We start from the raw sequence: 58,682 nt of genomic DNA, 5'->3' as shown, positions 1-58,682 counted from the left end.
TTGTACTTTGAATTTCCCTGATGATATATAAACTTGAACATCTTGCCATGCACTTAGTTAGCATCCATATATTTCTTTTGATGAATTGTCCGTTCAAACTTTTTACCCATTTCAAAAATTAACTTATTTGCCTTCTTAACATTGAATCATACAAGTTCTTTACGTATTCTAGAGACGCAGGACACGTCCTTTGTCGGATATATGTTTGCAAATAATTTCTCCTAGTCTCTAGCTCGCCCTTTATGTTTTATAACAGTGTCACGTGAAGAGCAAAAGTCCATTTTGATAAGGTCCCGCTGATTAATATTTTTTCTTTTACATTTTGTGCTTTTAGTGTCATATTTGAGAAATCTGCCAATCTAAGGTCCCTGAGATTTTCCTTTATGATTTATTCTATATTTTTTTAAAGATTTTATTTATTTATTTGACAGAGAGAGAGACAGAAAGAGAGGGAACACAAGCAGGAGGAGAGGAAGAGGCAGGCTTCCCACTGAGCCGGGAGCCCGATGCGGGGCTCGATCCCAGGGCCCTGGGATCATGACCTGAGCCCAAGGCAGACGTTTAACGACTGAGCCACTCAGGTGCCCCAATTTATTCTTTATTTTTATAAGCTTCACTCTTTTTTTTTCTAAGATTTTTATTTATTTATTTGACAGAGAGACACAATGAGAGAAGGAACACAAGCAGGGGGAGAGGGAGAAGCAGGCTTCCTGCGGAGCCTGATGCGGGGCTTGATGCGGGGCTTGTTCCCAGGACCCTGGGACCATGACCTGAGCTGAAGGCAGATGCTTAACGACTGAGCCACCCACGCGCCCCTATAGGCTTCACTCTTTCATTGAGATCTATTATCTGTTTCCGGGCTGAGTCCTGAAAAATGAAGAGCTTGACAAAGGAGCCCGAGAGGGGGATGTGTATTCTAGACGGGAGGGACCACCCTGAGCAAAGGGCCAGAGGGGTGTGTGCCTGGATAGTTGGGAGGGGGTATTTCTGAGAGTGGCATGCAAGGTGTGAGGGAGCAGGTGGGGTGAGGCCCTCCTGCTGGACAGGTGGCCAGGGCCCAGGGCAGAGGGCCAGATGTGCCAGGCGAAGGAGCTTGCATGTTATCCCAAGGGCAGTGGGAGCTAGTGAAGGGTGTTGACCAGAGAGGGGTGATGTGGTCACAGTCACCTTATCTGCAAAACCCAGGGCCGTAGGAGTGAAGGAGGTAAGGAGCCAAAAGGTGTTCCACTGGCAGGTTGGAAGCTGCTATTCGCTCCCCAGCCCTCGCAGGAGGCTGATGATAAGCTCCCCGAATTAAATGTTAACATTTCCTGGTGACTATTTGTCCTACTGCTTTTGGGAGATTTTATTTATTTATTTGACACAGAGAGAGCGAGCACAAGTAGGCAGAGCGGCAGGCAGAGGGAGAGGGAGAAGCAGACTCCCCGCTGAGCAGGGAGCCCGATGCGGGGCTCGATCCCAGGACCCTGGGATCACGACCTGAGCCGAAGGCAGACGTTTAACTGACTGAGCCACCAAGGCGCCCCTTCGGAGCTCTTTTATTACTGTTAAAAAACAAGATTCAACTGAGTACATTTCAAGATCAAATTGGCTTTATTGGTGATTTGGGAATCGGGCAGTATCCCACCTGGCAAACAGAAAGGAGCTCTGAAGGGTTCTTATAGGCAGAATGGGGGGGTGGGGGCAGGGAAACAAGGCATGGATTGTTTCAGGCAAGGTCACCTTCCTTTAGCGGAAGGGTGGCGAGGGTCTACCAGGCTGATCACCTCACTGGTCCGACCAGGGGACTCCACTGGGTAAAAAGGTAACATTCCTAGAAGAGGCAGAAACTGAAATTAGGTCAGACATTAGCCTTGGTTTGCTGACACTGGGCTTAGCCCAAGTGACTCCATTTGGGGCCTGTCCTGTCTTTCTTTTTTAATATTAGGAGTGTTCAGTCTCTTGTCTGTGACACGTGTGGCCTTTTCTCCCAGTGTTTCGTGGGGTTTCAGCCTTGTGTATAGGGGCGCTTGTAACCCAGAAAGCGTCTGTTTTGCCATCCTGTCTGAGGATGTTTTTATGGCTTGGGCTTGTCTGCCTTGCTGAGAAAGGCTGCACCTCCCCACTGGGCTCCCCCTCCCCGCCCCCCCCCTCCACCCAATCCCTCCACTGGGTCAAGGGCATGGCCTCTTGGGTCTTTGTGGGGTAAGGGGTGGTCAGGACACCCTGGGTCACCTTGTTAACTTGGGATGCTCCCTGCCTGAGGATATCCAGGCGGGTCTCCTGCTTCTCCCTGAACACCATCCAGCCTAGGCCAGCCTCCCCGTGTCCCCCAGCCTCAGCTGGGGCCTCACCTCTGTTTTTCACCATCAGAGCCTTGGGAGACGGCCGCGCCCGCCCTCCGTCCAAAACCACTTCTGTTTTCCAGGCGAGCGATGGGCGGTGCCAGCCAAGTGCTGAGTCCAGATTTCCACATTCCCCTCGAGCAACTGCGATTCTGCTGAGTCACAGTTGGGAGGGGGGCTCGCGGAGACAAAGGGAAGGAAGGCGGATTTCGCTGAGTCACCGGCGACTTCCTCAGCCTCCCTCCGAGCGGTCTCGGTGAAAGGGCAGCTTTCACAGCAGTCTGGAAGAAGAGAAGCTTCCAGAAAAGAACAGAAGCCTCCAGTATATCTCTAGTCTTTGCACGTTGTTTGCAAAGCCCCGTCCCAGGCATCTCAAAGGCGGTTCGTCCCAGACTGTGCCGCTGAGCATCCCCCGTGGTAGTAAACTGGCAATTCCAAGTTCTCCGGGACTCCTCTCCATCCTCACATCCCACTTCCTATTCTTCTGACATTCTTGATGGTTCTGGCTTTAGAATGCGGAGGTCCTAGGCTGCTTCTCAGCCTGTCCTGTCCGAGCCCTGGATTATGGTGATGGGCAGCCTTCTGCCCCTCAGCATCCACAGCGATCCATCCCAAGTGAGACCTCCCTCTCTCTTCTGCCGCGTTTGTCCCACCTGCAGGCCTCGGTCCTGCCTCTCCCCGGCTGCCGGGAACAACCTTCTTCCCACACCTCCCAGCCTGTGAGTCCACCCTGACCTGACCCTGACTGAACAGTGCAATCCCTGAGTCCTCCTGACCCTACATCAGACTTCTCCTGCCCTGTTCCCTCTGCCTCTCTGCAGGGAAAGCTCTCAACCTTTAGGACTCCCGTGAATAGACTGGGCCCACCCAGAGAATCCAGCAGGATTTCCCCCACTTTGAAGTCTGCAGTCTTCATGACAGAGGCAGAGGGCAGTGAGCCTATTCAACCAGTCACATAACCTAGTCCCAGGTTCCAGATATTAGGGCATGGCCATCTCTGGGGGGGCTGTGATTCTGCCCACCACAGAGGAACTCCCACCTCCTGGGTTTGGTGAGGATGGAATGAGACCATGCTGGGAAGAATGCCTGGCTGACGGCAGACCTCTGGATTCCTTCCCGGTTTCTACCCACATTTGTCTTCCGTGCCCCCTGCCCCCATTCCAGATCATTTTCCCTTGGTCCCAGACTTCTTCCATTAGGATCCTGAGCACACAGGCTCTGTCAAGGTGGGCTTCCAACCTCTTCAGCTTTGTATCCTAGCACTCGAATGAAACGGGCCCATTCTAGCTGCTCAAGCATTTGGCCCCCGGGAGGAAGGCGTGGAGAAGAGGGGGTGGGTTCTCCGAGGGAATCAAACTCTTGTGGTGGAATGCCCCACGTCATGCTGGGAGGTGACAGAAGGGAGCAGTTGAGGGGGAACCCCAGTCTATGCATCTGTGTCCTGCTTCCCAAAGCTGAGGCTCTGTTCCCCATATGAGAAAGGCAGGCCTCGAGGGGGGCCATCCTCCTTTCCTGTTGCTGTTGTAAAAATTCTCGCAAACACAGCGGCTTAAAATGACACACGCTTATTCTCTGGAGATCCGGAGGTCGGAAGTCCTGAAACAGGTCAGCAGGGGTGCTTCTTCTGGAGTTTTAGGGGGAGAATCCACTTCCTCACATTTTCCAGCTTCTAGAAGCTGTCTGCTCTCCTTGGCTCATAGCCCCCGACTCCATTGTTCAACACTAGCATCTTCCAGTCTTGGAGTCCTGTTTCTCTTGTCATGTCCCGTTCTGTATCTGTCACCCTGCAGCCCCCGTCTTAGAAGGATTTCGGTGATTACATTAGGCCTACGAGGATAATCCGGGATAATCTCCCCATCTCAAGATCCTTAAATTAACCACATCTGCCAAATCCTTGTTACCTCATAATGGAACATATTCAAAGGTTCTGGGGATTTGGTTGTGGACATCCTTGGGGGGAGGGGGCAGTGCATTATTCAGCTTACCACAGGAGGAGACAGAATACCATTTGGATCATTCCAGTTGCTTGAGGCCAGGGAAAGGGAAGTCAGGAAGCTGAATCAGCACGCGGAAGGACCACAAACTCAACACTGGGACAGAGGAAAGAGCCAGATCAGCTCTGACCCAACCTCCTCTGCCCCGGGGTTGTCGGTGTGTGGCGTCTGTTCTGGTCAAGTCGTGGGCTCTTAGGGCAGCAGTTAGAATAAGGAGCACGCCTGGACTGGGAGCCGGGAACGCGTGGTCACTGAAGGCTCTGTGTTGTCCTACAGGGCAAGTCGGTCCCCACTTGGGGCCTCTGCTCCCCCATGTTAGATAAGAAGGAATCAGATCACACAAGCATTGCTTTCTGGGGTTCCTGAATTGACAGGTTCCGGATGTGCTGAGGGAAGTTTTCAGACCTTGGCACCCTTATCCCCCCAAATTCCTGGGGCACAGATGGACGCCTCTGTGACAGGGCATGTGGCCAGGCGGGGTTCAGGAGCATGCGCTCTGGCTGCAAAGCACCGTGGTTGGAATCCCAGCTCTGCTGTTACTAGCTGTGTGACGGGAAAGCTATTAACCTCTCTGTGCCATAGTGTCTACGTGGACAAAATGGAGATGAAACTACAATAACCTGGAAGGCCAATGTCAGGATTAAATGAAATCCTGCACTTAAAGGTTCTGCCCATGGAAAGTGGTCCATAAAATTGGGCTAAGATTGCAGTTTGTAACTTGATTCCAGCCCTCTCGGGGCAGCCTAGCAATATTATCATGTTTACCAGAAAGATCTTGTGGTTTATCTATTCATTCTTTCCAATCAGTCAGTGCAGACCAGTCAGCTACCTGCCAGGCATTGTTCCAGGCTCAGGGATTTACAGAACAAAGCAAAGTCCCTGCCCTCCAGGAAACTTGCATTCTAATGAGGCCATTGGTTTCTAATAGCCCTCATTTCTAGAAAATTCTTGGCAACACTTTTTTTTTTTAAGATTTTATTTATTTATTTGAAAGAGAGCACAAGTAGGGGGGAGGGCGTAGCTCTCCCTGCTGAGCAGGGAACCTGACATAGGGCTGGATCCCAGGATCCTGGGATCATGACCTGAGCCGAAGACAGACGCTTAACCGACTGAGTCACCCAGGTGCCTGTTGACAACTCTTTTTTTTTTTTTTTAATCTTCTAGTAGCTACAGCTTCACTTATGATCTCTGTGAATCTTGTCATCTCTGGGAGAGGACACCTCACCTTGAAGTTTTAAAATCTTTGTCCCAGGGCGCCTGGGTGGCTCAGTTGGTTGGGCGACTGCCTTCGGCTCAGGTCATAATCCTGGAGTCCCTGGATCGAGTCCCACATCGGGCTCCCTGCTCGGCGGGGAGTCTGCTTCTCCCTCTGACCCTCCCCTCTCTCATTCTCTCTCTCTCAAATAAATAAACAAAATCTTTAAAAAAAAAAAAAATCTTTGTCCCAGACTGGGTTCAAAACCTTAACTTCCTCTTCCTTAGTTTTCTCGTTTGTAAAATGGGAATAATAATACCAACCTTATGGGGTAATTGTGCGGATTAAATGAGCGAATGCATGAGTGTTTAAATAGTAGCTGGTGCACAGTCAGGGCTCGGTGGATATTAGCTATTAGCATGGTAACCATTGTTCATAGAAACAGAGGTGGTTCTATAGTTTATAGACTAAACTCCTTGACACAGCCCCTCTACCTGGAAGGCTCAGCAACCTCCCAATAGCCGGATTGATTTGGTGACTGACACTCAGGTAAGTGACCCTGCAAGAGGGTGGCTCACGGGCCAGAACTCTGACCTCGGATTAGATGCACCCACTGCCCACTTCTTGAAGACTCCCTCCAAGCGTCAGGGCCTCCTAGACCCGCGAGGATGGAAGGAACGGCAGGACTCAGCCACCACAGTCCCCCAGTTGGGGAATCCATGCTTGACAGACCATGCTCAAGCCTGTACTTGCATTTTTTCAGATGTGGGGCACTTGCTACCTCCATTTCCCAACAGCATCCCCGTCCTGAGCCAGAGTCACCTTTTTATAATTTGTTTTTTGTTTGTGTTTCTGTATTTTAATTTAGAATCCAGAATGGTGGCATTGGGACAGGACTTCAGGAATCATCCAGCTTTCTCACCTGGGCTCACCCAGTAACCTGCTCTCCCCCAGTCCTAAGTGATCGATCTCCTGCAGACGTAGTTCAATAGTGACCCAGATGGGGCCAGCTCTGTGAAGAGAGGAGTCAGCTGTGACAAGTTCTGGAAGAGCGCCCTAGGCATGCAGGCAGGGAAGTAGTTTGTGTGCTGGGCACAGCTCTCAGGTTGTGCGTGCACCAAGTGCTAAGACAGCTTGGAGGAGGAGGGCAGACTTCGACTCACCACTCCCAGGTTTGGGTCCCAGTTTCCTGCTTTATATGTGACCCCGGGAACGCCACTTCATCGCCCCCTGCCTCAGTTTCCCCGTCTGTAAAATGGTAGTGATCTACCCTAGAGAATAGTTGTAAGGAGGAACCATAAACACAATACAGTCTCTACCACTTAGTAGGTGCTCAAAAAAAAAAAAAAAAAGGTCCTCAATGTACATATAAAGTGAGAATGAGGATGCAGGCTGTCAGCGCAGGGTCCCCTGGGGAGAGGTGACGTCTAGGGAGAGCAGGCTCCCAGCACGGGGAGGAGGGGACAGCAGGCAGGGTCTGGGGCTGGTAAGTCCCGGCCGTTGCCCACTAGCCTCCCAGCTTTCTGGACCTTTCGGAATCCCAGGGTGCGCAAGTCCCGTCCTGCCATGGGGGCCTCTGGAAGGGACGAAATCACACAGCCGCTCAGATTTCCACAAGAGGTGTTTTTTTTGCTGTTTTTTTTTAAGCGTCCTGTTTTAAATTGCTTTGTTTTCCTTGGGTCATATGACCGCTCCCCCTCCGCCCCCGCGGGCCTGGGGCGGGCGCGGCGCGGGTGTCGCAACGTCGGGGCCGAGTGTGGGGATCAGCTGCTGACCGCCACCACGTGACCCGCCGCTGGGATAAATGGACGGCGCGGCCGCGCTCGGCACAGCCAGTCTCGCTCGTCCTTCCGCGCGTCCGGAGACGTCGGAGCCCGCACCGGAGCCCGCACCGAGCGCCGGCCAGATGGAGCGCCCGCAGCCCGACAGGCAAGCGCCGGGCGCGGGGCGCGGGGCGCGGGGCGCGGGGCGCGGGGGATCGGTCTCTCCCGGGAGGGCAGCCGCTGTCGTGCCGCCTAGCTGTGGCCTGCAGTCCCTCTCCGAGACACAGCCGGGAAGCCTCTTCGCTGAGTCCCTTGGGCTCTGAATAAGGAGGAGCCGGGTTTCGGTCTCGTCGGGTGGGGTGATTAGAGGGATGAAAGGTGATTTACGCGCCTGACTCCCTGGCACAGGGTGGGTAACCAGATGGGAGTGTCCCCATGGTATCTTTTTTTTTTTGGACTTTTTACTGTCCTTGGAGGTGCTCTCTGCTTAATCTAGAATCCCTGGGGCTGCCGAGGAGCCTGGGTGACAGTGGCTGGTTCTCTTGCCAGAGCCCCCTGGTGGCCACATCCTCCTCTCACTAGCGGTCCAGCACCTGAACCAGACACCGCCGTGGCTGTCCTGTCCCCGTTTTACAGATGAGCACTGCACACAGTTCAGGGAGGCAAGAAGCCCAAGGCCCCCTGGTAGCAGGCGTCCAAGCTGGGATTTGAACCACAGTCTGTCCACCTCCAAGTCTGGCCCCTTCCCTTCTCCCAAGAGTTTGATGAGCATGTATGGAACCAGGGTGATGTTTCTGGAAGGAGTACGGGAGAGAAAGGAGAAAAGACAATTCTGTGGGAGGTGGAGACGGACATGGGGCAGAAATACTCCCAGAAAGGGACTTTTTCTTTGAGTAAAACAGAGTTTTGCAGATTTTTTAACCCAAGTGCTTTTATGATGAGCGTAACATTGTAAGGGATTTGAGTGTGAAATGTCAATAGAATAAATGAATTAAATTGGGGTCTAAAGCCAATCAAAGCAATTATGATATAAAATATGAAGGTTCTTATTAAATATGAATGTTCATATAAAATATGAATGTTCATACTGCTGGGGCTACTTCTCCCTGGGTGTTGCAAACCGGCCCCCCAAACAATAAATGGTACCAGGATTTCCCAGTTGGTCGTATGACTTGAAGCGTGTTGATGGGGCTGCATCCTACGGTAGTTGGGAACCTTGCCTGTGTATCAGATGGCAGGCTGGACTTATTTCTGTAGAGAAGCCTGATACCGCTCAAAGGCCTGCTGATGGGCAGGTGGCATCCTCAGAAACTCAGCGTTGGGAGGAACCCTGCTCAGAGCCATCCTTGTTCACCCTCCCTCCTTCCCTCCCTCCCTCCCTCCTTCCCCTCTGCAGCATGCCCCAGGATTTGTCAGAGGCCCTGAAGGAGGCCACCAAGGAGGTGCACGTCCAGGCGGAGAATGCCGAGTTCATGAAGAACTTCCAGAAGGGCCAGGTGACCCAAAAAGGCTTTAAGGTATGTGGCCTGGTGGGACCAGCCCTGCTGGAGGGTGTGACGGGTGTGTGTCCGAGGTGCTCAGGCCAGTGGTTTAAGTGGGGGTTGGGACCAGGGATGCTGAGGGACCAGAGGGGCATGTCCAAGGGAATCATGTTGCAGATGACATTGAGGCTTAAAGAGGGCAGGTGACCTACTCAAGGTCACGTAGCAAATTGACAGCGTGCTGTGTAGTGCCGTGAGGGGCTAGGGTACCAGAGCCATCACCTGAACCCTTGTTCTGTGCTGGGCATTTTACTCACTCCATTTCTAATCTGTGCCTCAGCTCTGGGTAAGGAAGACGAGGAAGGGCAGGCTCAGAGAGGTGAAGTAGCTAGCGGGAGGTCACACAGCCAGCAGGTAGATGGGAAAGGCTGCAATCACACCGAGGCTGCTTTCCCTTCAAAGCTAGTGCCCCTGACCTAATTCTGATGTGCCTCTGAGGGTAAGGGGTGGCATGGGTTCGATGCCGAGCACAACCCCTCGCTCACAGGAAGATTGTGGGCATCTACTCTGTGAAGTGGGATTTCCACAGCAGGGTCTTCTTAAGCACCCGCTGTCTGCTAGGCATGGATTTTGCTGTTTCCCAGCACGGCTGAGGAATTCACGCAAATAGAAGGGGAACACCCAATGGGGCAGGTGTTGGGTGTTCAGACATCAGTGCGAGGAGAGGCTTGTTCAGGTTGAACAGAGGGTGTGGGGTAGGGAGCTCTATCCTTCGACCCCTGACACTCCTCTCTTTTGCGGCCTGCACCCTCCCCCTTCCAACTGGAGAGAGGCTTCGGTGACACGTGTCATACAGTGCTAGGGGGTCAGGCCCTTGGCTACCGCATCCAGTCTTGGCTCCCTCTCCCCGTCCTCCTCCTCCCTCTCTCAAGAAGATGGCGTATACCCAGTTGTTGGACTGTGGCTGCGGGCAGCAGGATCCGGGGGAGGTGACTGCTAGAGTATTCCATCCCCAGCCACTGGGACTTTGGATCTTGCCTCTAAGCCGCTGAGTCCAAAGTGGGCACGAAGATCCAGGAGAGAACCCAGTGCTCACATAGAGGATGCTGATGGAGGGGGCATATATCACCACAGCCTCGGAACTGAGGGCCAAGTGCCAGTCTCTGTCTAGTACTTGAGCCGTGTCACCCTGCTTGACTCACATCAGCCCCCTTTAGGACATCATTGTCCCCTTTGGCAGGGGAGGGGACCAGGGTTTGATGGGACAGTCGCTCGGACCTTCCATGACCCAGAGAGGGCAGGTGGCTTACCCAGGGTCACACAGCCCAGGGAGCTGAGGTTAGAACCAGGTCAGCGCGCTTGATAACCCAGGCTGTTTTGTATCCGGCTGCCTGGCTTTCTGCCCCACCGAGAAGGTTCATGGCTCAGAAATAAGTCGGAAACCTCAACCAGAACATCTAAACTTGGTCCTCCTTCAAACTCAGACTAGAGCATTAATGTGTAATGGGAGATCCCCAAGCCAAGGTGTGCTAAGCCGGTTCCCCCAGCCCAGCCTCTGGAGGTGCTGGGGTTCAGAGTGGGTCTCGGGGAAGGAGAATCGGAGGTCAAAGTCCAGAGGCGCTGGGAGGCTCCCGGGAAGGCTTTCATTCAGGTCCTCCCTCGCTGCAGAGCTGTGCTGGCTCCTAGCAACGCCTCGGCCTGACTCGAGTTTTCATTCTCGCTCCTGTGAGGTCTCACCGTCTCCTACGCTCTCCAAGCCTAGTTTCCTTTCCTGTAAAGCGGGGATAGCAACTCCTCTGTTGGGGTTTTTTAAGGAATAAGTTAGGCCGCGCGTTCATCCAGTGGAGTGAAAGTGTTTTCGGTTCCACTGGAGTGGGGGGTGGCCAGCAGCAGGTGGGAGCCCAGCCTGGGGAGTCCCCGAGGGTCTCGCCAAGGCAGCCGCGAAGGGGCTGGGTGGGGTTCTTGCACGAGGCCAGCAGCCTGACCTGCTCGTTTGACCGTTTCAGCTGGTGATGGCCTCTCTTTACCACATCTACGTGGCCCTGGAGGAGGAGATCGAGCGCAACCGGGACAACCCGGTCTACGCCCCCCTTTACTTCCCAGAAGAGCTGCACCGCAAGGCCGCCCTGGAGCGGGACATGGCCTTCTGGTATGGAACCCGCTGGCAGGAGGCCATCCCCTACACACAGGCCACGCGACGCTACGTGCGGAGGCTCCAGGACGTGGGGCGCAGGCAGCCGGAGCTGCTGGTGGCCCATGCCTACACCCGCTACCTCGGCGACCTGTCGGGGGGCCAGGTCCTCAAGAAGATCGCTCAGAAGGCCCTGGCCCTGCCCAGCTCCGGGGAGGGCGTGGACTTCTTCACCTTCCCCAACATCGCCAGCCCCACGAAGTTTAAGCAGCTCTACCGCTCCCGCATGAACTCTCTGGAGATGACCCCTGAGGTCAGGCAGCGAGTCCTCGAGGAGGCCAAGACTGCGTTCCTGCTCAACATTCAGGTGAGGGTCTGGCAGCCCGGGGCGGCCGCTGTCCCTCCCCCGCTGCACCCTCCCCACACCCCCCCTCCCTGGCTGCTCTGGGGATGGTTCTGCTCAGCGGAAGGGGCTGTGGGTCGTGGTGAAGCCAGGCCTCCGGTTCTGCCACTGACCAGCTGGCTGCTCTCGCCTCAGTTGCCCCGTCTGTAAAATGGGGCTATAACAGCCCCCGCCTCTTAGAGTTGTTGGGAGGCTCAAGCGAGTTCATACCCATCGAGGCCCAATGGCAGGGGCTGCCACAGGGCTGGCCCTGTCGTGTCAGCTGTATTCCTTTGGGGATGTGATGGGCGCTGCCATAGCCCTCTGCGACAGCCCTCCGCCACAGCATTGCCGTCGTGGGTGCGTGTGGCCAGGTTGGCACTGCGGGGGGTTCCGGGCGGTGCAGGCGTGGCCAGGACACGGGAGAAGGGCATGAACAGGATGCCCTCACGGCAGGATGCTGGTGGCCTGCGAGCACGAGGGGGAGGAGCAAGCAGGTGATGCAGATGCACCTGTCACATTTTCTCTCAAAGGCTGGGTGACAGGAATGGGACTGCTCAATATTTTTCTTAACGATTTCGTGAAGTCCTCAAGATTTCCTAGCACAACGTAACATACCACCTTCGGCCAGGGCCCAGGGCCATCTCTCACTGGGGCGGGCTCGCGTGTCTTCTGTCTTGTAGCTGTTTGAGGAGCTGCAGGAGCTGCTAAGCCAGGACGCCGAGGACCAGAGCCCCTCGCAGGCCCCGGGGCTGCGCCGGCGGGTTGGCAGCGGGGCGCAAGGTGAGGCCTGCCCCCTGGGATGGGCTCTATGGGAGGCGAGCCCGGGGCCCAGCTGTCTTTCTCTGTCTTCTGAGTATTTTTCTTTTCTTTTTTTTTAAAGATTTTATTTATTTATTTGAAGAGAGAGACACAGCGAGAGAGGGAACACAAGCAGGGGGAGTGGGAGAGGGAGAAGCAGGCTTCCCGCTGAGTAGGGAGTCTGATGTGGGGCTCGATCCCAGGACTCCAGGATCATGACCTGAGCCGAAGGCAGATGCTTAACGACTGAGCCACCCAGGCGCCCCTGTCCTCTGAGTATTTTAAGTAGAAGTAGAGCACAGGCACAGGGGCCTGGGGCCATCTTTCAGAGTGTGGCTCAGGCCCAGCTGTGCAACCTCAATCTCGCCATCTCTAAAATCAAGGGCGGTCGACAAGTTCTAGTTCACTGGCTACAAGTACAGACGTGCACACAGAGGACCCTCAGGAGTCATGGGCAGAGCCTCTTTTTGTGTGCGTGCGGAGCCCAACGTGGGGCTTGAACTCACGACCCTGAGGTTGTGGCCTGAGCTGAGATCAAGAGTCGGATGCTCAACCGACTGAGCCATCCAGGTGCCCCATGAGCCTCTTAATTTAGATGCTTTTTTTCGGCCCTTTCATGGTTCCTGAGCAGAGACCACCTGATGTGGGGCAGGGTGGCTGGGAGCGGTTCTAGCTGTTACCGTGCCATGGGACACTGGGAAGACAAGGAACCCCTGGGTCTCATTGCACGTCATTCCCTCCCTCATGTGCCTCGGAGAGGGACATGTGCTGAGAGAATATCTGGAAAACTTCCAGAAAGACCAAAGTGCTCCACGAAATATACCCTCACCGAGCCTGACACACGGTTGGGCGGGATTGTGGCTCGGGGCCGGGGGGGGGTGGGCAGGGGAGACGGTGAACAGAGAGGTGAAGCCCAGCTGCCTGCTTGGCAGGTTACTGAGGCCTTTGCTCCTGGAGCCACTCTCCCCCACCTGCCCTGTGGCTTCCCCCCCTGAGCTGGGACCACGTGGAACCCTCTGTTGGTGGAATTGTGCTTGGGAACTTGGGAAGGAGGCCAGTCCTGATGGGATGGGATGAGCTACCTGGTAGGGGGGAGGGGTCTTTACCCTCACACAGTGTGGGCCCCTTGAGTGCTCCTGGAGGGTGTGTTCTCCCAACGTGGGCTGGCTGAAAATGGAAAAGTGGACAGCTTAGAGAAGTAGTAAGCTCCCTGTCTTTGGAGGTATCCAAGCAGTGGCCAGAGGGCTCCCTGTCTGCGCTAGCAGAATCCTGGCATTGAGCAGGGACTGTCCTAGAGACTGCTGAGGCCCTTTTGCTGTGTTTTTCTGTGACCTCCCATACGCCCCACCTCTGTCCACCTGTTGGTGACATTGCACCCCTCTCTCTTTCAGACTCGACTCCCACGGAGACTCCGAGAGGGAAGCCCCAGCTCAGCCTTCTCTCCCAGGCACCGCTCCTCCGATGGGTCCTTACGCTCAGCTTTCTAGTGGCAACAGTTGCTGTGGGGCTTTATGTCATGTGAATGCAAGGGCGCTGGCTCCTTACGCTGTGAGCTGTGTCCAGTGGACGGCCCGCTTTCTGGAGAGGGAATATCTCTTGGCTGGCTTCCTTACCTTAGGCATGGGGGGCTCTCTGTGCCCCCCACCCTGTCCCTGCATCCCTGTCTTTGGAAAGGGAGTCTGTGACATCATCTTCCCCAACCAAAAGCACATCCAGCTCACGGACACGGACTTCCAAAATGGGATGAGCATCCTGCCTGGCCCCTCAGCACTCCCAGTTCCTGCAGCAGAGCCCAGAAGACATGGCCAGAAGTGGCAGCTGTCTTGAACCTCCAGATGCCCTGGGTCCATGGTCTCCTTGACATGCCATGACCGCCTTCTCTGTGGGCCGTGGCGAGTTTCATATCTATGTGCAACAGTGTTGTGTCTTGTGTTTGTCTTGTTTCTGTCGGAGCCACTCTTTGTTCCTGGCTCCACCTGAACTGTGGTATTTTGTTATGTTCTGTTTTTATAGCAGAGTTGGGGTGAGTTTTGGGGGTGGGGTGGGGAGGGAGGTGTTTAACAACACTGTGGCCTTGACCTCTAACTTTTGTGTGAAATAATAAACTTCAGTGCCTGATAGTAACTGGAAGTGTTTTTCTTGGGCTCTGTTACCCTTGGGGAGCTGAACGTTTCCCCGTTTGTCTCTTGAATGCCTGGTGGGGAGAACGGGTGAAGTGGAGGTGAAAGGGACCGGTTTCGGATGCTGGTCTCCGTTCTGAGGATGTGGGGGGTGAGCTTTGGGCAGCTGGTGTGTGAATCTTTGTGTTGAACCTTGTTTGATGCAAGACTCAGCTTTACTGAGGATGGCATTGCCCTGTTAGGCTCAAATGAGCCGATTCTGGGATAAAATTTACTTAGTGGATACAGTGAGTCTTTGGGACTCCAGTGAGATCCCTGGGTTCCAATCCCTGCCACTCTGCTTTGTAGCTCTGCCTTTGAGGTTAGTTGTTAACCTCTCTGGGGCTCAGTTCTGTCACCTGTAACACGAGTACAGTGAGACCTATCTCACCTGCCTGTCTTGAGAAGCAAATGAGATGCAGGTAAAATGCCAACACTGGACCACATGAGTTCCTATTATGAAATGAGGGTGATCGGGGGTTTGTGATTTTTGCTAAGTGATTTTTGTGCTGTGAGTGTGAGTCACTTCCCCTATGTCCCCTCATTTAATGCTCACAGCAAACCCGTGAGGGGTGCTACCACTCTGGGGGGCAGGAAGGATGTAAACCAGATCTGGGCAGCTCTAAAACCCTGTCCTAAGTCATGAAAGCCACTGAAATAGTAATAGTGCAGCTTCCCAATCTGGGCAAGTGAAAACCCCACCCTGAAGGTGGGAAAGCAGAAGAGAAAGTGTTTCCTTAACACCACTAGTACCTGAGGATTGGGAGTCAGGAGAGCTTTGTGCCCAGTCCTGGCTTTGTCACCAAGTCTGGAACCTTGGACAAGTAAGTCACTCGTCTCCTTCTGTTCACTGGCAAAATGAAAATAATACCCCTACCTCCCACAGCCGGTGGAGGGCCCAGGGGTATCTAAATGCCAGTGCATGGCTGGTGGCGTCAGAATCACTGGGGGATCTTGGGCCCCACCCTGAGAGGTTCTGAGTCTGGAGACCTGGGGCAGGACTCTGGGATCCTGTTTGTGAAAAGTTCCCTGAGAGATTCCAAAGTGCAGCCAGGCCCAGGAGCCACAGGTTATGAGATTCTGTTTGCCAAGAGCAGGCACTCAAATTGCTGCAGCTCTTCCCACCCTAAGCCTACTTCCCAGCTTTCTGTGAAAGGGATGTCAATGTTCATTACTTGTAGTGATAAAGAAAGGAAAGGAGGGAGGGGAGAGACAGAGAAACAAACCACCTTGATTCTACTAATAGGAAAATGGCCCGATAGTCTGTATTCTATTCACACTAGGGAGAATCAGCTGTTAAATACGATGAGTCGCGCGCCTGGCTGGCTCAGTCCCCAAAGCATGCAACTCTTAATTTCGGGATCCTGAGTTCGAGTCCCACGTTGGGTGTAGAGAATACTAAAAAAATAAAAAAATAGGGGCGCCTGGGTGGCTCAGTCGTTAAGCGTCTGCCTTCGGCTCAGGTCATGATCTCGGGGTCCTGGGATCGAGCCCCGCATCGGGCTCCCTGCTCCGCGGGAAGCCTGCTTCTCCCTCTCCCTCTGCCTGTCTGCCTACTTGTGATCTCTCTCTCTGTCAAATAAATAAATAAAATCTTAAAAAAAAAAAAAAAATAAAATAAAATAAAAAAATCAAAAAATAGAATGAGTTAAGTCTGTTCCGTCCTCAGAGGAACCTCCACGAAGTATTAATAAGAAAAGCAAGTGTCAGATTCATTTGTGTTTTATACACTAAAAATACACGCATTTTACATACTCGGCGTGAATGTTTCCATGACTGTGGCCAAGGGGATAAAGAATTTCCAGTTGTTCCTCTTCGAGAGTGGGGATGGAAAAGAAGGGAAGAGAGATGGAGAACGCTGAGTTTTGCCAAATCTTTCTCTTTTTCAAGCTAGGTTGGGTGTCTGGTCGTGAATTTTCGCAGATTTTAAGCATTGCCAAGTAATGAGAAATCTACAACGAAAAAAGGTATCACCCTTTGGGTCTAAGGAAACATCCTTGAGTCGCAAGGATGGACGATTTCGGGCCCAGAGAGGACTTATTTCTGACTCATCTCCGACGTCGGGAGGGTGTGTGACAGGGAGGGCTGGGCGCAGGGGGCAGCGGGCTCCCGCCGGGAGCGACGACGACTGCTGGAGCCCCCAGGTCTTCCGGGCCCTGGCTCTGCAGGCGGCCATTTTCCCAGAAGACTTGTAAAAAGGCTCGAGGGGTGTACACGGAGAGCCCTCGCGCGCACTCGCCGCCCGGGCCCGGGAGGCTTCCCCGCCGCCATCTTTGCGCCCGCCGCGCCGCCGCTTCCTCCCCGGTCGGAAGTTTCGCGCCAAATTGTCCGGCCTGCAAAATGGAGCCTGGAAGGCGGCCAGGGGCATGACGTCATGCGCCCCGCAGCCAATCCGCTCCGGTGGTCTGCCCGGGAGGCGGTGCTCGCGGGCGCAGAGCGGTCCAATCGCTGGCCGCGGGACCCCGGCGAGCCAATCGGGGCGCAGCGCCTGCGGCGCCCGGACGCGGCGTCTCGTTTTTCCCGCGAAACTCGGCGGCGGAGCGCGGACGTCCTTGTGTGCCTGGACGTGCGGGAGCGGGGAGGTGAGGCCGGCGGGTCTGGCGGGGTGAGGGCCGCGGAGTGTGCAGGCGTCCGCACTTGAGGGCGCAGCAGGGTGGGCAGGGTCTCTCTTCCGGGAGGGCCGGGGTCCCCCCGCCCCGCGTTGGGAGCGAGCCCCCGGCCTGCTCCAGCTGTTTGTCCCCGCGCCAGGCGCAGTCATGTCGGGCTTCGACGACCCCGGCATCTTCTACAGCGACAGCTTCGGGGGGGACACCGCGGCCGACGAGGGGCAGGCCCGCAAATCGCAGCTGCAGAGGCGCTTCAAGGAGTTCCTGCGCCAGTACCGAGTGGGCACCGACCGCACCGGCTTCACCTTCAAATACAGGTGCGGGCTGGGGCGGGCCCGGAGGGAAGGTGGGCATGCACTCGCCCGGGTGAGGAGCAAGCACACCCGGTGCGAACACGCGTCTGCACCCAGAGCCTTCTAGTGTCCTGGAGCACGACGGGGACACGGCGCAGAGAGGTGAAGGAGCCTGTCCTAGGTCTGAGGATTTGGGTCCCAGCCGAAGCTTCATCCTGGCCGCGCCAGTGTGATATTTGGCTTTGTACATTTTATACCTGAAGTTAACTTTTGAGTGGCCACCTGTTGAGTGGGCCCCTAATAACCATCTAGAAGTTCTTGGGCCCTTTGGTTCTTTATCCAGGACTCGCTCTTCACTTCCTCCTTGTTGTTGTCCTGTGTCCTGTCTCTGTGATGCCTCCTGAACTCAAGTTCTCTGCGTGTGCAGAAGGTGAAGATGGTTGTCAGGATTTATTTCACTTACGCGTCCGTTCCAGTCTTGCAACTGCTGTTGATCAGCACCTGCCGTGTGCCAGGCACTGTTCAGGTGCTGGGCTAACCACTGAACCCGCTCTTAGTCATTGTCTAACCTGTGGCATCGTGCCAAATCCTCGTAGGCCCAGCCTCTCTCCCTAGCGCCTTAAAATGCAGAGAAAGGTGAACTTGTGGGTCCAGGCTTGGGCGCGGCCAATTATTAGCTGAATGACTTCCAAGTAACAGACTCTCTGTGTCATCAGTAAATGGACGTCGGCAGTTCTGCCTCCCGTTTATTCATGTACCAGCTGACGTTGGCCATGTGTGTGCCAGGCATTGTGTCTAGGCACTGAGATACGGAGATGAAGAGACTCCGTACTCCTCACTCTTTAGAAGCTCAGAGGTCAGTGAAGCTCCTGAGTCAGTGGGGGCAAGGCATGAGGTCAAGAGATAAATTACAAGGTGACAGTTGCCTCAAAGGAGGAACATGAGGGAGGGCTTCCAGAGGAGCCCAAGTTGACCCTCGGCTGAGAGAAGAGTTTCAGGTGTGGAGGGCATTTCCGATAGGAGCAGTTGCATGTCTGGGTGGAGAGGTATGGGTGGCCTGTTAATAGCAAGGTGCTTTCTGGGCCAGGATGGCCATTTCGTGTGGCCCTGGCACATAAGGTCGGAGGGGATAAGGTCTGAGATGAGTCTGAGGAGAGGCCTCTGGGTAGCATAGGTCAGTGGTCCCTAAGTGTGTTTTGGGACAATAGTCCCATGGGATGCTCTGTAAAAAGTCTATCTGGTGGTTGATAAGACAGACACACTGTTATCTGTGGTCTCCAAGTTTGAGCCTTGTGCTTTGTTAGTCTCTGAGAGAAACTAAAAGGCACCAGGGGGTCCTGCAGGGAAAGAACGGAGTCTCCCAAACTGACCTGTGCACACAGCCCTGTCTTTACGTGTTGAAATCGCCTTCAACCATCTTGTGGACTGTTTCCACGGAGCTGTTTTTGGAGGATGCCTCTATGGGCAGCTGGGAGCCTCCGCAGGGTTATGTCACAGAGTCGCCTGGAACTCGATGTGTGTTTGGGGAGAGGAGTGGGAGTAGTGGTGGCAATGGTGTGGGCAAATTTGGGGTGCAGGTGCACTTCAGCCAGTGTTGATTTCCTCTTCTCTGCACGCTGCCCTGCCCCCACCCTGCTACCTGCCCACACCAGGGATGAGCTCAAGCGCCATTACAATCTGGGGGAGTACTGGGTCGAAGTGGAGATGGAGGACCTGGCCAGCTTCGACGAGGACCTGGCCGACTACTTGTACAAGCAACCGGCCGAGCACTTGCAGCTGGTGAGTGGGACCCCATCCTTGAATCCCCCAGGTTCCTGGTCCTGTTCTGGTCACCAACAGTTGTCGCCTTCCTCTTCTCCAGCTAGAGGAAGCTGCCAAGGAGGTGGCTGATGAGGTGACCCGGCCCCGGCCCACGGGCGAGGAGGTGCTCCAGGACATTCAGGTCATGCTCAAGTCGGATGCCAGCCCGTCCAGCATTCGTAGCCTCAAGGTGGGTCCACTTAGAGGCTGGTCGGAGGGTGACGGTGGCTGCTGCATGGTGTGTAGGAGCTTCAGGCCCCGGCCAGACCTGAGTGCCAGCTGTGTGACCGTGAGCAGCTCACTCAGCCTCTCTGAGCCCGTTTCTTCCCCCTAAAATTAACTCACTGGACAAGTGAGTTCCTCCTGTTGGCAAGGCGTTGAGTCAGGTCATGGAGAAACAATGTTGAACTAAACAACAAGTTCCTGTTCTTGTGAACTTTATATCCTCCCAGGAGGTGTGTGTGGGAGGGAACCTGAGTAAACCAGTGAATGTCACCTGTGATGGTTGTAGATGATCGTTAAGTGCAGTGGAAGAAATTGGGGTCGGGGGGTGGCCCTCTGGGAAAGACAGAGAAGGCTTCCTTGGTGGAGAACCACCTGAGCGAGCAGACAACTGGGAGAGCACCCCAGGGAGGCGGAGGATAGCCCTTGCAAAGCCTGAGGGGCGAGGAGGGCTTGGTTATGTTCAAGGCTGTGTTGAAGAACAGCCAGCGTGGCTAAAGAGTGATTGGGAAGCAGGCGGGGTTGGCAGAGCCAGCTGTCATCCAGGTGTTTGTTTTCTTAAAGGTTTTATTTATTTATTTGAGAGCCAGTGCAAGCGAGCGTGAGCGTGGGGGGGAGGAGCAAGGGAGAGAGACAAGCACACTAGATTCCCCACTCAGCACAGAGCTCGGAGTGGGGCCTGATCATGACCTGATCCTGAGCTGAAAGCAAGAGTCAGTCGTCCAATCGACTGAGCCACCCAGGGGTGCCCCAGGTGTTGATTTGTTTTAATCGACAAATACTAAAGGCTGCTACGCCCCAGGTGCTGGGCTAGACCCTGACTATAAACAGACGGGACTTGCTTCTCACAGAGCTTATGAGGGGAGAACCAGGTAAGGGACATTGTGATGGCTTCAGGAGCCATGTACAGTCATGAAGAAAAGAGAAGAACGAGCTAAACGTGACAATGGCCGAGGGAGGTAGATGGTGGTCAGAAGAGGCCTCTGATGAAGTGATGTTGGAGTGAGTCTGAGTGATGCGTCGTCAGCTGCATGACAGCCCAAGGGAAGAGCATTCCAGGCTCCGGGAGAAGCAGGTGCAAAGGCACTGAGGTACAGACAGTGGCATGCTTCATGGAATAAGAAGCAGCCAGTGTGACCGGACCCCAGTGAGCGTGAGGGTTGGGGGAAGGGGGGAAGAGGCCTGAGGGCCAGGGCCTCTCCAGCCATGGGAAGGAGCTTGGATTCTATAGGAAGCACAGTAGGAAAGCAGCAGATGTTTAAGTAGAATGGGCCGATTCCATCTGCAAACAGTCCCTCTGGCTGCCATGTGGAGAATTGATAAAGTAGCAGGAGAGCAGTGAGCAGGAAGTGATGCTGGTCAGGACGTTAGTGGTTGTCGCGGGGCTCTTGTTAGAATCTAGGCAAGTGATGCGCATGCCTGTGCTCTGCACGCTCCACAGTGGGGCCCGAGTGTCACCCACTGAGCTAATGGCACCTTCTGGTCATGTGTTGCACCCAGAGGGCATGCTGTGGTCTTTGCTTGTGTCCCCACATCCTGCAGCTCTTTTGGGGCCCCTGTCAAGCTGCCTTTGTTTTGCACGATGGCGGGTGGTTCCAGAAGCAGGGCGGTGGGCTCTGGAGCTTGTGAGTTTTATCTGTCTTTCCAGCATGAGGGAGGGGCTCCGTGACGATGTTTGGAATCAAGTTTAGTGTCACGCGTTTGCGTCTCTGTGGAAGTGGCATTGGACCTGCTTTGGGGGGCCAGCTGTTTGGTTAGGGAGCCAAGCCTCAGCTCCCCCCAGGGACACCTTCCTACTCTCAGACTCGTTGGAGGACACAGTGAACGGCCTGTTTCAGCTGATGGGTTTCCTGTGATCTGGGAGGATCCCCCTCTAGAAGGATCACTTGTCGGGATGGCTTGGAGGGGCTGAGGCAACCCCGTCCTTTCCAGCTCGGGATTGTGGAGTGCCAGGATACCTGCAGCTTTGTAGCTTGTGTTCTAAAAAATCATGCTCTGTGGCAGTTCCAACAGTTCTGTGTCCCTGGGTCATGGCAGGCACGTCTGCCCTTAGGTACTGCAGAGGGGGCCAGCCTCCTTCCTTCTCCACCCGCCATGTCCCAGGCTGCATGAACCCGTAGCCTGCCTGTCCCAGAGAAGCCCCTGGGAATGGGAAGAAAGTGATGAAAGGAACTTTTCTTGTGTTTTGTTTTGTCTTATGGAAAATTACACATGGAAATAGAATAGTGTAATGCATCTCATATACCTTCACCTCGGTTTAATGGTTAACGTTTTGCTTTATTTGCTATTTCTTTTTCTTTTTTTTTGGTAAAGTACTTTTTTTTCATTTTTTAAAAGATTTTATGTATTTATAAGAGAGAGAGTATGCGTGCCCACGAATGAGGGAAGGGGCAGAGGGAGAGGGAGAAGCAGACTCTCCCCGTTGAGCGCAGAGCCTGATGTGGGGCTTGATCCCAGGACCCAGAGATAATGACCGGAGCCAAAGTCAGACTCTTAACCGACTGAGCCTCCCAGGCGACCTTGCTAAATTTTAAGTAAATTACAGAAGTGCCACTGTGTCCCTAAATACTTCAGCATGCACTAGAAAAAGATTTTCTAGAAGTGTGGGGTTTTTTTTGTTTTTGTTTTTAAATTAAGTAGGCTCCACGCCCACTGTGGGGCTTGAACTCAAGACCCTGAGATCAAGAGTCACATGCTCTTCAGACTGAGCCAGCCGGGCACCCCAGAAAAAGAGATTTTTATCATAATCTCTGTTGTCCCTGTCTCCCTTTAACCAACCATGCTTTTTTTTTTTTTTTTAAAGATTTTATTTATTTATTTGAGAGAGGGAGAATGAGAGAGAGCACATGAGAGGGGGGAGGGTCAGAGGGAGAAGCAGACTCCCTGCCGAGCAGGGAGCCCGATGCGGGACTCGATCCCGGGACTCCAGGATCATGACCTGAGCCGAAGGCAGTCGCTTAACCAACTGAGCCACCCAGGCGCCCACCAACCATGCTCTTGATGGCTCTGTTGCAGTCGGACATGATGTCGCACCTGGTGAAGATCCCTGGCATCATCATCTCGGCGTCCGGGGTCCGCGCCAAGGCCACCCGCATCTCCATCCAGTGCCGGAGCTGCCGCAACACGCTCAGCAACATCGCCATGCACCCGGGCCTGGAGGGCTACGCCCTGCCTAGGAAGTGCAACACGTGAGTGGGCCTTGCCGGGCCCAGCGGCTGGGGTGGGGGGGGTGACGTCTGGGGGGCGACGGGACGGGGGAGGGCCGGCCTGCAGCAGGGCATGTGTCCCGTGGGAGTGGCACAGGCCCGTGCACTGGGGCTCAGGGCTGGTGTCCTCCATTGGCGAGTTCTGTCCCCACCAGGACTCCCAGACAACCTTTGTGGGGAACCCAGGGTTGGGAGGGAAAAGCAGTCCAGCGGAATGAGTCTGTCTGGAGGCTTGCTGGGGTGGCCGGCCCAGGAACACGGCAAGCTTGTGCATTTACACATTGCCATGGACCACGTTTGCTCTGCAGAGGTGGGGAGTATATGGCCTCTTGGCTCCTAAGACCGAATGTTTGCTCTCTGGCCCCTTAGAGGAAATGAGCTCCACCCTTGATCTGAAGGCCCTGCCCCCTCTCTCAGGCTGCTCCTTGGCCTCTGTGGTCCCCCTCAGCTTCCTGACCTAAATGTTGCAGTGCCCCGGGGCTTAGCTACGCTGCTTTCTTTCTGCACTCACTCCCTGGGTGATCTCGGGCTTTAAAGATGGTCCACATGCAGAGGACGCTCACACATGTGTCTCCCCTGAACTCCAGGGTCGGATCCGGCTGCTGGCTGGCAGCCAGGTATCCCCATGTAGGTGTCCAGTGGACATTGCAGATTTGAACGCACCCCACACGGACCTGACCTCCATCCCACCCCCAGATCTCCCCTTCCACAGACCCTCCCCTGCACCCCAGATGGAAACACCATCTTTTCAGGTGCTCAGGCCCAAATCCTTGGTCTCAGAGTGTTTCTTCCTACTTGCATCTAGACAACTGAGAAGTCCTTTTGGCTCTGCTCCTGAGATTGCACGTAGAGAATCAGGCCCTTTCTCACCACCTGGGCACGTCTGCCTTGCTCCATGCTGTTGTTCTCCCTCACTTGGAGTAGTTGTCCCCCAGTCTCTTCTCCACCCCGCAGCTGGTGGAGAGGACTCTTTGTCCTGCAGGTGACCCAGTCATTTCCATGTCATCCAAAGTCAGGCGCTGTCCTGGCGTGCACGGCCCTCCGTGGTCCTCCTCCCTCTCTCACTGCCTCCCTCCTCTTCCTGCGATCACTGAGCACACTTCTGGCACAGAGCCTTTGAACGTGCTCTTTCCTCTGCCCTCTGCAGTCCTCGGTCTCACTTCCGTCAGCTTTCTCTTATGTCACCTCCCAGAGGTTCCTCCATCTTACACTCGGTGCACGCATACCCTGTCACTCTTCCCCACCCACCCGACAGCATGGGGCACTGCTGTCATTCTGTCACTCAGCCATTTGTTGGCTGGTTTTTTCAGTCTCCCCGGCGGCCCCTGACTAGAATGTGAGCTCTGTAAGAGCAGGGACTTCTGTTGCCCCTGGGTCCCTGGCCTGTGGAACAAGGTCTGGCACGGAGTGAGTGCCCTGCAGTAACACTGCTATGGTAGTTGAACTTGACTTCATTACGTGGAGGTAAAAAGAGGCCTAGACCCTGAGAATGGTCTGTAGGTGCCCAGACCCTCACCACGAGATCCTGGGATTTGAGTGGGGGTTTCGTGAGGTCATTGGTGATTTGGCCCCTCTCCCTGTGGGGACACTGAGACCTCATGGGGGTTGAGAGTGTGACTTGTCTGTGTCCCATAAATTAATGGAGGAGCCAGGCCTGGAGCAGACCTCCCCACTCCTGATCTGGTTCATGGTCCCCCACAGAGCTGCCCTCCTTTTAAGGGCCTTGTTCAGCTTATCCCAGAGACCCTCAACTTGCTGCTGGCCGGATCTTGTCGCCGACTCCTGGGATGGACTCCCTGGGCTTTGGGTTCGCAGGGGAGCTCTGGTGACCCTTTCTCCTCCCCACCCCCGTACAGGGATCAAGCCGGGCGCCCCAAATGCCCACTGGACCCATATTTTATCATGCCTGACAAGTGCAAGTGTGTGGACTTCCAGACTCTCAAGCTGCAGGAGCTGCCTGACGCAGTGCCTCACGGCGAGATGCCCAGACACATGCAGCTCTACTGTGACAGGTGAAGCAGGCAGGGGCCGGGGCTGGGGCTGGGCATCCGCGGGGGCGGGTGGCCCTGGCCGAGGCCCGGTGAGCACGGTGGGAGGAGAGGAAGGCTTGGTCGGTAACACTTGGTTCACTGGAACACCGGTGCTTCCCGTACGTTTCCGCTCGCTCCGTCTTCCCGAAATCAGCAAGGCACGTAGCCCCTGCTGTGCAGTTCCAGAGCCCCCTGGAACTCTTGAGAGGTTGATGGCTTCGTGAGCTTGGAGCCCGGGCCCTACCCGGAGAGTCCCTACAGCTGCAGCTCGGAGAGCCTCTGCTTGTCTGATGCCCCTGCCCCGCCTGTGCCCGGGGCTTTCTGATAACATCGTTCCTTGGATTTTGCTGACCGGTTGGGAAGGAGGAGAGGTGCTCGGCTGGGGTCTGGTCCTCTCATGGCCACGTGGGAGGAAGGCTTGGAGATGTGACCGGGGTGCCGCAGCTGGATGTGCTTGCAGGTGTTCTGTGCTGTGTGTTTTCCTGAGGAGTGGGTCCAGAGCTTTTGTTAGCTTTGTCAGTGACGGTGGAAACGTGGAGGAGCCGGACAGGAGGAAGTTACATGAGCCGGCGAAGGCTCAGTTTCCTCAGCAGTAAAACGGGCGTGATGACCATCCTTAATCTCTAGTTAGGCTGCTGGGAGATGTTAATTGGAAAATGCACGTGTTTCGTACCGGTCTTTAATACGAATTAAGTACTTGATGTTTGTTAGGTTATTCTCCAGGTAGTCTAGTCTAGACGTAAGAGGTGGTATATGGGAAGGGGCTCCTGGGAGGAGGCTCAGTCCTTTAAGTGACCAACTCCTGATTTCGGCTCAGGTCATGACCTCAGGGTCGTGAGATCGAGCCCCGTGTTGGGCTCCGCACTGGGTATGGAGCCTGCTGAAGATACTCTCTTCCCGTCTCCAAAATAAGAAAAACAAAGTGGTGCATGGGAAGGGGCGCCCTAGGATCCTCTCAGGGCTGAAACTGTGACAGTGACGCTCCTTTGTGGGATGTGACTCTGGCATGTAAAGCATGTGTGGTCTGTTTCCTCACTTGATCCCACTATATGAGCAGGTCCGGTTACTCTGTCGCTGCCCCCCGCCTCAAGCTCAGAGAGGTACGGTGACTTCTTTGAGGTCACGCAGCTTCTAAATGGCAGAGTGCAGATGCGTGCACCAGTGTCCCTTCTGTGCCACACTGGTTCTCACTGGAGCGACTTGGAGACTCCTTGTTGCAGTGTCTTAGTTTTGAAAAGAGGACGTGGACGTCCAGAGGCAGGATGTACCCGAGCTCGTGGAGCCCCGAAGAGGCAGAAGTGGTGGTGGGGGGGCCCTTGCAGAGAGGCCAGGGGCCTGAGGAGGAAGGCTTCCCCCGAGTTGGCCAAGGGGAGCCCCGTGGCAAGTCTGGCAGCATATATGGGGATGTGGCTTCTGAAGGCTGGGGTGGCTAGCACCAAGCCTCTCCTGGGGCCCCAACCGGCAAAACAAAAGAGCCCTTGAGGGCAGGGAAGGGTCAGGCCACCACCATGAGCAAGGGTGCTGAGCACCATCCTGTAGGCAGCTGAGCCATGCATGCTTGGAGGGGGGCCCTGAGGGATGGAGAGATCTGGAGTACAAATGCTAAGGTGGACTGTGAGTGTGACAGTGTGGGTGAGAGGGTCAGGGATTCGCTGTCCCCCCCCAGGCTCTCACTTTGTTTCTCCCTCCTCCCTGTCTCTTCAGGTATCTGTGTGACAGGGTTGTCCCTGGGAATAGGGTCACCGTCATGGGCATCTACTCCATCAAGAAGTTTGGCCTGACCTCCAGCAGGGGCCGTGACAGGGTGGGTGTGGGCATCCGGAGCTCCTACATCCGTGTCCTGGGCATCCAGGTGGACACAGATGGCTCTGGTGAGTTGGCTTTGGGGCCCGGCTGTGCTGTACCCTGGGCTGAGCCCCTGCCGTCTCTCTCTGGGATTATGGTCAGGCCTCCTGGTCTCCCTGTCCCCACCCTTCCCAGTGGTCCCTGAGGGCCTCTACAATCTGGCCCTCCAGCTCCTCACACCCCCCTTCCCCTCACTCCCTGGATGGTGAGCACAGGCCCACTCCTGGCAGGGAGACCTGGGCTCTGTCTCCTCAGGCTTATGCCGTCTGGGCTCTGAGGCCCTGCCTTGCAGGGAGCCCTGACCTGGCTGGGCAGGGTCTTCCTCACACAGCACTCACGTGCCCTCCCTCCCTGGCCCACCCAGGCCGCAGCTTTGCCGGGGCCGTGACCCCTCAGGAAGAGGAGGAGTTCCGACGCCTGGCCGCCCTCCCCAATGTCTACGAGGTCATCTCCAAAAGCATCGCTCCATCCATCTTCGGGGGCACAGACATGAAGAAGGCCATCGCCTGCCTGCTGTTTGGGGGTTCCCGAAAGAGGTGGGGTTCCAGTCCCACCAGATCTGGGGTGGGGGGTGACTTGGCCCATAGGAGGATGGCCGCCGATGGTCAGGACTTGAATGTTCTTCTCATTTTCCCTCAGCCTTGCCTGCTACTTCCAAGTCCTTTCCCCTACTCTGAGGCTTGCTGTCAGCCGGCTAGTGGCTAATCCATGCTCTCCTACCCGGAGGGATCCCCTCACCCGAACTAGGGGTGGATGGGGGAGGGGGGCCAGCAGCTGCAGTGGGGAGAGCTCTGGGCTTGGAGACTGGAGACCAGAGATTAAATCTCTGCCACTTTTTCCTGTGTGACCTTGGGCGAGAGACACTCCCTCTCTGGACCCAAGTTTCCATGGGAACAGGGCAGGTGAGAACCTGGTCCTCGCAGGACAGCCCATGTTGTGTTGAAACGAGAAAGTAGTAGAGCTAGGGAAGATAACGTTACTAGTAGCTACCACATACTGGGCCTCACTGTGCACCTGGCCTTCTTGCACGCGCTTTCGTGTGTGACACCCAGCCAGCCCTCACAGTCACCCTCAGAGGAAGGTCTGACCAAGTCCACTTTGGAGGTGAGGAAGTTGAGGCATGGAGAGCGAAAGGGACTTGCTGAGAGGCACATCAGTGGGGCCAGGATCCTGCCCGTCTGGTGCCGGTCGCACTGTGCTGTGCACGGGCTGCTGGGGGCCCCCCCTCTCCTTTCCAGCCACAAGGGCTATCTGATCAGACCCTTAGCGTGTGTGCCCCGGCCCTGAGTGCCATGTTCTTGGCTGTCCCTGGCCTGGAGGCAAGTTCTCTCCTCCATCGTTACCATGGGTGCAGCTGGGGACACGGCTGTGAACGAGGGTCTCAGCTCAGAGCCCCTGCCTGCCTGCGGCACCAAGGCTTGTGATGCGGGTTGTGGGGCCCACTGCCAGCCCTCCCTATGACCGGCCTGAGTCCCAGCCTGGCCCACCTGCCTGTCCTCCTCCAGGCTCCCCGATGGACTCACCCGCCGAGGAGACATCAACCTGCTGATGCTGGGGGACCCGGGCACAGCCAAGTCCCAGCTGCTAAAGTTTGTGGAGAAGTGTTCCCCCATAGGGGTGAGTGCCTGGGGACATGCCGCTCCGCTCGGCTGCCCCCTTAGGAGGGCAGGCTGCAGCCCAGGCTACCTGGTCCCTGGGCTTTCCGTGGTGGGCCGGCTCACCAGAGTCTCTTCCTCGTTCTTGGCTGCGGGTCAGGAGGGCACAGAGAGGAGGAAGGGGACCAACAGGTGTGGGGTGGTTTGGGGCGGTGGGTGGAGTGCGGCCCAAAAGGCGGTGTGGGCTTTGGGTCTCAGCCTGGCCAGTAGCTAGCTGGCTGCCGGCCTTGAGCGGGTTGCCTCATCTCCCTGAGACTCCGTTTATCCACCTGCTAAATCATGACATCGGTCAGCACCTGAAGATCAAGGACCAGGCACTGCTTGCAGCGCATTGCTTTGGTTTACTGGCCTAACGTTCCGCTCACTGTGCGGTGGGTGCCGTGACCCCTTTAAATAAAGGAGGAAACTGGGGTACAGAATAGCTCAGTCTTGCCCAGGGTCCCACAGCGAGTAAGTGCAAGCACAGGGATTTGACCCCGAGTGTGTGGTTGGTGGGGTCCTCTGTGCAGTGATCGGTGGGCCTGGGGGCTCAGAGTGGGGCAAAGATGACCCAGCAGGACAGGGCTGTGTCGGGGGAGGTGTGGTCGGGGGGATCAGAAGTGCCAGGTGTTCATGCCATAGCCGCGTGAGAGAGACCCACGGGTGCTGCTATATGGGCCATGGGGGTGGTGTCCCGTTTTCTGGCTGCCCTGGTTAAAAACTAAAAGGAGCAGATGAAATTAATTATAATATTTTATCTGAGGTGTTACTGTTTTAGCCTATAGGTTAATAGAACACCACGGCATGCTTTACGTTGTCTTTCTCGAAGCGCTGTTGAAGGCGTGTGTGTTCTACACTCTAAGGCCACCACCACAACTTCCTCACCTCCAACTTCCTCACCCACTTGCCAGGGTGGCGGCTTGTGGTGCGTGGGTCTGTACAAAGACGACAAGGGACTGGGAGGGGGACGCTTCTCCTTAGGAGTCAGGAGTCCCCATCCCGGCCCTCAGGCCTCCTGGAAGTGTGGCATTCCTCTCCTCTGGGCCGCAGTTTGCTCATCTGAGAGCGGGCCCGAGCGCTGCTTCACAGGGCTGTGGTAGGGCTCAGCTGACCGTGGACGTGGACGCCCCCTGGGGGAGAACCTCCAGGCCAGACCGGTGCCCAGGGCGGCCTTCCCACCCGAAGGGAGGAGCACGGGTTCTATTCTGGGCTCGGCAGCCAGCTTTGATGCGTGACCTTGGGCAAGCCACATCAGTCTGGGCCCTTGACTCACTGGAGCTGGGTGATGTCCTGATGCCACCCTCCCCTCCCCCATCCCCCAGGTGTACACCTCTGGGAAAGGCAGCAGTGCGGCCGGCCTGACAGCCTCAGTGATGAGGGACCCCTCGTCCCGGAACTTCATCATGGAAGGCGGAGCCATGGTCCTGGCTGATGGGGGGGTCGTCTGTATTGACGAGTTTGACAAGGTGGGTCTGACGGTGAGGTGGTGGCCGAAAGGTGGGTGGCACCTTGTGGTCATGGGGCCGGAGGTGTGGCCTCCTGGGCTGGGACAGCAGAAACTACCTCTGACTTGGAGACTGGTGTTCGGTCCTGGGCCTGTTATTAGAGGGAAGTAGTTGAACCTCTTTGAGCCTCAGTTTCCCTATCTGGAGAGGGGAGAGGAGAGCCAAGCCCACCTGGCTCACTGTCACCAGGGTGAGAGGCCACCTGATTCCTGCCATGGGCCAGGCGTAGAGTCGGGACTTGGGACCAGTCGCTACTGTAGGTCTCCGGCTGCCCAGCTCTCCCGCCCCCTTGCCCAGGCCTCACAGACGTTTCTGCCCCACACAGATGCGGGAAGACGACCGAGTGGCGATCCACGAGGCCATGGAGCAGCAGACCATCTCTATAGCCAAGGTGCGCGGCTGCCGTCCGGCCTGGCCCGGCCACGTGGAGGGTGCTGGCCCGGGGCCGCGATCGGGCCCTGGGCTGGGCCTGGTTTGCCCCGGTCTCTGCTGGCTGCAGCAGCCGGCCTGTGCGAGCGTGTGCATGGGAGAGACTCGTGTGTACGTGGGAGACACGCGTGCCCAGGGTCTCATCTCTCTTGTCTGCTCCCCTCTCTCTGCCTCTCAGGCTGGGATCACCACCACCCTCAACTCCCGCTGCTCCGTCCTGGCTGCCGCCAACTCGGTGTTCGGTCGCTGGGATGAGACGAAGGGGGAGGACAACATCGACTTTATGCCCACCATCTTGTCCCGCTTTGACATGATCTTCATCGTCAAGGACGAGCACAATGAAGAGAGGGATGTGGTGCGTCTGGAGCTGGCTGGGGCTGCGGGAGCCAGGCCCACAGTTCTGGGGGAGGGTAAACAAGGGGCTTGGCCCTAAGTCCTGCCCGTCAGACTTGCCTGTAAGCAGGCAGCCCAGGGCGGGGTGGGGAGGGGGGCGGCTGCGGCCTGCAGGGAACGCTGGACTAGGGGTCCAGAGTCCTGCCTCCTGCCGGGGCTGTGCTGTGCAGTTGGGTAAATCATTCTCTCCCTGGGCCTCAGCGCCTTGTATACGAAACAGGGGAGTTGACCTTTGCAAGTGGTAGAACCCCAGCTCTGGTCAGAACGTCTCTGGAAGGAACAGAATGGCTTATGTAATGGGCAAGCCTAGAGGTGTGAGGCCCACCTGGATCCGGGGCTCGATGGCCCCAGAGCTCTCTGTTTCTGCCCCTCCGCTCTGCCTCCCTTGCTGGAGACCTATTCTCAGGTAGCTGATCTCCTTATGGCGGCAGATAAGGCCCTGGCAGCTGTGGGATTTTGTCTAATCAGCTCATAGCTCACAAGGAAAGGGGCCTCCTCCTTTCCATGAGTTCTCACCCTCCCTCCCTGCCTGTGCAACTTCTGTGTTGGGACCTATGCTCAGGAGGGCCTACGGGCTGACCCAGTGTCCCCTCTGCGCCCCCAGATGCTGGCCAAACACGTCATCACTCTGCACGTGAGTGCACTGACCCAGACCCAGGCCGTGGAGGGTGAGGTCGACCTGGCCAAGCTGAAGAAGTTCATTGCCTACTGCCGAGTGTGAGTCCTGGACGCGGGCCCCGTGGGAGTGGGGTGGCTCAGCTCTCCTGGGGGAGAGAACCCTGAAGCCTGGGCCTGCCTCTCACACAGGGTGCCTGAGATGAGGCGCTGCTTACAGTTTCAGCTCGGCTCCTTTGTGATCTTGCACAGGTTGCTCTGTGGCTCTTGGGCTCCGTTTCCCCATTTGCTAAAACAAGGGTGTGGGAACTAGAAGGTCTCGCCGACCCCCGGGACTCTCCCATGCAGGGAGACACTGCAGTGCGGACAGTGTGGCTGCAGGCTCTGGGTAGCGTCCGCCCCCACTGTGTGACCTGGGCCAAGTCGGGTGACCCCTGAGCCTCGCTTTCCCTGGACTGGTGTGGCCTGGGGTTTTCCTGAGGACTGCACAGATGATTGAGAGCTTGGCAGAGCCCTGCACGGAGGAAACATTCAGGAAATGGCAGCTGCGACTTCTAGTCTTTTTTGTGTGTGTGAGTGCGACTTCTAGTCTTGTTTAGCTCACACATTGCCGATAACAGTAACCATGCGTATGGTCACCGTTCTGTGCCAGGCATTCCTCTGAGTGTTTCACGTGTAACTGAGCTTTCGCCCTGTCCCGAAGCCTTTGAGGGTGCTGTAGTGAGCCATTCTACAGGTGGGGCTGAGGCAGAGAAGTGGAGGGAAAGAAAGGTTAAGTGACTCGTCCAAGGTCCTAAGTGGGAGGGAGCAGAGCCAGGATTTGAACCCAGGGACCCGGCCCCAGAGGCCGCGCTGTTAGCCCCAGCGCCGAGAGCCTGCACGCGCCCTCAGCTGTCTCTTGTTGGAGGTGGACACTGAGGGCAGGGAATCTTTGAGAACCCCCCCAGTGGGAAGTGAGGCGCTGTATTCAGGTGGGTTCTGAACTCACCCCCTCCTTTGGGGTCCCGAGCAGTGCGCTGTCCAGCAGTCCTGGGTCCTCGTCCTGGTTCTGAATCTTTAGGGCTCTGTCCTCAGGGGCTTGGCCCCAGCTGTGTCTCACCCCACCTTGATGCCAGGTCCTGGGCGGCCTTGGGGAGTTGACTCCCTCCTTCCGGCCTCTGTCTTCCCATCCTCAGGATGAGGGTGGGATTAGGTGATCTCAACATTCCCCTTAATGAGTGACTGTCACTGGCTGGGGGACACGGTGGGTGCCCCCAGATTCCTTCCTGGCCTCATGACAGCTGCCCCCCACCGTCCTGCAGGAAGTGTGGCCCCCGGCTGTCGGCAGAGGCTGCAGAGAAACTGAAGAACCGGTACATTATCATGCGAAGCGGAGCCCGTCAGCATGAGCGGGACATCGACCGCCGTTCCAACATCCCCATCACCGTGCGGTGAGCAGGCGCAGGAGGGCCGGACCCAGGCAGGCTGGATGGGCCTCAGTTTACAAAGCAGGGTGTGCCTAGCAAGCCCTGGGCCAGGCTCCCTTGCTGACCACAGTGTAGGCCCGTAGTATGGGCTGTTGGCCAGGGAGGCTTTTGGGAGTTTATATAAACAGTGGCCTCTCTGATTATATGTACGTCTTGGCTTGTTTTAAGGTTGAGAAAACCTGGAACCCTGTTTTGTGACTTTTGTCTGGCTTCCCTCATTGCAGGGAAGCCTGAGGGTGAGGGAAGGGTCCAGTCATGGGAGTTACGAGACCTGGCTCCTAGACTCTGGCCTGTTGTGTGACAGCAGGGAAATTGCTTCCTTCTTGGGACCTGCTTTCATAGTTCTTAAACTCCTCTTCTTGTGAGTTTATACAGTAGAGTATAGCGATTAGGAGCTTGGACCTACCTGGGCTGCATCCTGCTGCCAGCGCTGATGAGTTAGAAGTGAGTTTGGCTGTATGTAATGGAAAACCCAAATAAAGAAGAGTAAACAAATTGGAAGTTTCTTTCTCTCTTAGGGAATCTTCGAGGGTGGGTGGTCCAGGACTGGTGTGATGGCTCCTCAGAGTCATTGGCAACTCGGGCTCGTCCTCATAGTCCCAGATGGCTGCTGGAACGTCAGCCCTCACCTCTGTATTCCAGGTGACAGGAGAGGAAGGAGAAGAAGGGCCTATCTTTTCAGGACATTTCCTGAAATCCCCACAAAATGTTTGAACTTAGAACTTCTCGGCCACACCTTAGTCACATAGACGCACCTAGATGTAGGAGAGGCTGGGAAGTGTGTTATAGCTGGGTGCCACGTGCTGGAGTCAAAATCGGTTCCATTACTGAAGAGGAAAGGGAGACAGGTCATGGGGACCGCAGGCAGTCTCCCGGTGGCCTTCCTACGTTGGGCAGGCACCTCCCTGACAGTAGCGCGGGTCGGGGGCGGGGAGTGAGCTGAGGCCACCCCGTCGCTCCCGTGCAGGCAGCTGGAGGCCGTCGTGCGCATCGCAGAGGCCCTCAGCAAGATGAAGCTGCAGCCCTTCGCCACGGAGGCCGACGTGGAAGAGGCTCTGCGGCTCTTCCAGGTGTCCACGCTGGACGCTGCCATGTCCGGCACTCTGTCAGGTGAGCAGACACAGGGGCACGGGCCTAGGGTCCCGGCTCGGGGCCGGGCGGCATCCTGGGGGCCTGGAGCATTGGTTGCTCCTGTGCGGTTGCCCAGCGTCTCTGAGCTTCCTCTTGGCGGTCAGCCACCCTTCCCCGTTCTGCCCCCAGCCGTTTTCCTCCCAGATGAGAAGCAGCAGCTTCTCTTCCAGACCCTTGAACACAACCGTCTGGACCCTGTTAATCGTTAAGGATTGTAATTTTGTCATTGTCTGAGAACGCTAGCACTCTGCTTGTGACCTCATAACCATTTTGAGCGCTTCCAAAGCTCTTTCCCTCATTTGACTTCCAGCTGCCTTCCAGAAGCCAGCTGGGCACTTAGAAATAAGATGGACACTCAGAGGCCTTTTTGTGGTGCCAGGATGGCCGTTTGCTTAGCTAGAATGCAGCTCTCGACCCGTAGGCCAGTGTCGGTCAAACTGCTGTCAGTCCCGCTACCTGCTTCAGGCTCAGCCTTCCAACAGATTTTTCTGGAGCACTGACTGTGTGCCAGGCTCTCCTGGGATAGATCCATTCCTTCACCCGGTGGGGTGTGGTATTTGCCAGACGCTGTTCCAGGTGTTGGGGTGTAAGAGGGAATAGATCTCCCAAGTCCCTGCCTTGTGGGCCTCTCATTCTAAGTGGGGGGAGAGAGAGCAAAGGCAGATTGATCAGGTTCAGGCAGTCAAAAGTTCGGGGGGCGGATTCTGGCAGGCCAGGTGTGTTGGAGGAGGATTGGATGCCTCCGCATCAGGGGGTTGGTCAGGACGGCCTCACTGCGGAGGGGACATAGAGGCAGTGGTGTGAAATGAGGACATAAGGCTCTGTGTGTGTGTGTGTGTGGGGGTGGGGGATGTAGAGAACCTTCTAGGTAGAGGGAAGGCTCAGTGCCATGCCTCCAAGGAGGGGGCAGTCTTGGCAGGTGCGAGGGCCAGTGTGGCTGGTACCTTGGGTGGTGAGAGGGATCACCCCCTTGGCGAAGATTGTCTCTGCCCAGGAGGGGATTTCTGTCCTGTGAGACATTTGCCAACGGAGAGCTCTCTGGGATGCTGATGCATGGAGGTCAGGTGTGATTTGGGACAGTGGAATTTGAGTTGGGCCTTGTAGGCTGTGTAGGACTTTGCCTTGCAGACCCCTTTCAACCTGGAGCCTTGAAGTCCGTCCTAGTGGCTTCACTGACTATGCCCCACCCTCTCCTTAGCTGAAACCCCAAGGTATCTATCTGTAGGCCTTGGTCACCCTGTATCAGTAGTTGGAAGTCAGGAGCCTCCTGCTGGCCCGGGCTCCCTGGGGCGCCTTGCCTCCCTCCTGTGTCACAGGGGGCTTCAGCTGTCTGAGATCTGCTTCTCCTGGAACTTTGTCCCTGCTGCCTGACCGGCCAGAGACATGTGTTCCCACAAGTCAGCTCCTGTCCCTCCTCAGAGCCCTCTACTGGCTGCTCCCCCAGAATCAAAGCAAAACCCGTGCCATGGCCTAGGGGTCCCCAGGAGCTGACCCCTGACCCCTGGTCTGGCCACGTCCCTAGCCCCTGGACTGGGTTTTGAACGAAGTCAGGTTTCTGCCTCCCTGCCTTTGCACCTGCTTTTCCCTCTGCCTAGAGCATCCTTTCGCACAGGTGTGCCTCGTCCCCTGGCTTCAGGGCTCTGCTGAGCCATCTGCTCAGGCCTGTGCTATCCCCCACATGTTCCCCTTCTTTGAGCTGTTTCTTCTTCTTTTTTTTTTTAAGTTTTTCTTCTGAGTCCTCTTTCTTGGCTTAGGGGCCTTGTCTCTGCAGGCCTCTGCCCCACCACGGGCAGACTGAGATCCGTGGCACCCCGTTCCCACCCAGCTGTCTCTCTCTGCCCACAGGGGTGGAGGGCTTTACCAGCCAGGAGGACCAGGAGCTGCTGAGCCGCATCGAGAAGCAGCTTAAGCGCCGCTTTGCCATCGGCTCCCAGGTGTCCGAGCACAGCATCATCCAGGACTTCACCAAGCAGGTAGGCCTTCCCTGGGGCCTGGAAGCGGGGCCGGGGGGCGTCTCCTGCTTACTTCCGTAGCCTGCTTCCCACCTCCCCAACAGCCGTGTCCTGTGGCTCAATAGACAGGCCTGGGATGGGGACAGGGCAGCTGTTTCTTGTCCTGGACCTGTTCCTGTCATTCGTTCCCTAGGGACTGCTTCAGTCTGGGGAGGGGGCACTTATCTGTCCCATTAGGGGAGAGGACAGGGGGCTGGCGTTCTGGTAGAACCACAGTCGGGCTCCCCGAGCCCTTCCCATCGATTCCTTCCCCCCACTGCCTGGCTTTTATGGGGCTGGGGGCGGGGGCAGAGCCAGGAGAGTGAGCCGTCCAGCTCCTGGAGGACAATGCTCTTGACCCCAGAGAGAGAGGAGTGGGGCTTTCTAGATGCTGTGGAGAACTGCTTCTGTCTTTAAAAGCACAGGAACAGTCCACCAGTTTCTGGTTTCAGTTCCTCTTCATGTACGTCATCTTGCTTCAGTCTTTAGAGCACTTTTGGGCAGTAGGTGGGACTACGCCCATTCTGTAGGCGAGCAGACCGAGGCTTAGAGAAGTGTAGGGTGTCAGGAACTTGGGTTCTGGAGTCAGGTGGACTCCGTTGAAGTCCCAGCTCTGCCACTTAATTGCTGTGTGACTTTGAGCAAGTGACTTCGCCTCTCTGCGCCTCAGCTCCTCCCCTGTAACATGGGAGTAATCAGCAGACTAGCCGCACAGGAAGGGAGTGAGTTGATGTACAGAACAGTGCCTGGCATGTTGTAGGTGCTAAGGACGTGGGAGCTCTTCTTAGGAAGGACGGAGACGGGTGTGAAGGCCTTTCCTAAACCAGAATGTTCTCTGGGAGCAGGGAGGATAGGAGAGCGCAGAGGGTGAACCAGTGGGGTGTTCTGGGGTCCCCTCGGGAGGCACGCTCCCACATCTGGCCTTGTGTCCGTAGAAATACCCGGAGCATGCCATCCACAAGGTCCTGCAGCTCATGCTACGACGGGGCGAGATCCAGCATCGTATGCAGCGCAAGGTCCTCTACCGCCTCAAGTGAGCCCCCGTGGCCCCACGGACTTGCCCAGGCCTCCTGCGCGTCACCCCCCCCACCCCCCCGGGGACGTCGCTGTCTTCGCCACCGGCGTCTTGAACTGCCCCCTGCGCTCCACCCCCCCCCAGTGCAGGGGCCCCAGCTGCCCCCCAGGAAGGCACTTTCTGCCTGCCTCGCTGCCTCTGGGCATCTGCTCCTGGCGCAGGGCCAGGAGATGTGCTTTGGAAGACTGTGGAACTAATAAAGCCGTGGTGTGTGTGCACGCTGTGGGCTCTGCGCTGGGGAGCCTGTGGCTGCCCCCGTCTTGCCGTCCCCGTAGAGCAGGTGTGGGCGAAGGACCAGCCCTGCAGCCGGCCTGAACGGGCTTTTGACCTGCGTCTGCCACTCGGGCTCTTGGGTGAGGCTTTTACGTTCTGGGCTCCGCGTTCTTGAACCGGTCTGTGGGGCCGGTGCGGCCAGTTTCTGGCCTCCGGCAGTGGCGACATTACCAGCGGGCCCAGCCCATGTGCACGTGCCCCGGAGAGCGCGGAGGGCTGGCGGCCCCCGCTGTGCCTCAGCGGCCTGGGGGGGAGGTGGGGCACGTGGATTTGCCTCCAACTGGCCAAGTCACCAGACCTTCCTGTGCCTCAGTGTCCTGATCCGTGAAGGGATGCCGCCCCTGCTTTGCAGGGTTGTGGTTAGGGTGAGTGGCAGCAAAGTGCCCAGGAAGGGACGGGGCAGTGTGGTGAGACTCCAGTGGCCTTTGGGATTTGGGGACATGCATTCCCCCTAGGCCTTAGAGCAAAGTCAGTAAGAGTGAAGGTTCTGGGATTCTGTGGACCGGTTTTCTTCCCGTTGGGCTACCCACAGCTCTGTGGCCTTGGTTCTGGCACTCGACTTCTCTGGGCCTGAGGATATGCCTTAATTTGTTTTGCCATTTCCTTTTTTTTTTTGGTCTAGTTAACATCGGTCACCACAGTTGTTTTTTTTCTCTTGTGATGGGAACTTTTAAATCTCTCTTAGCAACTTTCCAATGTTCAGTACAGTATTATGAACCAAAGTCACCACGTGGGGTGTTTCATCCCCACGGCTGACGTATTTTATAGCAAGTGTGCACCTTTTGACCCCCTTCACCCATTTTGCCCACTCCCCACCCCCACCTCTGGCAACCACCCATGTGTTGTCTGTGTCTGTTGAGGGGTTTTTCTCTCTTTTTTTTTAAGATTCCATATGTAAGTGAGATCATACGATATTTTTCTTTCTCTGACGTATATCATTTTTTTTAAAGATTTTTTATTCATTTGAGAGAATGAGTGAGAGCACAAACAGTGGGGGAAGGTCAGAGCAAGAGAGAGAAGCAGACTCCCCACTGAGCAGGGAGGCTGACTCGGGACTCAATCCCAGGATCCCCAGGACCCCCAGGACCCTGGGATCATGACCTGAGCCAGAGGTCTGGCTGACCGACTGACGCCTTCTGACGTATTTCAGTTCGCATGGTGTCCTCCAGTTTTATCCGAGTTGTAAATGGCAGGATTTCCTTTTCTATAACTGGATAATATTTGTGTGTGTGTGTCTGTGTGTCGGTGTTGCTCAGTTTCTTTATCCATTTATCGGTCAGGGATGCTTAGGCGGATTCCGTGTCTTGGCTGTTACAAATAATGTTGCAGTGAACTTGCTAGTGCCTTGTTTCTTTTCAAAGTAGTGTTCTCATTTTCTGTGCGGAAATACCATGATACCTAGAAGTGGGGTTGCCGGATCACATGGTAGTTGTAGTTTTAGTTAATCGAGGCCCCTCCATGCCGTTTTCCCCGTGGTTGCACCAGCTTACACTCCCACCAACACGGCACGAGGCTCCCTTTTGTCCCTGTCCCCGCCGATACCTGTTCTTGTCTTTTTGATACTAGCCGTTCTGATGGATGGTAGCTCGTGGTAGCTTTGATTTGCGTTTCCCTGGTGGTGAGTGGTGGTGAGCAGCTTCTCATGTGTCTGTCGGCTGACTGCAGGCCTCTGGAGAAATGTCGCTTCTGATCCTCTGCTCATATTTTAATTGTATTGTTGTCTCGCGGCTCAGTTAAATGAGTTCATTTATTTTGGATATTAGCCCCTTGTTAGTATGTGGGTTGCGAGTACTTTGTTCCCTTCCGTGGGCTGGCTTTCATTTTGTTGATGCTTCCCTTCTCTGTGCGGACGCTTTTTATTTTGAGGTCGTCCCTTCACTTGTTTGTTTTCCTTGTTGGCCTTTGGTGTCAGATTCAAAAAGTCATTGCTCAGACCTATGTCAAGGAGCTTTCCCCGTTTTCTTCTAGGAGTTTTATGGTTTCAGGTCTTACGTTTGTCTCTAATCCATTTTGAGTTTTTGTGTACGGTGTGAGTTTCTCTTTTCTTCATGTGGCTCTCCAGCTTTTCAGCACCACTTACTGGAGAGATTGTCCTGTCTCCAGTGTATATTTTCATGTCCCGGGTTGTAAATTAATCGATCGTATGTGCATGGGTCTATTTCTGGGCTCTGTCCCATTGATCTGTGGGCGCCTGAGTTTATCATCAGTAAGCCGGAAGTCGTGGCATTCAGCACCATAGGTCACGAGGTTCAAGTGGTAGAAAGCACTAGTAACGTATTGGAGAAAATCCATAGTATTAGTTTTTTGTCATGGTTTTGTCTACTATTTTTTAAAAAAATTTTTAATTTTTATTTGAGAGAGAGAGCAGAGCAAGTGAGAACGAGTGGGGGGAGGGGCAAAGGGAGAGGGAGACGCAGGCCCCCTTGATCAGGGCTCGATCCCAGGACCCTGGGACCATGACCCTAGCCAAAGGCAGAGGCTTAACTGACTGAGCCACCCAGGTATCCCTATTTTGCCTAATATGATATACCAATGTGAGGGTAGAATTCATAAAATTAAAGGAAAGTCAGTGAAATAAAATACTTGATATTTAAGGTGCATTTAGAAATACAGAACCTCAAGCAAAACATGAGCATCCCGACAAGTGTATTAAACATTTTATTCTAATAAACTATGAGCACAGTGTTTATAAATAACCACCATGTAAAAACGAAGCCAGCCACGACCTCGGCGTGAGATTGTGTGATCTTCCTCCAAACACAGGCAGGAAACCCGGATGCCCGAGTACGGTCCCTGTTGTCACGACAGTGCGTGCGTGGCCGTTTACAGCTGCCTCAAGCTCTTTCCGACTCCCCGGTGCCGGGAAATGCAGAGACGAGAGGAGCTCAGTTAGCTTTCCTCCGATGTGCTCATGCTCAAAGGCCTTTCTTCTTTGGTAATTTGGAGAACTTTCGAGCAGCTCTTTTGTTGCCTTGTCGGGGTGCCCGTCTTCCTGAGAGCATTGTGCGCGCTTCCGGACCCTCTGCACCTTTCATCTTGTGCAGGTGGAGACCCTGGCTTTCCATTCCTCTGTATGGGGGCTGCCGGAAGGAGAGTCAGCTCTACCCCCGCAGCCGGCGCGTGCGTTTCTGGGAGGTGGAGAGGGATCTTTCTCCAGGGAGTGTGTTCACCTGGGGTCTTACCTGTGATGGTTGGTGCCCCACCTGCGGAGACTGCAAAATGGTGGCTCGGTCAACCCACGTTTGTCAGCTGGGATGCACTTAACCCTCTAGCAGTCGTGGATGTGGGTCCTGTGGTCACCTCCATTTTACAGATGGGGACACTGAGGCTCAGAGAGGCACGTGTCACAGTGCGTGGAGGGCAGGGGCCGGGTTCAACCCCGGGTGTGCTCTGAACCCCCGTGCCACTCTGCCGCATGCACCACGCCCTCACCGGGCAGGCGCTGTGCCCAGGCTGAGCGGGGTGCTGGTGTAGACATGGGTCTGGCCTGGGAGGAGGTGCTGGTCCAGTGGGAAGACCGCCCTGGCAGAGTCCCCATCCCCTGGGTAGCTGGCCCTGTTGGCAGGCCCTGTGTGGAGGGACCAGAGGGGGCGCTGGCTTAGCTGTGACCCAGGTGGCCGCTGTGCTCAGGCAGGTGCGCGCGGAGGGAGCTGCAGGGCCTGGCGCCCCGAGAACACTCAGGCCTCTGGGGAGCCCCCTGAACCTCCACAAAGACCGAGCGAGGAGCAAGAGGGGGGCAGCCCGGCCTCTTCCGTGGCTTTTTCTGTGGCAGTGGGAGGCTGCACAACTGCCCAGGAAGGAGCATCCAGGCTGGGAGTCAGGGCGGGCCGGGGCTGGTCTTCATGAGCTCCGAGGAGAAGGCTCCTAGGCTGGGCGGGGGTTCAGCTCCCAGCTGCTGTGGGGGTGGGCCGCCCCGCGGCCCTCTGCACGCTGCTCTGTGGACACGGGCCTCTGCGGGGCAAGCGGCTTCATCTCCCTGTTTGGCCTCCCTTTTCTCATTGTGGAAAGGGGGTGCCAATAGTTCCCCCCCGCCGCCCCGGGAGGGCTCAAGGGTTAGTGGAGACGGTAGATGTCGGGTCAGCCCCTTCAGCCCCGGGCACAGAGCCACTCCTAGGAAGGCCGAGCTTGTCTCCCCCTGCATGCTCGCTGTTCACCTTTCCTGCCCAGGTGACTCCGGGCCTCTCTGGGCGCCCCTGCCCCCTACCCCACCCCTGGCTTCTGTGGCCCTCGTACCTCCTCTTCCCACTAAGGGGGGCTACCCTGTCCCCCATCTCCGTGAGGGGAGACCAGATGAACTTGCTCCTCAGCTCTTCTGCCTGTTGGTTTGGACACTTACACGTTTTCATTGTCCTCAGGCGCGTGTGGTTGAGTTTCTATCCACAGTGGGCGGGGGGCTCCGACGGGAGGCCAAGCAGCCCGGCTCGGGGGACCCGCGGTAACTGAAGGGCACCTTCACTAGGCCCGTGCCTTTGCGCCCCCAGGTCAGAAGTCTTACGGAACCGATGTATTTAAAAACCCAGTATGAGGAAGTGTTGTGAGGATGTTGCCAGTTTGGGTTTTTATTCATTGGAAACAAAGATGGCCCACACTTGAAGTGGTTTATTTCAGACAAGGGCTTGTGGGGAGCAGCCCAAAGCCCGTTCTCTTGTGTGGAAGAAACAAAACCACAAAAAACCCTGCATTTAAAAAATGCAGAAGATGAGCACTCCAAATGTCAGCTCAGGAAAGAAGCAGCTTTTATATTTTTGGGTGTCGTAACAACTATTTTTCATATATATTTGAGCACGAGTATAAATGTTGTAGATTCATTTGACAGCGACCAATGCAGACAGAAGCTTCAAGTGTAGAAGAGCAGAGGTAGACGTTTGTTTTGCAGCTGTATGGTGAGACCAAAGGGTGCCTTGTGATGGTTTCGACTACACCTTTTGGCAATGTGCAGCTCAAAAATAAGCACTTCACACTTAAAATACGAGGCAATCAAGCACGGTGGTTAAGAGCATCGTCTCAGAGCCAGATGGCTCGGTTCAAACCCCAGCCGGCCACTCTCCAGCTCAGGACCCAGAGCCGTTCCCTCCACCTCTCCGTGTCTTCATCCCCTCCCCTGGAAGATGGGGATCATAGGGCCCACCTCATGAGGAGGGATGCGAGGGTGACACGGGTTAATGTTTACAAAGCACACAGGCCTGTGCTGGGTACATAGTGTTCCAAGTGAGTGCTCGTGCTGAAGTCCTAAACATCAGCGTTTCAAAGTGGGCTCGAACTCTGGGTGCCCGTTCCTGTTGATGAAGCAAGGAAGCAGGGCCGGGGAGGAGGGGGGATTGTGGCAGGCCCCAGGACCAGGGGATCAGCTATTCGACTGAGCATTGATAACACCCTGGCACAAAGTGTCGGTGGGCAAAGGTATTTGGAAACCGAATTCTTTGCAAGAGGCGATTTATGATTCCCGCCCCCCCCCCCCGCCCCCGCCCCGGCCATTTTGGAGTCATTACAGCTATTTCAGTGGGCAGTTGGAATTGGCTGGGAGTAGTAGACTGGTAAGCTTCTACCACAATTCAGCAAAAGGCCAGTTTGGATGAGCCTGTAATATGCCGTTTGGATTTAGGGGGTGGAGGGTCCCCTCTGCACGGGCTGCCATAAGAGAGTACTTCAGATTGGGGGGCTTGAACAGCAGACCTTCATGTCCTCCTGGCTCCGGAAGCTGGAGGTCCCAGATCCGGGCGTCGGCAGGGTTGGTTTCCCCTGAGGCCTCTCTCCTTGGCTTGTGTATGGCCGACCTCGCTCCATGTCCTCACACCTCGCTCCGTGTCCTCATTCTTCTGTGTATGTCCCGATCTCTTCTTAAAAGGACATCAATTATACTGGGTCAGGGTCTGTTCCAACAACCTCATTTTAACACAATCCTCTCAGTGACATTCTGAGGTCCTGGTGGTTAAGGCTCCAACAGGATTCTCAGGTGGGGGGACACCACTGTGCCCACCACAAAGGGGATGTGAGTGGGGGAGGAAAATGCAGTGTGTTCTCATGGATGCCACGGTGGGACAGGGCCAGCCTGGTGCCTCCTGGGTGGTCCCCCAGCCTTCCTTCACGAGGGATAGGGGAAGAAGGGAAGGCATTGCAGGCAGAGGGAGCCGTGTGGCATTGTGTTCAAGGGAGAGCCAAGTCCCCTGTAGCTATGACAGCACAATGACTCGGGGAGGAGGGCTTTAGAGACCAGGATGAAGGGCTTGCTGGGAACATATTTCATGCGGGGTGCCAGGGCCTTCTGGGGCTTTCCTTTGCCCTGGGCTACCCCCTGGCAGTTCATGGGCAGGTTGAGTCGAATTCCGCAGCACAGTGCTGAACGGATGGATGGATGGATGGATGGATGGATGGTAATGGGCCACCCTTGCTGAGCACTACTGTGTGCGAGGCACGAGTACATTCGTGATTTCCTCTTTCCAGAAGACCCTGAGTTAGGGGTTTATTACCCTCATGTCAGGGATGAGGAAACAGCACAGAGGGCTTGGGTACCATCCCAAGGTCACACAGCAAATGAATGGTGGTGGTGAGATCAGAGAAAGGACTCTGACAAGGAACAAATGAGCAGCCTGGAAGAGGGATGAGAGTCTGGGGTTTCTACCTTCCGTAATGTCTGAAGACCCCCCACCCCCAACCCGGGACCTTTGCTGGGGTCTGTTCTCAAACAGGCCCTTGTGCTCTGGGGAAGATTCTGTCCTGACTTCCAGCCTTGTTTGGGGCATAGACAGGGTGTGAGGCCCCTGGGCCCAGGAGAACCTCAAACTGGAGGGGTCCGGAGCTGCTGCTCCCCGGAAGGCCTGAACCTCAGCTTGCTCTCAAGGAAAATGCCTCCTGGGGGAGGGGTGGGTGGGCTGGGAGTGAAGGTACCAAGGGGGAGGCTGCTCACAGCCAGGCTCCACCTCCTAGGTCAGTTGTGGGTAGGTAAAAAAAGAACGAAGGCTCAGGACCAAGTAAGAGACCCACTGGCTGCTCTGGGTGCCGGTGGGGTACAGCACCTGGTAAACGTGGAGCAGCTCTCCCCTCGCCTTAGTGACCCTGTTACTAACCACAGGCACACCTGCCGAGCAGGCACGGTGCCCTCTGAATGACGTGCTCTACCTGCGTTACTTCACCTTGCCCTCCCCACACCATGCTCGGTCGGCATGATTATTAGCCCCTTTTGAAACCAGGGGAAACAGACACCCAGGGATATAAAGAAACTGATCTTGGGGCACACAGCCAGGAAGGGGAGGGCCTTGGGTTTCAGACTCAGGCTCACTCTGTAAGGATGACTGCACCTTCCACTTGTAGAGTGTGGGCCCTGTGGTGGGTCCCGAGCTGATGGCTTTTCATATGTGTTCTCCAGCTCTGGCCACAAGTCCCCAAGATGGATCTGTATTTCCCCTATTTTAGGGTGACCAACTGTCCTGGTTTTCCGAGGACTCAGGGCGTTCTGGGGCGCAGCAATCAGGAGATTTTAAAAATAAAAGTGAGCCCCTGTTCTGGGCGCGCGAAGGGGAGAGTGTCCACGAGGGGGAGCCAGAGCGCCAGCCACGGCAGCAGCGGACTGCCACCTCCCTCCCCGCGGGGGCTGGCTGCAGGCTCTGTTCGGTGGCTTCCCAGGGACCTCCAGGCCTGACCCTGGGAATCTGGAAACTCCCTGGCTCAGACTCAGCCTGGAGAATCCAGTAGGCTCTGGATATTCACCACTCGCTTGGGTTAGAGGCCTTGTGAGTACCAGACCCTGGGGGACGCCTGAAGCAGGAATCGGCTCTGATCACAGGTGGGAAACTGAGGCACTGCAGGGTTAAGTCACACAGCAATGGGGGAAGCCTGGATCCAAACTCGGGGACATCTGACCCGCGAATCTTTGCCAACAGCCTCTGAAAATCACAGAATCTTAAGCGTTAGAAGGATCAGTTGTGGGTAGGAATCTTGCGGGGCTGTTGCCCGATTGTTCCAACTCCTTTCGTCCTGAGCAGCGGCTGGGGAAATTGCAGGCAGGTTCCTCCGTGGGGACACGGGGGAGCAGAGCCCTGCTCTCCCCGAGATTGTTGTGTTACATGAGTGCAAAAGAAACCTTTGCTGCGTTAAGCCACCAAGATTCGGAGGTTACACGGCCTCATCTTTCCTATCCTGACTGCTACAGATCAGGGAAACGGGGATGGTGGCAGAATTTTTGCTCTTTCTACCTCCCTGGGGAGGTGTGATCATCAAGAGATGGAGGAGCTAGGGAACCGGTTATCACTCCCCTACACCCTCTCAGGCTTCACGCCCGTGATGTCGGCTCTCCTGGGTCAGTGCCTTCTCCTGAAAGAGTGCCATTCGCTCAGCCACTCATGTTGGGGAGATGTGCATAGGACCTCAGTGTAGGGTTGGGATGAGGTTGGAAGGCATTAGTGTATGCAGAGTTCCTGGGCGAGTCCTTGGCACATGGTACGTGCTATGTGTTTCTATTATTATTAGTGATTTTTTTTTTAGTTCATTCAACTACATTTCCTGGGCATCCACTACGTTTCCTAGACACCAGGAATACGGAGAACAAAGCTTGTTTCTTCCCGCCTCGGAGCAGAAAGGCCCAGAGAAGAATGTCCGGGCAGCGCGGAGGACCTGGTGCTGTGACACCTTCCAGGAGGAGGGACTCCACGGGGCCTGGGGTGGGGGCAGCAGGTGGCCTTGGGCCTTGAGGTGGAGTCGGGTAGGGGCGCCAGCCGTCAGTTACGTAAGCCCCCAGCCTGCGAGCCAGACGCGGCTTTGACAGCCTCGTTCACAGCCCCCTACGAGGAACCTGCTCCTCCACAGCAGAGCTGGGGTGCGGGGGGGTGGGGGGACCGAGAGCAGCTGCTCCGCGTCTGGAAGCAGCTTTCTTCACTTTCCTTGGGGAGGAAGACGAGAGGCCAGCCTCCAGTGCCAACACCTGGTGACAGGTGAACGGCTTGTGGCCACTGTCCAGTCCCTGGCTCTCGCCATCGGCTCAGCCTCATCCTCAAGCCCAGTCCGGCCTCCTTGGCTCTATGTGGGGCAGGGCTGGGGGTTGGGGGCCGGCTGGGCTGCAGGAGCACAGAGATGGCAGGTCAGCAGGGAGACCCGGGATTCAGGTGCTGGGCAGGGGGGGAGAAGGGAGAAGGGAGGGGAGGGGCTGCTGGGGGCAGGTGCCTCAGGGGCAGGTGGTAGAGGCCCAGGCCAAGCCCTTAGGTTGCCTCCAACCGAGATCCCCTTTGTGTGGAGGAGAACTTTGACCGTCGGAGCCCGGGAGGACCTTGGCAGTATCGGCCCACCGTTCTGTGTTACAGCTGGAGGACTGAGGCTCAGAGAGGCATGTGGCTTGCTCACAGACACACAGCCAGTCGGGGCTTGCCCAGGGCCGCGACCCAGACCTCTTTGCTCTTAGTTCGCTGCTCCTGCATGACATCATGCTGCCTTTTGGGGCCTTGGAGCCTACTGTTTGCTGGGGAAGTCTGACCTCAGGGGAGGCCATGCCGCTGCCATTGCTGAGGTGTGGGGCCCTCACTCCTCCATCCTCCCTCCCCTCCAGGGGGCTGGCCTCGCTGGGGAAGGGGCAGTGGCCAAGGGCGGCTTCATCGCAAGCTCTCCATCTGCAGGACCCAGGGCTGGGTGCACTGGGTGCAAAGGAGCTGGGGGACAGCCGCCCCTCCTGGCCCAGCCCACCCCTCTTCTCAGAGCCTGGGGGCGGGCGCCTGTGGTGGGTGGTCGCTCCGAGGGCACGAATGACCCCACCTCCTGCGAGAGACTCTGCCCTTGAGTGCGGGCTGATCGCGTGACCTGAGCCTAGTAACTAGAATACAGCAGAAGTGATGGGATGTCCCTTCTGAGATTTGGGGGCCTGTGTCCTGGGGGCTCCCTTTCTCTGCCCCCTTTTGCTTGCTCGAAAGCCGTGTTGTGAGCTGCCGGCCTCTGGCCCACAGCCAGCCAGGACCTGCAGCTGACCAGCAGTCGCGACAGTGAGCTTGGGAGGGAACCCCCCCGGGTGAGGCTTCACATCAGACCACAGCCCTGGCCGAGTCCCCACCGGCAACCTCACGATAGAGCCTGGGCCGGAGAACGCATAGAACTGAGATCGTGGATGTCTGTTGTTCGAAGCCACTGAGGTTTGGGGAAACGTGCTCTCCAGCCACACATAACTTATTACAACCCACCACCACCTCCTCCTGGGGCCACTGCCCCACCGGCTCCACCCCCCTCCCCTGAGGCCCACGGAGGAAGTCCCAGGCTTATGTCCTCGTCTCCCACATTTTACTGCTTGAAGGCCTGGACCTGGGGGAAGGCATTTCACCTTCTCTGGGTTCCTTTTCCACTTGGTTAAGGCCACAGGTGCACAGGTCTTTCTCACTATTCTCTCACCTTGACCTTCATAACTGCTCGGAGATGTATTTGGGACAGGTCTCCATGTCCCCGAATGATAGCAGAACAGACGCAGGGCGGCGTGGGACATTGTGACAGCATCGTCGGGACGACGGTGAGGACAGCGAGGGTCCGACTGTGGCTCGTGCCTCACTGGCCACACCCTGCGCGTAGCTTGCCTCCTGTGCTGTGGGAGGCGGGGAGCCCGGCCGCTCCGTTCCCTGGACTCGCCTGCAGCTGGCCACCCGCGGGCCACATCAGTCCCCCACGCGGGCGAGAATTCGGAACCGGGGTTCACAGGGAGAGAGACGGCACCGAGCGCCCGTGTCGCCGTGTGGATCGGGGCTCTGGAGCTGGCCGCTGAGCGGTGACCTCCCGATTCCCCAGCTCTCTGTTGGAGCAGGAGCCGCGGTGGCACAGTTCGGAAGTTGCTCCGGGACGCTCCGCTGCTTAGTGTGCTTTAAAAAAAAAAAAAGAATAGATTCTGTTGTCGGTCACTGAAGCCCGACTGATACACCTTCTCCAGAACATCTGGGACAAAGGGGTCCCAGGAGGTCTCCTCTCAGCATCCTCCTCCTGGTGGCCGTGCGTACATCAGTCCCCTGGGGAGCGCTCCGATTGGCTCAGCTGGGTCAGTCCTTGTCTTGAGAGATGGGGAGTGAATGACGGGGACATTTCCTACCACGGCAGCTGGGGGACGGGGCCGTCCCTAGAAGAAGGGCTGAGAAGGCCTGGAGCACAGAGTGTGTGAGCCGCCACATCTGTCCGACATGAGCCGCCAAGGGGAAGCACCATTAGCGAATCCCACAAGGGACAGGGCGGTAATTAAGCCCAGAGGGCGGGAGATTGTCACAGGAGGCCCAGAGCCCTGCTCAACGGGTCGTCACGCCTGTCCGCCAGCTCTCCACCACGGGGATGCAGAGCTACCCCCATCTACCCCTGACAGTGCTTTGGGTGGGGAGGGGGGATGGAGGCTCAGAAGGGATGAGGTGCCTGGCAGGCTGGGAGACGTCCCAGCGGGAGATGGGGGTTTGGATCCAGCGCTCCCGATTCCCATCCACTGCGGGACCTGGAGCCAGCAGACCGGGGCCATGCCTCTCATCGGCAGAATGCCCATGGCAGTGGTGGGCCTCAGTGGGACGGCGTGTTGGAAAGTGCCTACCCCTGGGCCTGGCCCCAGGAGGCACCTCCTGGTGATGGTGACAGGCCGGAGTGCTTGATTCTGCCTCTGCTGAGCAACTTTCCCATTGCCATGGTGACAGATGTCCGGTGAGTTGGGCTTCGATTAGAACTGGGTCCACGCAGCAGCGAGCTGTATCCCCAGCCCCTCCTGTTCTGTGAGCCTGTCCCCTGGCACCAGGCTGGAAGGGGCAGGCAGAGGGAGCGGGCCTCTCCACCTCAGCCCTCCCTGCTCCTTCTGCCATCTGCCAGCCTCCCTCCCCGGACTCCACCCGGCCTAGAGCCTGAGGTCTGGGTTCCAGTTCTGTCTCTCCTACCTCCTGCAGAGTGGAGGGGCTTGTGTTTGGGCTCAGCTTTGCAGATCAGAAGGAAAGTATCGAGCACCTACCTGGGCCGTGGGCCGGATGTCAACTGGGCCCCTGCCCTTGCAAATCCTGATACCAGTGCCACCAGCCTCGGCTCCCAAAGAGCCCTGCGGTCCTCCATCTCCTATGGGTCCTCTGCCCTGTGTGATGCCAGCTCGGGGGTGGAATCCAGCCCCTTCCTCAGTTTCCACAAAACCCCTGTCTCCTACCTGGGGCAGTGGAATATATTGAATGGTGGGGGGAGGGCAGCGGTGGGGGAGGGTTTGCACGGAGAGCTTCACGTTCTCTCTGGAAGCGCCTGGCCTTCCACCCTGTCCCAGGAAAGGCTTGCTCTTTCCCCCATGCCTGCACGATCCCTTTCTCCCCCTCACGCAGAGCCAGCCCTGACCGACTGTGGCCCCTGCCCCCTCTCCTGTCCCCCTCCCAACCCAGTGGGGCAGAAGCACAGGACTGTCTGGGTCCCAGCACTGTACCCCCCTTCCCGCAATCTTCACAAAGATCTGGGGAACTTCCCTGCGGATTGTGGGGTGCAGGGAAGACTCTCCTCTCTGGGACCTAGCAGTCTAAGTTCTGCCCCGCTGGAGAGGGTCCTGCAAGCACCAAGGGCAAATTCCACAGCCAGACAGAGAGGCGCCCCAAGACTCGGCACTAAGCCACATGTCACTGGGACCACCTCCTTTCGAGGATGTATAAAGGTGGTCAGCGTGGATCTGCTGGAAGTTTCCTGAACGCTGCCACAGCCCCCGACCCCCAGACAGGTGATTGCTGAGGGACAACCGTTTTGAGTGATTGTGTCACCTAACACCTGTCCACGCAGGTCGACTCCTGGAGGACGCTGGCCTATCTCGCCCCCTCCCACGAAGTCTCTGTGGCTGGGCTTTGACCAGGGCCATGTGCCTAGGAAATGGGGAGCCCAGCAGAGACACAGGTTTTCCGCCCCATGGACTTGCTTGGGTCATGTGACCCTGGCTGGCCAATCAGAAAGCCCATCCCCTGGCAGAGAGATTGGCTCATGGTGGGCACCTGACTCAGGCAGAGCCAATCAGAGTCTTCCATGAGATTTGATACATGGACACCAAAGACAGAGGGTCTCTTGCTTTCTACAGGCTCGTGGGCTGGCGTGAATGAGGTAGGAATGGTCAGGAGCCACTGCCATGCCATGCAGAGACAGAGCCTACCAGAAAAGAAAACCAACATGCTGAGGAAACAAGAACGTCCGAAAGATGAAGTGATGAGCCTTGAGGATGTTTGAGTTCCTGGATCCAGCTGGGCCTGAAGGCAGATCACTTCTGAATTTTCAGTATGTCAGCAAATAAATTCCCCTCAGCTGCTGTGGGTTGCTTTTGACAGTGTAATTGAAAGGACCCTGACTATCAGAAAGGGAGGATGGGAAGATAAAGAGGGAGCTTACAGGAAAGGCCATGGGTCAGAGGGTGTCCCAACTGGGACCACAGAGTCCATTTAGTCCCTCATCGCTGAATCTGGCCTATTGTGAGGTCACCTGGGCAGCCTGTTAAAGTAGATGCTGGTTCACTAGACTGGGGACCTGGAAACCTGCATTTCCACAAGCTTCCCAGGGAATTCTGGTATCAGCCAGGTGGGAAACTGCTGACCTAGTCCTATCCCCTCACTCTGTCATTAGGGGAACTGAGGCCAGAGGGAGAAGCACACAGCAAGTTCATGGTAATTCCCCATCGGTTCTTTCTCCCTTTCCTGTCTTCCTGTTGCCCGCTCCAAGGGTGAGGGCAAGGAAGGGGAAGGTTTAAGATCCTCCACAGAGGGGCCCAGGCTCAGACCATTGTCTAGCACCCTCACCTCTCAGAAGCCGAGAGAGTGTACAGAAATGACCGTGCTGTTAGTCCTGGAACTGCTGCTTGCCCGACGTCTGTCCATCCATCCATCCATCCATCCATCCATCCATCCACCCACCAAGTACTAAGCACTGTGTGTGCCCAGAACAAACCAGTGAATGTAGCTTCTGTAGGTTATTTATGCCTTCCCTCCCTCCCCCCCTCCCTCCCCCTCCTCCCCCCTCTTTTCCCTCCCCTCCTTCCTCTCTCCTCCCTCCCCCTCCCTCCCCCAGTCCCACCTTCCTTGACCCTCCACCCCCTCCCTCTTTAGGGGGAGAATGCTAGACTTGGTCTCACGTTCATGTTCAGCCATTCAGCCGCTATCACTCAGTAGCTACGTGAACTGGGCACTCGATTTCTCTAAACCTCTTGGCACCCCACCTTTCTCATTTTGAGAAGCGGGGAGGACAGAACTTTCCAGGATTGCTGTAGCCATACAGCCGAACTGTGGGAGGGGGCTGTGTGGGGACGTTGGTGGCACCGTCCTTCCTTATGCCTTGATTTCAGAGCCACGTGGAAATGTTAAAATGAAAAGGAAGGAGGAAAAAACGCCCGTCTTCGTAGGTTGCCCACCGTCAATGTTGCACATTTCCCTCCAGGCCTGACCGCCCACAGACTTCATCCTCATGTGGTTGTGATCGGCCTGGGGACGCAGTCTGGGGTCCTGGTTCTTTGGCTCACACCCAGTCGTTCAGAGTCTTTGATAAAGGATGTCAGTGAAAAAAGTCGTGAGAAAGGGGGATTTGGCTTGGAGACAGAAGCCTGAGTGAGATAAACAGGCCCTTCTGGGGCTGTGAGAAGCATGAGGGCCCTTGGGGAGTCACACTGGAAATGGCTGTGAACCAGCCATGTGACCTCTCTGGACCTCAGCTCCCCCATCTGTGAAATGGGAGCATCGAGCTGGCTGATCCCTGAAACCCCTTGAAGCTCTGAGTTTCTGGGGGCCTGTGACCCAATAACCGACTGGAGTATTTTTGGCACGCTAGGTGCTATGGGGGATCTGATGGAAGGAAAGGTGGACCCTGCCCTCGGCGACCTGAAGGTCCAGTTGGAGGCATAAAGCCAGGCCACAAAACCCAATTCAAGAACCATCATTCAAGAATTATACAAAAGGAAAGTATATAATTCCGATCACAGCAACCGCAAACAACTGCACTTGAACTTGATCTTGTCCCAGGTGGCAGGAGCAGGACTCCTGCTTCCAGAGCCTCCGAGGAAGGCAAGAGCAGCTCTGGAAGCAGGGATGGCCGCAGCGCAAAGCAGGGGCCCAGGGAGCACCGATGAGGGGACCTTGGATCTGAGAGAGCCCTGCTTGGGAATGTGCTGGGGAAAGGGCTGTGCAGAAGGGCCTGGAACCCTCACTGTGGGAGGGGTGGGGGGAGGGACTGGGCTGTTTGGTCAGGAGGCAGGAAAACTCAGGGGACTGATCCCTGCCTTCAGATATTCCCAGCGCCATGTGGAGGATGGGCTGGATGTGTGCTGGTGGCCCCAGGGGCAGGACTGGCACTGCGGGGAGCCGGGAGGATGCCCCGCACCCCTGAGCCCTCGGTTTGGGAGATAGGACAGCACTGGGTGCTGGGTGCTGCCCGCTGGCTGCTTACCACGAACCCACAGGCCCTGTGTCAAGTGAGCTCCAGGCATATCTGTTTATTTCCCATAACAACTCTGCCAAGTAGGTGGCGCCACAGTCCTCAGTTCACAGATGAGGACATCGAGGCACAGAGAGGGTAAGTCACATGCCAGGAAGCGGAGGGGGTGAAATCTGAACTCAGGCGGTGGGCTCTCCAGCAGTGGGACCGTGTAAGCAGAGGTGTAGGAGGGATGGAAGAGAGCAGGGCAGGGGCTGGGTAAGATAGCTCCCGAGGCCACTATGGCTTTAGAGGCTCATCAGGGAGGGCCCCCTGGAATAGGTGCCCTTGAACTGAAATGGAAGTCTGGGAACGCTCACTGGAGAGGAGTGGCAAGGGTGTCAAGGCCAGGGAAGTGGTGGGTGCAAAGGCATGGGGTGGGAATGGGGCGTGGTGTGAAGGTGGGGAGGGGGACCCATGGGCATGGCCAGGACTGTCCAAAGCAGACCCAAAGCCACACGCCGGGCCCCTTGCACGTGTCTGGAGGCCCCTCTGGTTGGCCGGCCAGCGTATCACAACAGCACCCTGACCAGCAAGCGTCCTCCCTCTGTCCTTCCAGCCTCCCCACTACTGTCCAGTCCCTCGGCAATCCGATTCAACCTAAACCCGATCAAGCTGTGCAGGAGCCCCCGTGGCTCCCCACTGCCTGAGCACAAAGTCCAAGCTCTACCCCTTGGGTGACGTTTCAAGGTCCCTCCAGCCCCGCCCCAGCCTGGTTAGTGAGCTCCCCAGCCACCAACACAGTGAGGCCAGATGGGGTGCCCGTGCCCATCCAGGCAACTGAGCCCTCGCTGCTCCCCCGTTGGACAGTGAGCTCAAGAGTGGCCACTGCTCTCTCTTTGGGCTCATGTCCCTCGTCCCTCGAGCCCAGCGCAGGCCCTCCGGGAGAGCGCCAGGCCGCAGACATGTGGTGCGGGAGCCAGAACACCGGGCCGTGAATCCCCGCTCTGCTGTTACCAGGCCAGCAGTGAAGGACCAATGTGAGTCAGTGTCAGCGCTGTGCTCATTGCTGGGGACTCAGGGAATGCTGGCTGGATGTCATAGAAGCAGGGGACAGGGGGGAACGGGGCAGGGAGAGGGAGAAAGAGGGAAAGAGGGAGAGAGAGGGAGACAGGGAGATGGAGGAGAGGGAGACAAAGGGAGAGAGAGAAGGGGAGAGAGGGAAGAGAAGGAGAGGGAGGGAGGGAGGGGGAGAGAGAGGGAAAGAGATGGGGAGGAAAAGGTTGGGGAGGGGGTAATGGGTGGCAGAGGGGAAGGCGGGGCATGAGGTTGGGAGGGGAAGCTGCCAGGTGGAGGCGGGGAGGCAGAGAGCAGAGGCCACCAGCCAGGGTCTGTCTGGCTCAAGTGAGAACTGTTCCATCACGAGGTGACACCTGCCAGCCAGCTACTCTCAAAATAGCTGTCCCTGCTGGGGCCGCGCCAGTGGAGGGTGGGGCTGTGAGCCCTGTGGGGACACCAGGAGCCCTGTGGGGACACCGGGAGCCCTGTGGGGACACGGGGAGCCCTGTGGGGACGCTGGGAGCCCTGTGGGGACAAATGCTGGGCCCGTGGCTCCTGTGGTCTCCAGCCTGGCAAGAAGCCTCTGTGACGTGTGCCTTGAGGGGCTGCGGCGGGGGCTCAGGGGTCCCTCCCTGCGGGTCTGTGTGCACGTGTGTGTCCCGTGTCCTGGGGTCGGTGCTGGAGGCTGGGCTGGTGACAGGCAGAGAATGGCCAGACTGATAATGATACTCATAATAGTGGTCCTCATCCCCATCATAAAAAATGAGGCCAGCCCAGCAAAGTTGCTCACCCACGTCCATCCCTCTTCTTTCTTTTGCAAGGACCCGGGGACACTGGGGGCAGGCCAGGGGACACACCCACCTCCCGGACTCCCTTGCAGCTAGGCCGACCAGGGCACCCACTCCTGGCTGCTGAGATGTAAGGGTGAGTCAGCAAGGAGGGCCCCAAGAAGGCTGTGGTGCTCCCCACCTCTTGGCACGTCTCTGTGCTAGCCTCCTTCTGTCTGGCTGCACATGGCTCTTCTCCAGCAGGCTGAGAAGCCAAGGCCAGGGAGCGCCCAGGCCGCTGGAAGAACATCGACATTCACCCCACACAATCTGAGTTTTCATCCCGGCCGTGCCCAGCTGCGTGACCTTCCTCGGCCTAGGTCGTCTCAGCTGAGAAATGGGAAGAAGAGAGAGTGACCAGTGCTGAGACCCTGCTGTGTCTCACAGGCCTGGCGCACCTTCTGGGCCACCAGAGGACAATGGAATACTGATGTTGATGCATTTGACTGTGTGTTGGACGTGTTTTTGGCATTTGGTCCAGTCCAGTTTGGCAGATACTTTTTTTTTTTAAGATTTATTTATTTATTTGAGAGAGAGAGAGAGTGGGGATGGGGTGGAAGAGGGAGAGGGAGAGCGAGAATGTGAAGAAGACTCATGCTGAGCCGGAGCCCGTTGCGGGGCTCGGTCTCATGCCCCTGAGAGCATGACCTGAGCCGAAACCAAGAGTCAGCCGCTCAACCCACTGCGCCACCCAGGCGCCCCCAGTTTGGCAGATACTTGTAAGGATCCCTGCTACTTGGAAAATTGGAGTGACCACACAGCAGGTGGTTCTTCATCGCCTTGTATGGCCACCGTCAGATCTGTAACGGGGTGTCTGGCTCGTGTTCATGTCCCAGTGGCCCGGCAGCAGCCGTTCCCCGGGATATCTGCCGAATGATTGAATTCATCCGTGACCACTCAGCAAATGCCTCCACGGTGACTTTTTTTGGGGGGGGTGGTATGGGTGGTGGCAGGCTCTGCACAGGAACAAATAAAACCAAGGATAAACTAGGCGTCCCTGATGGACGAGGCCTGTGTGTTCGCCTTCGGTGGGCAGATCGGAGTTTAACAGGGAGCAACATCTGGGGCAAAAGGAAGAGAGTCCAGGCTGGAGAAAGTCAGGCTGTTGTGGGAGAGGAGGGGGACCATGGAAACAAGTTCGTGGCTGGAACATTCTAGCCCCTGGATTCCCCGCCGAGAAAGCCAGGAATCCCGCGTGGGGCCAGAGGAAAGCCCTCCCTCCTGACCCCCGTTCTACCTCTCCCACCAGCCGTGCGGGAGACCTTGTCCCTCACTCCTGTTGCTGTACCCCTAGCACCCAGAACCCCCGGGCCCTACAGGGTGTGCAGAAGAGGGTCCGAGGAGGGAGTGGCTGCTGGTCTGAGGGAGGAGGAAGAAGTCAGGAGCTGGAGGCTTCTCTGGGCTCTGCCCATGGAATTTTCCAGACTGACTTCTCCTCCGGTCCCAGTCTGAGCAGCTCTGGGGCACGGCATGACCTCAGCCCTCCCCTTCTTCACCTCAGTTCGCTGAGCATCACTGTCAGCCACATTCTTTCCAAGAGTCTTTCCACTCATGAGGTTTGTTCTAAGGATTCTGGCTCCCTCCATGGGGACAACTCCGTGGGGCACTGACCTCCCACCCGGTGAGTCCCCAGGCCCCTGCGTGGGCCGATCCCACACCCTCGTGACGTCAGCCCGGTCCACGCCTCCAACGCCTGGACAGACGGCCGCATCACCCGGGGGCGCAGAGCAAGGAGGGGGTGGCCGTTAGCCCGGGGTCCCACCCAGCTCTGGTCCTTCCAGGTGCGCTGGGAAGTCAGCAAGCCTCCGTCCTGTCCTACGAGACCGCTGTGTGGGAAAGTGCTTTGTAAACTGCAAAGAGCAGGCAGATGGGAGGGTTCCCATCCACACCTCCGCCCACCAGCTTGGGGGTTCCCAACCCAGAGGAGTTTTGGGGGCCTGTACAGAGACTCCCTCCTCCTGGGTTTGCTCTGCAGGCCTCTCACCAATGCCTGAGGTTCTGTCACTAGGAATTCTCTCACTGCTTTGTCTCTAACCCTGGCTGAAGGGTGTGGGTGGTCCACACAGGGGTCATTAACTCTGGGAGGAACCATCCACCTAGTCTTCCCCGGGGTGGGGCGAGCAAGGGAGAGGGAACGGGGAAAGTGTATGGTCTGGTGGAGCTCTCCTCTCCGTGTTCACAGATCCCGCCTCCCCCCAGTCCCCAGGGGAAAGGGGTCCCAATACACAATCCAAGGCATGACCACTTGAATTAAATGGCAAAAAGCAAAACGCTTTCCCTGGTATCTCCCGGTGGTGAGCCATCCCCTCCTCCCACACGTGCTGGGGGTGAATTTCTCTGCCCCCCTCATGCCACCCGTGTCTCCGGACCCCCCCGATGTTGCTCTGAAATGTGAGACTGGAACACAAGGGTGTGGGGAGGGGGTCAGCGTGAGGACCCCAGGGCTGGGCTGCCTCGTTTGGCAGCCGCGGCTTACTCGCTGTGTGACCTGGGAAGGTTATGACCCTCTCTGTGCCTCGGTTTCTTCTTCTTGAAAACGGGGATGATCACAGTACCCACCCCGTATGGTGGTTTGAGGATTTAACGAAGGGGTGTGCAGGGAGAGCCTGGCCTTCAGGACGGGCTGAATCGGCCTCAGCTTGGGGGTTACTCATCCCAAATCTGTCGGCTTCTCTGTTCTTTCCAGAGTCCTGGCCACCTGTGTCTCCTTCTGGACCACGGCGCCACCTTCCTCGCTGGATCTCCTGCAAATGCCCCCCCACCGCCACAGACCCCACTGGTCTGCTCCCACCACTCCCCTGCTTCCGACCCTTTAAGACACTGTATCCATTCATTCCCTGGCTTGATGTGCATATTCGACATTCTCCAGCCGTCAGACCCTGTCCCGTACTGGGTACTGACTACAGGAGACGGGGAGGGCCCTGGCCTCAGGGAGCCTGTGGGCTAGCATGCACCCAGACCATGGCGACTACACAGGCAGATAAATGAGAGCATGTTAAGTTCTGCAGACCAGTCATCGGTGGTGACCATTATGCCACCTAACAAGCCCAAACGCAGGGGCTTCCACAACAATCATTCGTTCTCCCTCACAAGTCTGCAGATCGGCTGGGGATCCGTGGATCTGGCTGGGCTGCTCAATAGGCCACTCATCCTTGGACTTCTGGGGACGTGTGTGTCCCATGGGGATGGCAAGGGGCCAGGGGGCGAAAAGAAAGCTGTCGTGCTTCTGCAGCCCCTGAAGTGGGACACTCTCACTTCTGCCCACATCCCATCAGCCGAAGCTTGTCTCGTGGTCAAGTCCACCGTCAGTGTGCTGGGAAAATACACACTGCCTCTAGAGGGACACCCTGCAAAGCCACAGAGGGAAGGTGCGCGTGCAGGGCTGGCTGGACAACTGGAAGCAGCAAAGCCTCCTACCACTTGCTCTGCAGGAAACGGGGTGCTGGTGTGGATAATCCCCGAGTGTCTGTTCCCGAGGGCTGCTCGGGGTCAGTCTCTCTGCACAGCCCACACTCATGCTTAAACCCGAAGGAGGAGGAGAGCCAGGGAAGAGCTTTCCGGCAGAGGGAATACGTGTAAAACCTCAGAAGTGGAGATGAATCGCTGTGTCGTTGAACAGTCAGGAGGCAGGTGAGGCGGGTGGGACACAGGTGTGGTGTGCGCTCTCCATCTCCATCCTCTGCACAAGGCCCAGGCTCTGCTTGCCCACCAAGCGCCCCCCCCCCCACCCCGCACTCTGGTCCATGCTGAGCGCCCCCCTCAGGCCCTCTGCCCGAGCCGCACTGGAATACAGCAGTCCTCTGTCCCCATGCTCCTCCCGAGGCTGGGCCCACGGTGGCCCAATGGTGCACCGTGTGATGCCAGGTGGAGTTAAGTACTAGGAAGGAAGATAAACCAGGTGACGGGATAGAGACAGGCGGAAGGAATGTTGATTTCTCTCTCTTTCTTTAAAAGTTTAATTATTTGAGAGTTCACAAGTGGGGGGAGGGGCACAGGGAGAGGGACGAGCAGACTGAGCGCAGAGCCTGATGCAGGACTCAATCTCACCCTGCTGAGATTGTGACCTGACCCGAAATCAAGAGTTGGACGCTTAACCCACTGAGCCACTCAGGCTCCCCAGGAATGTTGATTCTATAATTCATTATTTGGGGCACCTGGGTGGCTTAGTGGGTTAAGCATCTGACTCTTGATCTCAGCTTAGGTCTTGATCTCAGGGTCGTGAGTTTAAGCCCCACATTGGGCTCCACACTGGTGTGGAGCCTCCTTAAAGATAAAAAAAATACAACTTATATAGTTTATTATTTAAAAAATTTTATTATGGGAAATTTCAAACATATAAAAAGATAGAGACAACTGAGCAATGAACCCCGAGGTGCCCATCTCCCAGCATGGCTGTCTTTTTGTCTGGCCCCCACCCCTGCTCCAAAGCTAATTATTTTAAGTAGAGGGGGTGCCTGTTTCAGATAAGATGGTCAGAGGAAGCCTCTCTGTGGAGGGAACGTTAAAGCAAAGTCTGGCACAGAGTGTAAGCAGGCCTCTGGCGGAAGAATGTTCTGAGTGGGAGGGAGAGCAGGGACCAAGTTCCCGGGGAGGTGGAGGGAGAATGAAGAGCTGGCGGCAGGACGTGCGGCTGTAGGCCTGCAGCAAGGGGCTGCCCAGCCGCATGTGGGGAGAGGAGGAGAAGGCTCAGAAACAGAAGTGGACCCTCGGCAGCCAGAGGAGCCCCGGACA

General features: G+C 56.6%; 2 protein-coding genes and 2 long non-coding RNA genes across 4 annotated transcripts in view; 3 read left to right on the top strand and 1 right to left on the bottom strand.

The window, feature by feature from the left end:
- Positions 1-1,574: 1,574 nt before the first annotated feature.
- Positions 1,575-3,766, bottom strand: LOC117998513. The gene is made up of 2 exons (XR_004676009.1): positions 2,334-3,766; positions 1,575-1,813 (listed from the first exon to the last, which is right to left on the bottom strand). It is a non-coding gene; the product is annotated as an uncharacterized LOC117998513 (long non-coding RNA).
- Positions 3,767-7,323: 3,557 nt separating this feature from the next.
- On the top strand, positions 7,324-14,036 carry HMOX1 (heme oxygenase 1). Its single transcript, XM_034987626.1, has 5 exons — positions 7,324-7,442; positions 8,673-8,793; positions 10,764-11,255; positions 11,954-12,053; positions 13,463-14,036. Exons 1-5 carry the CDS (start codon positions 7,420-7,422, stop codon positions 13,591-13,593), a joined length of 867 nt encoding a protein of 288 aa, XP_034843517.1. The 5' UTR covers positions 7,324-7,419; the 3' UTR covers positions 13,594-14,036.
- A 2,690-nt stretch (positions 14,037-16,726) lies between these two features.
- MCM5 (minichromosome maintenance complex component 5) lies at positions 16,727-36,689 on the top strand. Its single transcript, XM_034987625.1, has 17 exons — positions 16,727-16,812; positions 16,979-17,153; positions 18,782-18,908; positions 18,991-19,119; positions 22,167-22,339; positions 24,214-24,369; positions 26,092-26,258; positions 26,597-26,768; positions 27,738-27,849; positions 29,189-29,332; positions 29,697-29,762; positions 29,979-30,155; positions 30,798-30,910; positions 32,110-32,238; positions 33,242-33,384; positions 35,251-35,378; positions 36,332-36,689. The coding sequence occupies exons 2-17, from the start codon at positions 16,987-16,989 to the stop codon at positions 36,431-36,433; spliced, it is 2,205 nt and encodes a 734-aa protein (XP_034843516.1). The 5' UTR covers positions 16,727-16,812; positions 16,979-16,986; the 3' UTR covers positions 36,434-36,689.
- Positions 36,690-55,391: 18,702 nt separating this feature from the next.
- Positions 55,392-58,682, top strand: part of LOC117998749 — a 9,970-nt gene continuing 6,679 nt past the window's right edge. The window contains exons 1-2 of the long non-coding RNA XR_004676066.1: positions 55,392-55,572; positions 56,638-57,581. This is a non-coding gene — a long non-coding RNA (uncharacterized LOC117998749). The remainder of the gene's footprint in view (positions 55,573-56,637; positions 57,582-58,682) is intronic.

The sequence above is a fragment of the Mirounga leonina genome, unplaced genomic scaffold, assembly GCF_011800145.1.
Source record: "Mirounga leonina isolate KUSES-001 unplaced genomic scaffold, KU_Mleo_1.0 Mir_418, whole genome shotgun sequence".
Classification (NCBI taxonomy): Eukaryota; Metazoa; Chordata; class Mammalia; order Carnivora; family Phocidae; genus Mirounga; species Mirounga leonina.
The sequence above is the reverse complement of the archived record's forward strand: the minus strand, read 5'-3'. Positions and strand labels throughout refer to the sequence as shown.

Bases quoted from the DNA above. Each gene is read 5' to 3' on its own strand.
- HMOX1 (XM_034987626.1), top strand. From the start codon at position 7,420: ATGGAGCGCCCGCAGCCCGACAG. The intron at 7,443-8,672 runs GCAAGCGCCGGG...TCCCCTCTGCAG, and splicing joins GAGCGCCCGCAGCCCGACAG to CATGCCCCAGGATTTGTCAG. The intron at 12,054-13,462 runs GTGAGGCCTGCC...TCTCTCTTTCAG, and splicing joins GGTTGGCAGCGGGGCGCAAG to ACTCGACTCCCACGGAGACT.
- MCM5 (XM_034987625.1), top strand. From the start codon at position 16,987: ATGTCGGGCTTCGACGACCCCGGCATCTTCTACAGCGACAGCTTCGGG. The intron at 18,909-18,990 runs GTGAGTGGGACC...CCTCTTCTCCAG, and splicing joins CGGCCGAGCACTTGCAGCTG to CTAGAGGAAGCTGCCAAGGA. The intron at 30,156-30,797 runs GTGCGTCTGGAG...CTGCGCCCCCAG, and splicing joins ACAATGAAGAGAGGGATGTG to ATGCTGGCCAAACACGTCAT.